This window comes from Oreochromis niloticus, unplaced genomic scaffold (assembly GCF_001858045.2).
Source record: "Oreochromis niloticus isolate F11D_XX unplaced genomic scaffold, O_niloticus_UMD_NMBU tig00007510_pilon, whole genome shotgun sequence".
In the NCBI taxonomy this organism is placed as follows: Eukaryota; Metazoa; Chordata; class Actinopteri; order Cichliformes; family Cichlidae; genus Oreochromis; species Oreochromis niloticus.
Genome location: NW_020328614.1, coordinates 783,672 through 855,760, shown reverse-complemented (window position 1 = coordinate 855,760; position 72,089 = coordinate 783,672). Strand labels below are relative to the sequence as shown.

The window sequence follows — 72,089 nt, the reverse complement described above, 5'->3', positions numbered from 1 at the left end:
GTATCTAGAAAATGTGGGGAAATGCTGGCATCATAAACAGTACTTAGCTACTTCTGAAGAAATTATGATGGGACCCTAAAAAAAATACTATGTACAATAATGGATTTCTATACATTTTACATCGGATGAAAATGTTTGTTGTAAGATTCAGAGCGATAAACAAACAAGAGAGAAAAGCCGATCAGCTGATCACTGATCAGTTTCATGATTGAAGTAACAGGAGAGGGAGGGGGAGAGAATGAGAGAAGAAGAAACAGCTGTGCAGCGTAAACACAGAATAACTCCAGCTTTGTGTCTTTTTCATTGTAGCTGAAGTCCGGGACAAACTGTGTTCCTTTTCACCTCAATACTAAACGCACAATATTTTCTCTGTATATGAGACGATTCCGTTTTTTACGGGACGGTTGGAAACTAATAACTAACCTTATAAATAAGATAAAACAAGTTCAACATCAATAATATCATAGCACCCGCCCAGCAGTATAGAAACGAGTTATTGTAACCGACTGTAGAAAGTCAGCATAACGAAAATAAACTCCACCTAAACTTGGTTTATATCTGACCCAGATAGACTGCAGTCATAACTTCTTACATGAAGTTCAGTTCACCGCCTTGGGTCTCTGCTCCTCCTGCCTTTCCGTCATCCACCTGCCAGCGTGTTGCATCTGCTGGCCTCCACCACTTGCTAATGTTACTGAATCTGTAGAAGCTCCGCAATAGCCACCACCAAACAATTGAGTTATTTTTAAACATCTCCCTTCATCTGGCCAATCCACCACCTTTCAGTGTTTATACCGTTACGGAAAAAAGAAGAAAAAAAAACCATCGGCCCATAAAAACGAAAAATCACCGGCAAATGCCCGGTATGCCCGATGGCCAGTCCAGCTATGTAGCCTGCAGTCATTTTTTAAGCTCACCTTCAGACGCTTTCTGTGCTGCTGAAGTAAAATCACGTTTTGCTGCTTAGCAGGAGCTGCCGCAGTGTTATCCATGGATGATGAACAAGAATCACTGAGAAGTGTTCGTCTATGCTCTGTGTCAGGCGCTTCAGTAGATTACTCGCGCTATTAACAGCAGCCAATAGTTTTTTCTCCCCAGCACATAGCTTACATATTACTATAATGTTCCTGTCTGCTTGTTTCAGAAAAGTGAAGAGACGGGAATATGTCCATGTCATAAAACAGCCACTCGCTTCAGCCGAGTCCGACATCTTCCGCTGTAGAATACGACTATGCAGCAAACTGGCGCGAAATGACGTGCAGCTGCACTACAGCGATGTTAAAGCGGCAGAGTTTACTTCTACGTTTAGAAGATAAATTAATGAAATTAAATAATGATATTCAGCGAGTTTAATTATTTTACAATGTAACGCAAGTACATTGTAAGTAACTGTAATTAAAATACCTAAAAATGAACAGTAATTAGTTACTCTACTTTTTCAGTGGAAAAGTATTTTAATTACAGTAACGCGTTACTTAGTAACGCGTTACCAACACTGGTATTTGAGCTCCTTTCCCCAGGCACTGATTCATGACCTGCTGTTCCTACAGACTCTCCACAAGAATCCAGCACAAAATGTCACTTTGAACTTATATGTAAATATGTATTTACCCACCTGCCCCTCCATCAGTGAATCCAGACACATTCAGCTTGTAGCCGCCAGACTCTCCATCGATGGAGAACGAGGAGTAATGAGCAAACACCTTGTTTCCATCGAAATCCTCCATGTTGACCATCAGCTTGTACCTTTTTCTCTGCGTCAGGTAGAAGACATTTTCCAAACCTGGAGAGAATCACAAACATTTTAAACTCATTGATCAAATCTTTATGGTTATACCACTACCCCTGAAGTCAGAGAACTTAATGACTGTTAATCAGGACCCATTGCTCACCGAGCCAGTACTCTCCAGCAGCATTACCAAAGCCCGTCTTGTACTGATCCCAGGGTCTGTAGAAGTTCACCGAGCCATCCAACCTCCTCTGGAACACCTGGGGGATGAGGCAGGAAGGTGGTTACTAAACTCTAAAGAATGATCAATGGGGTTAGTAAGGAAAATATTAAGAGTTTTTTTTTTTTAACATAAAAACATTTAGTTACAACTGTGGGTTTCTAGAGATATTGCTGTGATTTTAAATTGATGCATGTTGATGTTTAAGCCAAAGGGCTAGTTCACTTTGAGGATAAAACTGGTTAACTAGCTAAAGGACGTTCTGTAGAGGTGGGCGGAGCGATCCACATATTGACAGTATCGATTTGGTATCGATACTTTGTGTCTATTCTCTTAGTTCAGTACGTAGCCCAATCAATTATGTTAAATCAAAAGGTCAAATTACTTAACATTAGTATATAAAAGCTTAGCTACTATCGCCACTGTTTGTGTACCATTTCTGTCTATTGATTCTTGGGTTTAGAAAGTTGGGCCATCTTAAAGCAATTTAGATGCTTAAATATTTTTGTTTCCTTGTTTTTTTTTTTAAACACTGACCCAGTATTTTAAGTATTATTATTTATTTTTTAGGTTTTTATGTTAGGTTTCAGATTATAAGTTTGTGTGTTATTCTTATTTAGGATTTAGCTGAATTTTAGGTTAGCCATTATTTATCATCTGTCTTCTTAGTTTCTGTGTTCAGTTTCTTGTCTAGTCTGTCATGTGTGTCAGGTCTGTTAAGCTTGTGTTGTCATGTCTGCGTCTCCATGTTTCCTGTTTTGTTTTGATAGAATCTTATGTTCTTTGCTTTTTTTGTTTAGTCTCACCTCCCCCATGGCATCATTATGTTTATTTCAGTCAGCTGTTTCCCAATATGTTCCCACTTCCTGTGATCACCTCCTGTGTGTATTTAGTGTGTATTTAAGTCCTCTGTCTTTCTTTGTCAATTCACTCAAAAGAATCTGTTGTTGGATGAACACAATTTAATCTTGGCACCTATTTCCACTTGATTTAACCAAGTACAATAACCCATTTTTGACCATGTCAAACCAACACATTTGGCATTTGGTGGTTTGATGTAATCAGATTACGTTGGATCAATGTAGTATACTTACATTGACTTGAAGTGATTTATTTAAGTATGTAGAGTGAAATTTGTTCTAATTCATTCTACACAAGTTAAAAACTTTAGAAAAACACAATGAAATCTTGTTGTTTGAACAACTACTTCGTTAATCAAGGCAATTACTGCTAGTCTTGCTAAATGAACCAATATGGGGGTTTATGATTTTATAGAGACAAACAGCCATTTGTACTTACATTCATGGGTAATTTAGAATCATCAATTACACACTGTAAACCAGCCAGATTGTGGATTTAAACCCAGGCCTTTCTTGCTGTGAGGAAACAGCACTAACCATCACGCCACCAAGCTGTCACTCTAGGCTTAACAAAACTAGGAAAGCTATGATTACAAGGCTTGATGCAGAATTTTCTGTACGTTTTTGTCCTTGACAGGTTAAACCACAATAAATAGCGATAGCATACACGTGGTGTGGGTGTAGTTGTCTGCCTCTTAAAACTCCAGCAATTTTCCTGCAGTTTGACATCTAATGTGATCTTGTGAATTTCGTGAGTCCAGGCAACTAACCACTCTTACTAGATTGTATCATGTCATCTCAACAAGAACAAATTAAGTTGTTGAATTTCATGCAGATGTTACATGATTTAATTACGTTCACCATAGAAACATGAAATTATTTAGTTCAAATTATAAGTTTGAATCTTGTACATGTAACAACAGAGTGGTCGTCATCAAGAAAAACAGGAAACTGTGTTGTGTTTTTAAAAACTGTCTTTTAAAAACTAATATTTATGGGACATGTGCCTCTCATAATTTATCAGTTTATTATTTGAAGTCCAAAAAATGTAGACGTACCCAGAGCTTGTGTCTTAATAATGTATGTCTTGCAAATACACGTACTCAACCTCAGCTACGCAAAAGAACTGAAGAACATATTTGAGGTGTTTCAAAAGATATTTCTGGAGCTGGATGGTCTAAAGCCAGCCCAAAGGTAATGTCACTAAAAACTAAACAATGTGAAGCATTCTGCTAGAATCAAGTTCAAGAGGAATTTTGCCCTGTTATTTATTTATATAGTTGTGCTGTGTATTGTTGATAGTTTAATGGCTCCAAGTATTCTAGTTAGTTTTAATGTGCTTTTGTTTAACACAGCAACATTTCCGATAGCACACAGCATATTTTTTCTATTCTTTTCTTCAACATCTAGAGTTTGAAATTATTTCTGTCCTCTGCATTAAAGTTTTTGTTTCTGGCTCAAGGACAACGTATTGGTAAAAGTCTGCAAGTATGTGAGTTCACGTATTCATTTCGATCTTCCAGACATTTTTGTATGGCTGCACTTTTTTCCTTCTTTTGCTCGACATATTTTTTTTAAGTGGGTGTGTCTTTTTTGAACATTGTTTGTTGGAAAACCAGTGTTAATATAAAAGTGGAATTGCTATATGGAATTTATTGTAACTAAATTTAAATATGTTGCTAACAATAATATTCATGTAACAATGTGCAAGGACAGTTTTTAGTAGGGAAAAAAACAAGAATCTAGAATAACTTAAGCTTTTTGTTTGACATTAATTAAGCTTTTAGAGTAAAAAGTAAATCATGTTGTTTGCAGCAGAGTAATTGAGTTAGGCTAATTAAAAAAAGTCTTATGGAATTTACACAGTAGTGATTGAGTTGGAATTACTTAAAAACATCAATGCAAATCGATACCTTCATTTTTAAAAAAAAGAACAAGCCAGTGTATTATATGAACTGAATAAGTAAATATTTAGCGTGAAAGAAGAGACTGAAGGTGACATGATGGTGTGGTCATATGACTGTCGCCTCACAGGAAGATGTTCTTGGTTTTAATCCATGTTCTCCACTGTCTCTCCAGATACTCCGGCTTCCTCCCACAGTCCAAACAGTGTGCATGGGCAAGTAGGGATGGAAATTGCTAAGAATTGATCATTTCGATTCTCACTGGGCTCCCATACCATCGTTAAGCACTTCAAACAACCAGACATGAAACTGGGAGTTCAGATACTCACTGTCCACTGTCCTTGTGAGCCGATGTCACAGTACACCTACACACACACACACACACGATTATTAGAAAAATGTGAAAGATGAATACATCAATAATACACATGTGATAATACATATTAACATGTGATACAGTAAATCAAAGTGGCCCTGGAGGAGGTTTTGTCTTGAGAATGAAATATAATCATTTTGGTGCATTTTTGGCCTGAAGACCAAATGAATCAATGAAAACACAAAGGAAATGCATCTTCTGCATCTTTGGATGAGTTGTGGCCCAAACTCATTCGTCTGAAGTTTGAAAATGGCAACACTAAAGAATCAGCTTGTCATTAGAGTAAATAACTCCAGTCTACCAGGACAGCAGATGTGGCTCCAATGGGATAGATGGTGTACACTCCGCTGGTTCGACTGGTGTCTTGGTTATAGACATCACTGCAGTCCAGCGGAAGGATGAAAGGAGCACAGCAGGTCAGCAGAGAAACCAGGAGGAGGACTGACAGCAGCTGGAAAAGAGGAGGTGTTCTCATTTCATTTCAGTCAAAGCTTCATGTAGAAATGTAACAGTTCTGACTGTCAGACTGAGGGCGTGTTAACAGCCATTTTCAACCCTCCACATAGCGAGCAAGATGCTAATCAGGAAAGTGTTTCTCTTTCTCACAGAGTGTATATACACTTGTTTGTTTACTCATACTTTATCTCATCTACATCATGTTTAGCAGGTTTTTCATTATGTTTTAGGATTACTACTATGGAACGCTAGGACTGCCATTATTGCCACATTTAATTAATTATTTAATGGTGTATTTAATTAATTCATTTTGGCACAGCTGACTCCTTCAGGTCTCACCATGAATTTATTTTATCTGTCAACCTCACCCATCAAACTCAGGGGGCGGGGTGAACGCTGATTGAGTCAAAACCATTGCTTTGGCCTTGTGGCCATTGGTTTTAGAAGGCGTTTCTGCACACCAACAAAGGGCATGTGGAAACTAACAGAACTGAACGTAAAAAAACCCTGTTTGTTGTCACCAAATACCATTTTAATATTTTTTAGCCGAGAATGTAGTGATTTAATCTTCAGATATCTGGTCGGTTTGTCAAGATACATCCTCTTTGCAAAAGTGCGTTGATGATTTCGGAGATGTCTGCCCAGTCCAGTCTCACGGCAAAGCGTGGGATAGACCCGGTTGCCTCCCAAGCAATTGAGCTGTTATTTCCACCGACAAAACGCAGGCCCCGGTACTCAGCTGCCATAACCCATGCAGTACACTGACTTCATTTACTGTATTACTTATATTTATCGGGTATTTATTTCCTGATTTTCGTAGGTGTCATACGTGTTTCAGTCGCCAATTCTGAATTATAACTAACATTAAAAACATGTTTAAGGAGGAGAGAGAGCAAATACCATAGAACCAAGTCCGCCAGAGCTTACTTTATATTTTTACATGCTGTGGAGCCATTTTTGGGAGCATTTCAAGTTGCTATACATCAATACAACCGTTATAGCCCAAATTTTAATTATATTTATGCATTAAATCCATAGTAACCACATAAATTGCAAAAAACTTTTTTGCAATTAGACACTATCTCTACTTTCAAGATTAGGCTTCAAACTTTCCTTTTTGCTAAAGCATATAGTTAGGGCTGGACCAGGTGACCCTGAATCCTCCCTTAGTTATGCTGCAATAGACGTAGGCTGCCGGGGATTCCCATGATGCATTGAGTTTTTCCTTTCCAGTCACCTTTCTCACGTGTTAATAGACCTCTCTGCATCGAATCATATCTGTTATTAATCTCTGTCTCTCTTCCACAGCATGTCTTTCATCCTGTTTTCCTTCTCTCACCCAACCGGTCGCAGCAGATGGCCCCGCCCCTCCCTGAGCCTGGTTCTGCTGCAGGTTTCTTCCTGTTAAAAGGGAGTTTTTCCTTCCCACTGTCGCCAAAGTGCTTGCTCACAGGGAGTCATATGATTGTTGGGTTTTTCTCTGTACCTATGAAGCGCCTTGAGGCGACTTTTGTTGTGATTTGGCGCTATATAAATAAAATTGAATTGAATTGAATTGAATTAAACTACAGAAAAATTGAAAATCGTCTTGTTTTTTTTGTTTTTACCTATATTTCTAATTAGAGAAATTTAAGAGGTTTATCCCTCAAAATTCTAAATACAAAAAGTTGCAAAAAATAGTTTACAACAACAGGAAATTTCTTTTGAGTGTCTTCATAGTTTTATTTTTGAGATACACCAATTTTTATATACTGCAGAAAAAACGAAAAGCAATCCTATAATGCAAATTTGCAAAGAAAACAGCATGTGCATCAAAATAAACTATTTAAAGCAGTGCAATTTGAGATCTAAGCATCCCAGATACTATTCAGAAAAGCATAAAGTCAAACATGACTTTTAAATACACCAGTATAGGCTTTTAAGGCCTACAAGTAAAAAACTACATTTTCCGCTCACGTCGATTTCAATGTAGGAAGTGTTATGAACAGCTGATCGGATTGGCAAAGCGTGTTTCTGGAATATTATGTTTTTGTTGCTGCAAGCGCTTTTAATGCAATTTTTGCAAAGCTATATGTGGAAGGAAACCGTGACCTAGCACAAGCTGATGGCATAAGATGTAAGTACAACTCCTCTGGTTTCATATGCAAAAAAATTATTCCGCTAGCTTACGTGGTTCCTGTTCTACAGAGATTTAAAAATAGTTACGCAAAACGGAGCATGCTCGTGCTCGCTGCTGTTTAAATGTTTGAGTGGAAGATTAGATATAAAACAAACGTCAGACAGTCTACGTACACATTTGATATGAGCCCAGCACGTATAGTGGCTGTGTCCTGTTTTAAGATCATATATGTAAAATTGTTGTCTGACCTGCGATCCAGCCGCTCAGATTCCGTGGTTAACATGGTTACTGCATAAGCAGCTGTAATTTAAACAGCTGGCACTGCGAAAACCTACCTGCGACATGAGTGTTTATGTTTCCCATTGCAAAAGAACTGTCTGAATGGCAAACTGAAGTTAACTTGGGTAAATTATAGTTAAGGAGTATCACAGATAATGCCCATGAGCTGTGTGACTGTACACCACTACACTGAAATAAATAGGCTACTATTGAAATGCACGTGTTATATCATAAACTATGATATAAATAGGGAGGTCCTATTAACACGTTTAGTTTTAAAGGACACCCTCCTGCCTTTAGTCTCATTCATGAGCAGTATTAGTTTTCTTCTAACATCCAGAAGTTTGCACGATGTGTTTCATAGTTTCTAAGCCTTTGACAGTTAAACATAACATGAGCGAAACACCAAAAAAAAAACAAAAAAAAAACCATCACACCAATCATATGTTAACCTTATTTATTTTTAGTGAACTCTAAGCAAGTGAACTAAGTGAACTCTAAACAAACCGGCTAACGTAACCCCCTTTCCCCCCAAAGAAAAAGCAAACAAACAAAACAAAAACCCAGTTAAACTGGAACACTGAGGCTGTGACCTCAGTACACTCTGTCAGCTGACTGTTACCAGAGCTAGTGACATCTCTGAAAACATCTGAGCACTTTTGCAAACATGTTCTATGTTGACAACCTGACCAGACATGTGAAGACTAGACAACTACATTTGCGGCTAAAAGACTATTAAAAGTGTAGTTGGTGACAGAAAAACGGGGTATTTTAAAACTTTACACCACCACCATTGCGGCCTGTGATTTGAAATGCATTCTGGGATACCTGGCTGCCCCAAGTCCACACAAGCAATCGATTATCTAGGATCGACCTGACTTACTTTGCACGGCAACCAATCAAATGTTAGAGAAGCTGCAGTGGCAGCGTTAACCCCGCCCCCTTAGTTTGATGGGTGAGGCTGACAGATAAAATAATTTCAAGGTGAGACATGAAGGGGACAATAGTGCCAAAATGAATTAAATAAATACATCATTAAATAATTAATTAAAACTGTCAATAATTATTTAAATGATTTTATTAATTAATTAAAGATGTCAGTAATTAATTAAATGTGTAAATAATTAATTAAATATGTCAATAATTAATTCAGTGTGCCGATAATTAATTAATTAAATGTGTCATAAATATTTATTTAATTCATTATTTCCATTTTTAATTAATTATTGCCACATTTAATTAATTATTTAATGGTGTATTTAATTAATTCATTATGTCAGTCCTGGCATTCCATATACTACATGTCCAAAATGGCTGACAAGTTGTCAGCGGTCACGTGCAAAACCTCTATAGGACTGATAAATATTCAGTCAGAAATTTAAAAATCTAAACTTACCTTCATCGTTGCAATTCTATCGAGTTGATGTGATGAAAATCTGATGAGTCTGAGCTGTATTTATAAGCAGAAATCAATAATTACTGATAGATTGCAAAAATGTGGTTTAAGGTTGTTGCATTAGAGTATGGGGATAGATCTCCATAACTGTTAATAGAAAATTGTACTTAGTAGTCAGTATAATCTTTTGAATAATATAAGTCTGCGAATTGATCACTCGAACTGTTGTTTTCTACAAGATTTGTTCTGTGTTCTGTTATCATGCAGGGAAGGAACAGTTCCTTCCAGCGATAAATAAGAGCTGAGCAAGGAGTTTCACTCCCTACTGACACACCCACACACACACATACATACACATCCACATTCCACTGTCATGAACAAACGCACTTACTGTTGTATGACCCTTGTATATAAATAAAGACCAGAGCAGAAACAGAGCGCGAGTCCTTGAGCCTCACTCTCGGGTGCGAGCGCTCTGTGACTGCCCTTGCAAGTAAAAACTGCACCGTGTGTGTTTCTACTCTCTGATTCTCAGCTGAAGAAGTGTCTTTAGAATACATCTCTTGACGATAACAAAGCCTACAAATGAAGGCTACAAAACAGAACACATATCTTGCTCAGAAGCTCTACTCAGTTGTATGTTTTTGAATTCATAGTCAATCATGACTCATTCTCGTCTCTTTGTTTTATGTCATTTCTGAAATATTTTCTGTGCAGTTACAAGGGGATTGTTTTGATTGTAATCACTGAAGCAGATGGTGGTCACCAAAAGCGAGTGGAGGTTGTTAAGTTGAAGGAATGCTATTAAGGTTGGTTAGCTCCAAAAGTTGATTCTGTTCATCTGGACGTAGGGTTTTGTGGGAGAAACGTTTCGTCACTCATCCAAGTGACTTCTTCAGTCTCAGCTCACTGCAGGTGTCCCCAATCTTATAAGCAGTGTATTTGCATAATGACTGAAACCAGCCCAGTGAAGGAACAATGGGCTGGGAGGTCAGATCCTTACCCTAATTATGCAAATTCTCATGACCATTGATCAACAACCACTGACCAAAACCCGCTGATCAAAGCCCACTGATCAAAGAACACTGATCAATGGCCATGAGTACCATTCACAGAGAGTTGGGGAATGGTTGCAATCACAGCATTGTAAGATGGCGAATGATGTACCCTTAGGCCCCCTCCTCGATTCAGAGATGGTCTTTCCCTTTTCAGGTAAATGGCCTCCTTGACTCCGCGCTCAAACCAGCGTTCCTCCCTGTCCAGGATGTGTACATCCTCATCATTGAAGGAGTGTCCACTGGCCTGTAGGTGTAAATAGACTGCAGAGTCCTGGCCTGACAAGGTAGCTCTTCTGTGTTGTGCCATCCGCTTCACCAGAGGTTGTTTGGTTTCCCCGATGTATAAATCCTGGCAATCCTCCTGGCACTTAACAGCGTACACTATGTTACTCTTTTTGTGTCGGGGGGCCCGATCCTTGGGGTGGACCAATTTTTGGCGCAGCGTGTTTTGGGGTTTAAAAGCCACAGAGACCCGGTGTTTAGAAAAAATGCGTCTCAACTGCTCCGATACTCCTTTCTGGTGGGTGTTGGACTCCGATTCAGTTCATAGTTTTTAATGGACAGAATATTTCTAGAGGTCGCCATGTGGCCGAAGGGTTTGTGGAATGCTGGACCACCTCTACATGATAGCCTCAGAATCCCATCTTTGCTATTATGACCAGTTACTCTAAATATGTCACAAATTATCTCCACTACATAAAAACTTACTTGAGAATAACTACAATTTTTTTGTTATATATTAAATCGGCCATGTTTTTTTTCGCACATATTGCATTCTGGGACGATGACGTGTATTGGTTGTCGGCAATATAGGTGCTTTCGTTAGCTAACCTGTTTTGTTTTTTATAGTGTACCAACGGTATTAATTAACTTGCCTATTAGTGACCTGGTTATGACTTGGTAGACCAGCACTATCCGGTCTTTGAGTCTGATGTTATTAGCCATGTCTGGGCCCAAACTCCGCTGCAAAAGTCAAATGATCACTGCAGCATTACTGAGAGTTGAAAGACTGTCTAAATTTGTTCATCTGTAATAAAATGATCAGTGTGGCTGCTCTGCCAGGTGTAACAATTAAGTTTAACATCCAGGCATCCATGAAAACGGAATTTATGACATTTAACTGAGTTAGAAGTTAGCTCGGAAGCAGGGAGTTAGCTCGCTAGCTTCCATCTAAATATAAAATACCATGTTCTGACTGAGAGATTTATTAAACAAATTAAAACGTACAGCTCTGCTATCACTTCCAACATAAATGACGACAGGAAAGTAAACAACAGCGACGTTTGTAGGGTTACTGAAGTTTGGCTAGCTGGTATATAATGATGTTCGTGATCGCTAGCGCAACAAGCTATGTTAGCATGACATAAACAGTAAAGCTGGAGGACGAACGCTAACGAACAGACTTTTTTCCACTCAATAAAAGTTAATGTGAGGGCTCCCAATGGTTAGGGGCAAATGCAATCGCATGGCAGGATGCTGTAAATGGACCAAGCGTCAGTCAGGAGAACCACCGAGATAATCCATCCACAATACGAGGTTAGTCATTAATATACTGCTGCTGCATGGGCTGGGCTGTAGTTACATCGTAAGGTTTTAAAAACTGAGCTTTAAAATGATTAGCGGTAATAAAAACCGTGAGAAGCCGACAGTGATCACTGACTGTTTTTAGGGGCTTGTTGAGATTAAATCGAACAAGATACAAAGCATTAAAACATGTTAAAAACACAACAGTCTTATTAAGTGCAGAATACTTTGGACCCGGAAGCAGGATTCATCACGTCATCACTTAAAGACCGGATACCGGTCATGGAGGCTAACAAGGGCTGCCCAAAGAACATCTGGATTAAGACATACGGCTTCAAAACGTTTTGGTGCTTTAAAACAAACGCTTTCATTCGCCGTTGCCATCAGCAAACAGTAGCTGCATATTCAATTCAATTCAATTCAATTCAATTCAATTTTATTTATATAGCGCCAAATCACAACAAAAGTCGCCTCAAGGCGCTTTATATTGTACAGTAGATAGCACAATAATAAATACAGAGAAAACCCCAACAATCATATCATATGACCCCCTATGAGCAAGCACTTTGGCGACAGTGGGAAGGAAAAACTCCCTTTTAACAGGAAGAAACCTCCGGCAGAACCAGGCTCAGGGAGGGGCGGCCATCTGCTGCGGCCATCTGCTGTGACCGGTTGGGGTGAAAGAAGGAAAACAGGATAAAGACATGCTGAGGAAAAGAGACAGAAATTAATAACAGATGATTCGATGCAGAGAGGTCTATTAACACATAGTGAGCGAGAAAGGTGACTGGAAAGGAAAAACTCAATGCATCATGGGAATCCCTGGCAGCCTACGTCTATTGCAGCATAACTAAGGGAGGATTCAGGGTCACCTGGTCCAGCCCTAACTATATGCTTTAGCAAAAAGGAAAGTTTGAAGGCTAATCTTGAAAGTAGAGATAGTGTCTGTCTCCCGAATCCAAACTGGAAGCTGGTTCCACAGAAGAGGGGCCTGAAAACTGAAGGCTCTCCCTCCCATTCTACTTTTAAATACTCTAGGAGCATAGACACCAGTAGTTTTCCCTGACTCTCTCGTCCTCATGTGATGGATTTTTTTCATCTTCATCTAAAGTAAGTGCTGATTGACTATTTTCATTCTGTCTCTCGGTTTTCTCTGGTTCAAACTGGAAAGGCTGAACAGAAGCCATTTCCAGCGCGCTGTTAACTGTGAACTGGATGTGGTGCAACCGTATGACGTCACTACCCAGAGTGCATTGAGAAGTAAATAACAATGGCGGCCTACTGGTAAATCGGTTTTATATAAAATGTGCTTAAAAGGAAAGCTTTTGGCATATTTTAATACCACATATGTGTTATTGAAAGCACAGTACATATTTTAATAGCCGGTGTTCCCTTTAAAAACTTAAAAACTTCCCTTTAAAAACTTAAAAACTTCCATTTAAAAACTTATAGATAACTTCTTATTTCATAGTGTAATCTTCAAGTGCTTCATCCAAAGCATACTCTCTGTGTGTTCACTCACTAATATAATGTATTTCATAATATTAGTCATGTATTTCATGTATTTCATGATATTAGTCATGTTATTCATTTACTGTTTCTTTAGGGCTTTGCTACCTTAGCTTAGCTCGTATCTGACTCGCTAGTAGCATGGCCTCTTCACCTGTCCCTCCTGCACTTTTCTGCTCATTGTGTCAGATGCTTAGTTGCTCCTCGGCCTCCTTCAGCAGTAATGATACTTGTAATAAATGTAGCCTATTTGCAGCTCTGAAGATCCAGATTTTCACCTTTTAAAAACCCATAGCCAGCCGGGACCTTGTAGCCAGTGCAGCCGAAGGTAGCATAGGCCCTGCTAGCTGTAAGTTATGGTTCTGGGTCCTTTTGACCCAGCATTTTGAGTTTATTGTGTTCTAGTGATATTTTGTATTGTGGTTTGGGTACATTAGTAGCCTCAGTCTTTTTTGAGTTTCTTATACTCCCTGTTTAGTTCCTTGATTATTATTCCCCCTTGTATCTTTGCACTCTGAGTCTTTCTCTGTGTGTCTGTTTTTATATGTTTGTTTGAGTCCTCGACTCTTGTTTCTGTCCTTGTGTTTCTCCCTCCTATCATGTTTATCCATGTTTCCGCAGCCTGTCATGTCGCTCTCGTTTCCTCTCTCTCTTGCTTTCGTGCTCCCTCTCATCTGCCCAGCTCATGTGTCAGATCTTGCGTTCCTTTGTTTTCTGTTTTACTGTGAAAGTCTTGTGCTCCTTATTCAGTGTGTTTAGTTTTGCTTCACTGTTCTCGTTGCATCTATTTTTCTCAGCAGTCTTCCCCATGTGTTTTCTGTTCCCTTGTCATTATATTGTGTATTTAAGCCCTCTGTTTCCCTCTGTCCAGTATCGCATTCTCCCCCATCCCTCATGGCTGTGTGCTTCTCCATGTGTTTTGTTTAGGTTTCCTGTATTCCAGTTTAGGTTTGTTTTTGTCTAGGATTTCTGTCATTCCAGCAATAAAGCTGCGTTTTTAGTTCAAGTCCTGCCTGCCGCACACAGCGAATTCATGACACTGTCCCCAGCAGACTGCTCCGAGCAGCCGGGGAAACAGGATGGCTGGGTGACGGTGAGGAGGAATCATAGTCTCTCCTCCTCCCATTCCTGCTCCCAGGGTTACTCTGGCCCAGCCTTCCCTTGCACCCATACCAGCTCCTCGGCCAAGGGTGGCTGGGGCTCAGATGGTCCCCACTCCAGTTCCCAGGTTGGCTTAGGGTCTGCAGGTCCCTGCACTTGTGCCTGCTCCTCGTGTGGGGACAGCAGACATTGCCAGTGCCTGTCCCAGTTCCCCAGGGTCAGGGCAGCTTTGACCCTGCCGACTCCTGCACCCGTTTCAGTTCCTCGGTTGGGAGCAGCAGAGGTCCAGCTAGCTCAGGGCACCTACGCCGGTTCCCAGGGCAAGGGCAGCCAGAACCCAGCTTATCCCTGCACCCGTATCTGTTCCTCGTGTGGGGTTGGCTGGTGTTTGGCCAGGCCCAGCACCTGTTTCTGTTCTCCGGAGGAAATATGTTTAGAGTCAGTCACCTGCTCAGCTGTCACCTGTTCCCGCTTGTGGCTCAGGAGAGCCAATCCAGCACTCTTTGGTTTACATGCCATCACCCATTCCTGCTCTGACTCACCTGCTCTGGTGAGTCTGTTGAACCACCACCTTAAAAATCTCATTTCCAAGAGAGACCTGACATCATGGCAACAAATGTCAAAATACACACACCACAAAAGTATATAACGTTTAAAAGAAATACAATATCCTGTACAAATATGTGAAAAAATATACAATAACAGATAAATTTAAGAGTGCTATTAAAAACAATCACACTGAGTGAAAGAGTTATTCTCTCGTTCCCTTAAGACAGACTTAAACTCTCCAGTAATGAATTCGGATAATTTCAATAATAGACCTGAATCATACTTGTTATTAATCTCTGGCTCTCTTCTACAGCATGTCTTTATCCTGTCTTCCTTCTCTCACCCCAACCGGTCGCAGCAGATGGCCACCCCTCCCTGGTTCTGCCGGAGGTTTCTTCATTTAAAAGGGAGTTTTTCCTTCCCACTGTCGCCAAAGTGCTCATAGGGGGTCATATGATTGTTGTTGTTTTTTTCTCTGTATGTATTATTGTAGGGTCTACCTTACAATATAAAGCGCCTTGAGGCGACTGTTGTTGTGATTTGGCGTGACCCCAAGCTAAAGCACACTTGGATTCTGCAGCAGAACAATGATCCAAATCAAACCAGCAAGTCCACCTCTAAATGGCTTTAGAAAAACATAATTAAGACTTTGGCCTAGCCAAAGTCCAGACCTCAATCTGACTGAGCTGCTGTGGCAAAGGAGTTCATGCTGAAAAACCCTCCAATGTGGCTGAAATACAACAGTTCTGCAAAGACAAGTGGACCAAAGTTCCTGCACAGCTTTAAAAGACTCATTGACAGTTATCACAAACTCTTGATTGCAGTTGTTGCTACTAAGGGTGGTCCAACCAGTTATTAAGTTTAGGGGGATTCCCTCTATCAACAACTGTATCCAAAGAAATAAAGTAACACACAAACAACTCAATGAGAGAAAAGCTCCTATTTCTTCACCTTCTACAGCCTTACAGAAATATATGGGTTATTTCTTACAATGTGTTCACAGTACAATAAATAAATAAAATAGGACATTTTCTTCAAATTAACAAATCTTTCTGCTTAATATTTACAGGACAATGAGCTACGAGAACCTTTTCTCTAATTTTATACATTTATTTATTAAAATGTAAGCCCAAAGAGTTATGCTGATATATACTGACTATCAATAAGTACTGCATTTACTTACAATGTAGAAAAACTGAAATGTATAGTTGAAATTGCACGTCTATTTCTTAAATTGAGATATCACTGGGAATAAATGTATAGTTAAATGTCTTTACACATTAGTATTTTCACCAGGGGCTCTTGGTTGGCTGTGGCTCAGGTGGTAGGGCAGATCAGCTACTGATCAGAAGGTTGGTGGTTTGATCCTTGGCTTCCCCAGTCTACATTCCAAGTATCCTTGAGCAAGATACTAACCCCAAATTGCCCTCAGATGCGTTCATTGGAGTATGAATGTGTGTGAATGAAAACTAGTTTGCACTGGTGTTTAGAAGTGCTTGTATGAGTGGGTGTGAATGAGGCATGTTGTATAGAGTGCTTTGACTACTCCGGGAGAGTAGAAAAGCACTATATAAGAACCAGTCTAGCCTACTTAAGATCAATGTGATCGCTTTGTGGCCCATCATGTAAAATTACTTTAACATCCCTGGTTTACATTTTTAGTTCAAATTCCAGATTTTACAGTCACAATGGAATATTTCTACTGTAAAATCTCTTTTAGCACTTCAGTGGAATATTGAGATTGTCATGGTCCTGGGTCAGTGACCCAGTGTTTTGAGTTTTTGTATCATTATTGAACTTTGATTTTGTCATTGTTTATCTTTTCTAGTCTTTTGGTTTCTGTTTCTGTGTTCCATGGTTGCTGTCCCCCCCAGTGAAGTCCGCATCTGTTATGTTTCCTGTTTTACTTTGAAAGTCTGTGTCCTATGCATTTAGTTTTGCTTCTCCTGTCTTGTCTTGTCAATAACTCCCAGCTGTCTTCTCCTTCTCTGTCGCATTACCCTCATTATCCCTCTGTGTATTTAAGCCCCCGTGTTTCTCTTAGTCAGTGTTGTGTTGTCTGTGCTTCATCCCTCAGGTCATGTCAAGTGTTTTTCAAGAGTTGTTTTTCATTTCATTTTATTTATTTATTTCACACTTGGTACAACAGTTTCCACAGTTAGTTCTTTCAGACAAACCAACCACACTTTCTATCAGTAAAACACTACAACCATGTGTGAAAAGGAGCAGGAAGAAGAAAATATTCTTATTAAACCCTGCCCCCTATCTACAATCCAACTTATATTGCAAGTGGGCACCAAAAATCAAGGAATAAACTCACATTTATCTCCGGTCCTAACACAAACCAAACAACAAATTTACAATCAAAATATACCACTCCACATAGTAACAAGGAGAAATTATAAGTAAATAAATAAAATGAGGCAAAAAAATAATGGCTCCTTTTTCAATTAACTCCAATTTCATTCACGTTCTTCATATTGATTTATCTTTTTAGACATGTAACACTTTTTAAAACAGTGTAAATTTATACAATTCTTTAAATTATAATGAAGAGAGTTCCACAGTCGTATACCCCTAACCGTTGGACTCATTAATCTTTGTGTAGTCCTAGCTAGCTGATGCTTAAAATAAAATTTCCTTCTGCTGTCTTCTCCCCCCGAACACATTAAAAATAATCTTTGTAACTTAAAAGGCAAAATATTATTTTTAGACTTAAACATAATTAATAGTGTCCGTAGTTTCACTAAATCTCCTAATTTTAATAATTTCGATTTTATAAATAATTTATTTGTATGTTCTCTATATTTAACGTTATGAATCATTCGTACCACTTTCTTCTGTAATAAGTTTAGAGGTTTTATAGTATTCTCATATGTATTCCCCCAAACTTCCACACAGTAACTAAAGTATAAGAAAAACAATGAAAAATATAAAATGCGCATTGTTTTGTAGTCTAATAAATCTCTTACATTTCCCAAAATATAAATGTTTTTAACCATCTTCTTTCTAATATACTCAATATGTGATTTCCATGTCAAATTTTCATCTACTATTACACCCAAAAAGCGAAATTCAGTAACTCTTTCAATCAATTCTCCATTAATGGACATAGTGACTTCTTCCTCCTTTACACGATTGCCAAATATCATGAATTTCGTTTTTGTCAGATTCAAAGATAATTTATTTACATCAAACCATTTTTTTAATCTTAACATCTGAGAAATCATAATTTCAACCAAATCTTTCAAATTCTCTCCAGAGCAATAAAAATTTGTGTCATCTGCAAATAAAATAAAATTTAACCTTTTTGATACGTCACATATATCATTAATATATAAATTAAAAAGTTTAGGTCCCAAAATAGAACCTTGAGGAACGCCACATACAATCTTTGATCTTTCAGAGGTATTGCCGAGATAATGTACATATTGTGACCTATTTTCTAAATAACTGCTTAACCAATTCAATGCCACTCCTCTCACACCATGATTATACAATTTAGAAATCAAAATAGAATGTTGTAACATGTCAAAAGCTTTTTTTTTAAATCAACGAATACCCCAACTGTGTATTTATTATTATGGGTTGCAGATGAAATATCGTCAATGAAAGTCAACAATGCTAATGCCGTTGATCTATTTTTATGAAATCCAAATTGATTTTCATTTATTAGTTGATTTTTTCAATAAAACTATCAAGTCTTTGCGCAAAAGGTTTTTCAAGCACTTTTGAAAACTGTGACAAAAGAGACACTGGCCTATAGTTATTAAAACTATGCTTATCTACTGATTTATATAAGGGTATCACTTTTGTCACTTTCATTCGGTCAGGAAATACTCCTGATTGTAACGAGAGATTAAAAATATAACAAAGAGGAATACTTATACAGTCTAAAGTCTTTTTAATTATAACCATGTCTATACCATCACAGTCAGTAGATTTTATATTTTTAAAGTTTTCTACAATTGCTACTATTTCTTTTATGGTAATATCAGCTAAGAATATAGAATTAACCACTCTACTTTCTCCTTTCCAGACTTCCTCATATTCTGGGTCATCATTTTTTCTAATTAAATTTGCTAAAGTAGGTCCAGCATTTACAAAAAAGGAATTGAATTCGTTTTCTACTTCATTCTTGTCAACAACAACTTGATTATTCTTAATGAAATAAATAGGCCGATCTGAGGGTGTGTTCTTGTTACCCAATACTTCTTTAAAAATATTCCAAATGCCCTTAATATTATTCTTGTTTTCCTGAAAAAGTTTATTATAGTAGCCTTTCTTGGCTTTCCTCAATATTAATACCAACTTATTTTTATAAACTTTATATTTCATTTCCGCATTCTTAGTTCTCTGTGTTATATAGTCCCTATATAAATTATTTTTCTTTTTACACGCATTTGCAAGACCCTTAGTTATCCAAGGTTTCAAATTCTTATTCTTTTTTTTATACTTAAATGATACCAATGGACAATGTTTATCATACAAGGCAAAGTAAGTATTTAAAAATGCTCCATATGCAACGTTGACCTCATTAACATAAACCTCCTTCCAGTCCACTTCTATGAGATCTTTTCTGAACTTGTTAATTGCCTCATTATTTCTTAACCTTCTATGACTCACGAAACCAACTTCTTCCTTTCTTTTCATATTTAAATCAAAAGTAAAAAAGACTGGTAAATGATCACTTATATCGTTTATGATGAGGCCACTCATAATATTACTCTCCAAGCTATTAATAAAAATATGATCAATTAGTGTTTCTGATTTATCTGTTATTCTACTCGGCTTTATAATTAAAGGATAAAATCCTTTTCCAAATAATAATTAAAAAAAATCTGACGCGGCCTTATCATTTGCCTCTTTACAAAGATCAATATTGTAATCACCACACAAACATAAAGTCTTATTTCCCTTAGCCTTACTCAATAAGTCTTCTACTGCCTCTGTAAATAACTCAATCTGTGACCCCTGTTTCCTATATATACACGTTACAATTATACACGTGACCGAGCTGTTTCAGGAAACCGATCTGCTGATTCCAGCGATAAGCGACAGCGGTGTGGGGGAAAACATCTGCATGGAGGCGAAGACGCGATGTTCTTTTAATTGTGTCACAAGTTGTCAAACAGAACATGTGTGGTTTTGAGTTGATGTATCCATGTAATTTACGCAAGAGGGGGCGTTCTAATACCCCGATGTATAAAACTGTGTTCTGAAGTTTTGGAGATAGACATCAATGCTGTCTGCATACAGGATTTTATCTCTCCACATGTGTTATTAAATCATTCGTTGACTCCACCTGACAGGGTCAGTGTGTTATTCCGATCTCCCACATCTCTCTCCTCAAAATGAACCTTAACAAAAGTATAAATTGTACCCTTCGATACAACCCCTCTTCTCATCTAACGATTTTTCAGACAGAGCAATTATTTGGAACTTGCCTCTCAAACTATACAAAAAATCTTTAATCGAAGCAAAACTTCTATAAAGACTTCTGCAATTAATATGAATTAATGAAAATGTATTAGCTATTTCAACCTTATCCCTGAATTGCTCCTCTGTATAACATTCACATGTGACATTAATTGTATTAAGCACATTCCTTTCAGGGTCAATACCTGCTTTTAAATCATATGGTTTATGATCTGAGTCGTCGAGCATTATACATAATTATTCTAAGAATATCTATTGACCTCAAAAAAGAAAAGGATCCTTAACAATCTCACATTTATTTATCGACATATTTTAAAGTCCGTTGATCTTGTTTTCTTCCATGTCCATTTTACAACTTCCTCTTGTCCTTTTCCACCCGAAGTAGCATCTGTTCTTGTAAAGGATGAACTAATTGTTTTTAAGCTCATAGCCATGATTGGTCGTAACCATCTTGGTAATGTTATCTCATATAAATGTCCAATTCCTCAAGATCCTTAATCGTTATAACCTTGGCTTCTTCTGGCGTTCCATTAAATTTAATCATCACTTTACAGTTCCTGGTCCAGGTTGCTTGAATCTTTTTCTCCTTCTGTAATATGCGAGCTTGTCTAGCAATATCTGCATTTCTTTTTGTAAGATGTTCATTCAAATATACTCCGCTTCCTCTCAGAAGGCTGGACCGCCTCAGCAAGTCAACTTTGTGTTTACGGTTTACAAATCTCACTACAATTGCTGGAGGAGCATTAGTGTGCCTTCTAGGAAGGGTATAGCATGCAGATATATTATTAGTATGCAGGGGAAGTTTTTTATTCGAAAAGAATTCCACAACCTGCCGTTCCAACGACTGTAGCTCCTCCGTCAGGGGCTTGTCTTCTCCTCTTTTTGCACCGGTCCCAGACTCGGTGACTCTCGCATAACTCCTGTGTTTAGTTTCCAGACCCGTAATAATCACTTCCTCAAATCGAGCCTGCTGTTCTAGATCGTCCACCTTCCTTTCCAAAAACTGGATTGTCTTGTCTTTCTCCTTAATCAGGTTTTTTAGTTCTTTGATTTGGTCCATCATCGACATTAGTATTCCTTGTTGCTTATTTACTTTTTCAATTTCAGATGTCAGCGAGTTAAGTGAATGCTTAATCTCCTCCAACTCTTCTTCCACTTTCTTCATATTTGCCATTTTGTCTCTTGTAAAAGTCAGTCTTTGTTTATTTATTTGCCCAAACAAGGTCTATAACTGGAATTATTTGGAGTTTAACACCAAACAACACGGCACCACCGCGAAGACGCCAATGCAGCTGTGATCACGCCCGCCATGTTGCAGGTCATGTTCTTAGTGTTTATTTCAAGTCAAGGTTTGCTCATAGTTCTTTCATGCTTCTGCACCGAATCTTGCTCATAGTGCTCATAGCCATAGTCTCACTAGTTTTCATAGTAAAGTCATACTGTTCTCCAGTTTAGGTTCTAGTTAAGTTTAGCCTCCGTCCCAGCGGTTTTTGTCATGTCATTGTATCTGCCACAATAAAGACTTGCTTTTCGTTTGAGATTCTGTTCCGTCTCCTCATCTGTGTCACTCTCTCCACCCGGTCTGCCCGGCAGACCGTGACAGAGGTAATACAGTTATACTCGAAACATGAACTATATAGTAATGTCACATCCAAGTAGAACCTGAAACATATCTGAATCTGTCCCACAGTGAGTTTTCAGTGCAGCAGACTCTAGAGAAAAGCTGAATGAGTGAACACAGGCTCTGGGTGAGGCAGGTATGTGCTGCAGGAGCCCTGCCTAGTTTAATGCCTCAGGTTTTTTAATAAGCACTATGTGATCAACTTACAAATATCTCAGATTCAATCTAAGAACAGTCATTTCAATCTCCAATGTTTCTATTCTCAAGTGTTTCTGTTCTTACCTTCAGGAAAAGAGGAAGTTCAGCAGCTGGAAGTTTGGAGTGAATGTAAAACTTAAAAAAGAACACTAACATTTATACTGTGTGTCTCCTGAGTTCGGGCAGAGGATAACCTCGTGCAGCGAGTGAGGGGAGGAGCTTAAGATTAGAAGGGAAAAAAAACTTTTTACTGATGACAGTAAAGTTCACATAACAGCAACATCATAGTCTATAAACATTTTAAAAGTAGATGTAAAAGGAAATATGATAGGTAAAAATGTTTTTGAAAGAAGTTTTCAGTTCAGCTTCTTTCTTTTTCTTTCTTATTCTTTGTTCAAGACAAACAAAAATCCATGTGTCGAGTCTTTGCACTTAAAGTGAGACGTTATGACTAAATATTTGCATGTCGATGCTTCCAAATATCGACTTTCACCAATTACATGAAGTTTGGGACAGACTGCACAAACCACACTTATAGATTTATAACAATTTCATGAACTGTGGAGAAAGACAAGACCTGAAAATGGGGAAAATGCTTCCAGTGTTGTAGTGTAAATTCAAAATAGCTGATTTTCTGTTTGATGTAGAATATGGCTCTAGGTGGCTTTGCCGTATGTCTTGCACCAGTATAGCAAGCTACCAAGTCTCATACATGTAACCTGCTTTATTGAAATACTGCATGTGACACTATAATTATATTCAATTCATTTTTTTCATATAGCACTAAATCACAGCAACAGTCGCCTAAAGGTGCTTAACTGTAGTTTAAGTCTGAACTCGTTCTGCTAATAAAGAAACTGGACCCTGAGAAGGTTTATTTGTTCTTTGCTATTCCAATCCTCACAGAGGAAGCCAACAATTTCCTACAGTAAATAATGAATGCGGGTCTGTTTTACTTGCTCCATCACAGTCAGTGATCCTGCAGTTTCACCACAATGTTTTCTTTGCATCTTGTGGTTTTGTCCGTCTCGCTGACCAACTCTTAACTTGCACTGTGGTACATAAGCGTCATGTTAAAGGTAAATGGTTTTTTTAAACTTTGGCGCCTCTCCCATGAACTTTATTTTCTTCTTAAATGTAATCCAATGGTTCCTGAGTGTTACATTCTTACTTAAGAAAAGCCATCTCTTAAAATAAGCAAGAAATCAGAGTAGACTTGAGATGAGCAGCTTTCTTCCTGCTTGAAGGAGATTGATGTTATAACTGCCAAGCTACAACAGCAGGAACAGATTAGATGGAACATGGCCGAGCTGTCAGCAACACCCATTTTGGAACTGAAACTATTATACTCACGTGTTCTTCAAGTGATGACGCTGCACACTAACAAAGCATCTTTGCTGTGAAGGAATTAAAGGGATTCAAATAAAATGACGAAACTAGATCTTGTCCCAGCTTGTCCCAGGTTTGTTCATTCCTGACAACAAAGGGAAACGTCTGCTGTCATTTTTCAAAATGCGTCAAGGACGGAAAACAAAGAAGCAAAGAACCCAGCTTCAACCACTCCTTATCATCTGTTACCAGAGGTGCGTCGAGTATCCAAAAAATTACTCAAGTAAGAGTAAAAAAGTCCTTGGTGAAAAGATTACTCAAGTACTGAGTAACTGGTTGTAATGACCCATTTATTTTTTAAATAAATGCTATCAGACAAACAAAAATAAATAAATATACAAATTTTAGTATTTCCAAATAGAATATATGTAAAAACATTAACAAATTAAGGCACAACAATTTCCAGATTTCAGTTTTTCACAACATAAAACTTTTTTTTAACCAATACCTACACTAAATAATATAAATATATATAAATATATAAACAGTGCAAACCATTTCCAGTGACAAGATATGCTGTATACTTTATATTCACTTTTACTCCAAATGGCACAGCAGCCTCAGAGAAAACATTAGAACGAGGCAACTTCAGCATATGTACATACTAGTGATGGGATTTCCGGCTCTTTTTAGAGAACCGGCTCCTTCGGCTCGGTTCACTAAAAAGAGCCGACTCTTTCGGCTCCCAACCGGCTCTTCAGGTTGTTTTGTTGCTTTAATTAATTTATTATTAACAATAATATAAAATTACGCACAAAAAGAATTACTAATGTAAAAAAAGTGGTTTTATTTATATATGTTTATATATAAATATATGCGGTGGCCCCTAGAGACAAAGCACGTAAAAATTCCAAAACACATTTCTAACGTTAACTGAACTTCCAAATCAGAGCTACCTAGATCACTTAAATAACACAATTGAAAGCATATGTGTATTGTTTGTGTATTTATACACAAGCACACAAGCACAAGCACTAATTAAAAAAATGTTCATTTACCTGTTACTAACACAGCAAATCCGGTCGTTGGTACTTCCTGGCTTGTGTAGCCACTAGGTAACAAAAGCTTAACACTGCACCTAGCATTCTGGAGTACTTCTGTTGTCTTTTGTATGTGTTTTGGAGTTTGTACGTCTTTGTCTCTAGGGGCCACCGTAAATATACTTTTATTTATTCACTCCACATAAAATTTAATAAATAAATCACATAATATAAAAACCAACTATTCACATTTCAACTTTTAACTATTTAAATTTTCAGCTTTTTCCTTTTAAACAATTTAAAGTGAAACAACACAAAACACTGCAAACCACAACACAAATATAAATTAAAATATGAACACAAAAAGAAGATGCACATTCTCTGTCATATGGGCCTCCATGAATAAACTTTCTGAATCCTTTATCATCCGCAACTGAAAATAGTTGTTGGTGATTACTATACCTTTCTAATGTGACGTTGTTGTCCCTGGCTCTTTTTCTCTGTCTCTCCCTCCCGCTCTGTTCCTGTGCTACTGCGACTGTAACTACCGCCCCTCCCCCCTCTTCCCAGCGCAAAGCACAAGTCTCGCATGCAGAGTGAAGCGGGAAAAAAGTGCGAGAGAAGGTGAGAAAAAGAAAAAAAACACGGCTCGCGTCGTTCACTTCAAAGATCCGGCTCTAAGAGCCGTTTCGTTCGCGACCGACACATCACTAGTACATACAAGGTAGCTCACTTTACCGTAAACTATACGGGCGTGAATCGATCTCTGCATATTTAGCAAAAATGCGCCACTTCTTCACTCAGTAAGGTGATGGTTGAGCTTCAGCAGCAGTTTGCTCTCTAGGTTCTTGCTGCGAAGCTGTAACTGTATGGGCTCAAATTGTGGTCATAAATATTTTGTACCTGTAAATCAGTTTTGTATGTGTAAAAAGAATTTGTGTGTGTGTAAAAAAGATTTGTTTGTGGACTTCACCAAAAAATACATGTGAAACTCTGCACTCAAGTTTCAAGTTACAAGTACGAATTTTGACCCTATTTTTCTTCCTTTCAGCTGATTGGCCAATGTCATGTCAATCACAAATTTAACTATCCAATCAGAAAATAGATGGGTTTTTTCAACAATTTCCTACAGTAAATAATGAATGCGGGTCTGTTTTACTTGCTCCATCACAGTCAGTGATCCCGCAGTTTCACCACAATGTTTTCTTTGCGTCTTGTGGTTTTGTCCGTCTCGCTGACCAACTCTTAACTTGCACTGTGGTACATAAGCGTCATGTTAAAGGTAAATGGTTTTTTTAAACTTTGGCGCCTCTCCCATGAACTTTATTTTCTTCTTAAATGTAATCCAATGGTTCCTGAGTGTTACATTCTTACTTAAGAAAAGCCATCTCTTAAAATAAGCAAGAAATCAGAGTAGACTTGAGATGAGCAGCTTTCTTCCTGCTTGAAGGAGATTGATGTTATAACTGCCAAGCTACAACAGCAGGAACAGATTAGATGGAACATGGCCGAGCTGTCAGCAACACCCATTTTGGAACTGAAACTATTATACTCACGTGTTCTTCAAGTGATGACGCTGCACACTAACAAAGCATCTTTGCTGTGAAGGAATTAAAGGGATTCAAATAAAATGACGAAACTAGATCTTGTCCCAGCTTGTCCCAGGTTTGTTCATTCCTGACAACAAAGGGAAACGTCTGCTGTCATTTTTCAAAATGCGTCAAGGACGGAAAACAAAGAAGCAAAGAACCCAGCTTCAACCACTCCTTATCATCTGTTACCAGAGGTGCGTCGAGTATGCAAGTAAGAGTAGCATTACTTTAAAATATTATTACTCAAGTAAAAGTGAGAAGTAGTCATCCAAAAAATTACTCAAGTAAGAGTAAAAAAGTCCTTGGTTAAAAGACTACTCAAGTACTGAGTAACTGGTTGTAATGACCCATTTATTTTTTAAATAAATGCTATCAGACAAACAAAAATAAATAAATATACAAATTTTAGTATTTTCAAATAGAATATATGTAAAAACATTAACAAATTAAGGCACAACAATTTCCAGATTTCAGTTTTTACAACATAAAACTTTTTTTTAACCAATACCTACACTAACTAATATAAATATATAAACAGTGCAAACCATTTCCAGTGACAAGATATGCTGTATACTTTATGTTCACTTTTACTCCAAATGGCACAGCAGCCTCAGAGAAAACATTAGAACGAGGCAACTTCAACATGTGTACATACAAGGCAGCTCACTTTACCATACACTATATGGGTGTGAATCGATCTCTGCATATTTAGCAAAAATGTGCCATTTCTTCACTCAGTAAGGTGATGGTTCAGCTTCAGCAGCAGTTTGCTCTCTAGGTTCTTGCTGTGAAGCTGTAACTGTTTTGCAGTGAACAGGAGTCCTGCTTGACTAAGAAGTCCTTCACAAGCTCCAGATGCAGGAGGAGCTGTATTGATTTTGATTGACAGCTTTTTGATGTGAGGAAAGCTATAAATTTTATCTAGTGAATGGACATGAAAGGTACCTGTCCAGCTCCCCTTCTTCTGGCTTTCCTGACCCCATGGATCCAAAGAAGTCATCTTCATCAGATAGGCTGCTGTTTGTGCTGGCCTCATCCAGCTCCGTGTCTAGGTGATGTTTGATGAAGCTGAGACCTGTTTAAACATGTATGGTTTTCAAAAGAATTAAGTCTGGGCATTATAGTGCTGTATAGTCTACCAAGCTGCAGATGTTTGGCATGAAAATTTTATCACACTGGAGATGTTTTTTACTAACTTTTGTTGAAAAACAAAATCCTGTCCTTCATATCCCGCACAAACAGTTTGCAATGAATTCCAGATTAAGTTTTAAATAAGAATGTGTGCAAGGTTAAGCAGTGCTAGCCAATAGATCCTCCTAGCACTGTTTGGCTGTTACTCCGGGGAAAGAAGAGAAAGACAGTGATGAAAGCCATGACTGGAGCTGCCATGCAGCCTCTAATCTCTCCATGGCTGTCCTGAGAATGCAAACACCTCAGTCTGCATGGCTGCAAAAAGATGAAACCCTGCACCTTCCAACCACACGGGAGGGACACGGATGAAGCTAGCCTCCCAACGCAGGCTGTTTATACCAATGACTGTAGAAAACGTGGACGACGCGACAGCGCCTCCTCCCGTTGTGCAAAAATGAAGCCAAAATATCCCGCTTGTGGAGGCTGCCATATTGCATTTTTGGAGCCAGAGTCTGCGCAGTTGTGACTTGAGGTGGAGTGACTGCGTCACGCTCCCGCCCACACACCCGCTGGACATGACCGCAAACACTCCCCCCTACACTTTTTACGTAGCCCGGCTGCTCCATTTTTTTGCTGATGGGTTTACCGCGACTGACGACCCGTTAAATTAAGGTAAATACAACCACGTCACTGTTATGAAAAAGACACACAGCTTATCATCTTATAGTTCTACAACATCTAAAATCACTCTGTTGTTAATTTGTTTGCTAGATTAGCCGCTGGCATACGCAATGGGTTGGGGGCTTGTTGCTAGCTAGTTAGCGATGCTACACACCTGTTACTCTAATTGAATGATTGAGTCTGTATTATTGAATGATTCAGCACTCCTTAGGTTTTGTTATACATTTTTAGACAGCGATGAGATCAGCTGCTCACTCCACAGAGGCCCAGAGTTACTGTTAATATCAAAAATATAATGCTGTCCTTTGAGAATTTAACATTTAAGACTGTGAGTGTAATGGATCTAAAACTGTTTAAATCTTCAGAGCCGTCTACAGTCAGGTAACATGGAAACTTTAAAAACAGCAGCAGAACGTTTCAGTAGTGTAGTCTAATTTGTTCTTTTCATTTAATAATAGAGTCCATATTATATCAACAGTCAAAGGAATTTGCAAAGAAAAGCGTCTGGACTTTTATATCAACAGCTACATTCACCCTGGAGAGAAACTAGTGAGGGAGACCATGAGGACTAAGCTGGGTTTCCTGGGTCCAGAGGTTTGAAGAAACTTCTTCCTTTTCTTTCATCACAGCTGTCCTGTGCCAGAAGTTCTGTTGACCCACTGAGAGAGGCTTCATTTAAGAAACACCAAGAAGACCGAAGCTCATGGCATTGATCAAGCAGGACTCATCATCTTCACCAGCAGCTCCCTCACAGGGAAATCTTCAGCACTCCTCTGTAGGCCCGATCCAGAAGATGGATAAACCCAGCTTTTCACGAACACTGTGATGGAGACCTTTGGTTTGTGTAATGTTATAAATACTCGGATACTCCCCAGAGGCTCCGGACTTTTACATAAAGATATTATATTCAGTCCTGTAGAAAGTTATATATTTAAATATATATGATCCTCTCTGGTTACTCTGGTATGAATAACTCTGAATTACTTTATGGCAAATAACACAGTATCTCCAAAAAACTGTGAAAGAATTCCAGATCACAAGTTTATAGTTAAACATACAAGTGATGACCTTTGACCTTCATCAGGTTTTATTTAATTGTGTCATGGGAAATCGAATGTGCTCTTCATGCAGCTGAGTACATCAAGTGTTTAAAATGGAAGCTGTGCAGGTCTGAGATCTGCAGCTCTCTGAAACACCAAACTGAGGTCCTGTTAATGCTGATATATAGTGACACAGTTACATGGATGATTAATCCTCTTGACTTTTTGTCTTTAACTTTATCAATAAAACAGCTGCAGCTTTCACTACAGCACATGTGGTACTTTAACCTTTGTACTGTTTTCATCAGTTCATTTTGCAGTTAACATGTGAACATGTTGGATGATCTGTCTGCTGTCACTGGTTGGTGCTGAGGTCCGAATCTGAGGGCAGCTCCTGTAATCACAAAGAGAACAGAATCATCACAAACTGGAATATAAAGTTTATCTCTTCAATCTGAAATAAAGCTGAAACTTCTCTGTCCTCACACACTCAGGATCTGAAGTTCTTCTCTTACATTTTTTCAGTTCTACAGTTTAATCCATAGTTACAGATTAATGAGGAGTTACTGAAGTACAAGCTTAAAAAAAAATAGTGTTACTGTCTTTACACATGTGGAGACTTAAAACATGCTCCTGTTTGCACATATTGTCATGGTCCCCGCACCTCACCAGCTGACGTCTGTCAGACGCCTTGTTTTGTTTATTCTCCCTCTCTCGCCTCTGCTCTCTCTTTCTCTCTCGCTCTCTCCCGCTCTCTTTCTCCTGCCGGGGCGGAGCTCAGTGTGGGCTCCCGCCCCTGGCCCACGCACCTGGGGATGATCAGCACACCTGCCGCCAATTATGAAATAGAGGGCTACTTAAGATGGCGGACCTGCTCAACTCGTCGCTCGATCGTTGAGCCATCAGTGTCAGTCGTCCTGCAATCTGCAAAGTTTAACTCGTGAGTACGCCTAAACCTGGAGACTAACTGTTTATCTGTATGTGTATAAATTCCCCCCTGGACCTGTTCCCTGTGCACTGTGACTGAGCATGAGCCAGAGTGGTGGTGGAGAGAAGAGGAGCTGTTTGTGAAAGCTGTGTGGAAATCTTTCCTTCCTGGACTCCTCACCCTTTCACTCCCGGACCCTGGAACCCCAGCCCCTTTTTCCCCAAACACCTTTGTGTATATATATATTTCACTGTGGAGACCACAGTGAAATTGATTTCTTCAGTCAGGGTAAATTCATTCACCTGCACGGATTAGCTAAACGAACTTTACAAAACAAGTTTCCCGACAGCCGAGTGCTAGGTCCTGAGACCTAACTAAGGACGGTAGTTACGGATTAGCATACAGACATGTTTAACTTACCGAAAAAGTGCGGCGGGTCTTGGGTCCCTCTGTCGGGTAGTCCAGTTTACTGAAGAACACCTCAGGCCGTCAGGTTAAAACAGTCGGTCGTGTTCTCGTAACGTAAACGCTGGCCCTCCTCTCGGAGGCTACACTCTATCTGCTATCTACATGTGGAACTCTAGCTTCATTAACCAGGCTAGCTGTTATCTTATAGCTCGTGCTAGCTAACCAGCGAGAACTTAAAAGGACAACCAAAGCTGCGGGCACAAGACTAGCAAACTTATCTCACCACAACATAGCACCAAAAATATGATGTGATTCTAGTTTAATCAAACTCAGGGCATGAGTAAAACCGCCTCCATATCCCCGCAGTCATATGATGGACCTCTCCACATGGGAGAAGTGGACGAGGCCAAGGTCCAATCCTCGAGGGCCAGTGTCCTAAAACGAATAAACATGCCCTTACTGCAACACGCCAGAATAAAATTATTAGGTCATTAGCAAGTACTTGACAGCATGCTGAGGTGGTAATTCAGCCATTTAATTCACGTTTGTTGGACTAGGGACACGTCAAAAAGTTGCTCGACACAACATTACTGATATCCACCTAACCACAGCTAAAAGGAAATTTGGAGTAAACTTACCGGGAGTCCGAGACACTTTTTCTCATGTTAGATCAGTTGAGGTTTTTCACGCAGAAATGTTGGTTTTTTGTGGCTCACACTGAAGTCACCGCATTATATAGCTGTTCTTTGGTTCTGCTTTTAAGCGACACATGCTTTGTATTTGAGGCCAAGGGTGTTCATCCTCTTCAGTTCTAGCGGAGATCGTTGCCTCTGCCATGTTTTTATGTGTTTCTTTTTTCGTGGGCCGCTCTGCCCGCAATAGTGTATAACTGGTCATGTGACTGCATGGCTACATTTGATTGGTGAAAGAGTTACAGGAAACTCCACTGGCGGCATTTTCAATTACTAATTGTATGATCTAATGCGTGAAATTAATTATTTTTTAAAAAAGTAATGAGTTGAATATTCCCAAATATAGCAGAGTACAAGTAGTGTTTCTTCTTCACAAATGTACTTAACTAAAAGTAAAAAATATGGTGCAATAAAGGTACTTTTAGAAGTACATTTTTTTTCAAAAACTTACTCAAGTAAATGTAACTGAGTAAATGTAAGTCGTTACTACCCACCCCGTCTGTTACAAATGTCATTTGTACTTCTCTCTTTTAAATACTGTGTTCACAAAAACAATACAATTTTATAAAACCATTTTAACATCACTCCAAAGTTGGACAACTATTAACTGAATATTTGTGAATAAAGTGATTCACTTTCCCTAATCATATAAGTTGATAAGGGATTAAACCACTCCTATTTGGATAAGAAATCTGTTCAGATTTGAGTTAGAACCTTAGATATACCTTATTTCTATGAAAATGTCAAAGTATACATATATATTTTGTAGATGTGTGGATATTGTTATTGCATAGCAGCCATTAGTTGCTGTCTGGTTTGGAATGACGTTGCAATTTCCATCTCCAAACGCAGCACAGAACCCTCTCTCTCTTCACCTTGGATGAATAAATCTGAGGTTTCTCGTATGGAAACGAAATAGTAAAAACTTATAAAAGACTTGCATAAGATGTGGCCTACTTCATATAGTGAATCATATAAGGCTTATATGATTTACTCATGAAAGTGGCCATTTTCTCATTACTTTCATATATTGTTTTAGGAAGTATCCAAAACATACAAGTTTCATTTACATAATTTTTCAAGGGGTCTTATATCTGTTTACACTCTTGTATGCTTTTCATACAAGTTTCACACAAGACGGATACAAACTTTATTAGATTTATATATATCTTTTCCATATGGGTTGACAGCTGGGGCGAAAAACAAAGGAGGAACTGTCCCTTACAATCGGTCACTATGGCGGGGTGAGGTTGGTGGAGTGGAGCAGTGGTTTCAGGGCGTGATGGTAGGGAAGGCAGAGATTTGCAGCTGATGAGCATCTTCTAAACATGCCTTCCCTATTTCAGTAGCGGCCAGGCAGGAGAGCAGGCAGGGTGCCGAAAAGTGACAGTGTGAGTAAAATAAAAACCCAACCGCGAGCTTCCGAGTCCTGTCAGGTTCTTTGGGGATTACAATAACTTTCAACACAGTGATGTTGCAATCTCATGGGCTGACAAGTTCAGGTATTGGTGTTACAATGAGTTAACCCTCTGGGGTCGACGGAAGCGCTGGCGCCTCAAAATCACATGACCAATTTAAGACGACACAGCTACAAGATGCACCGATTCAGAATCTCCATTTCAACTTGGGTCGAAAGTGTGGACGTCAAAACAGTTTTTGAATTGTGTGGGTGGGCCACGTAACAGCAGAGTTATGATAAAAAAAATACACGCAATGTTTGTTTTTTTTTTCTGAACAAAACAGTGGTGTTTACAGTGGGAAGAACGTTAAAAATGGCGTTTTCTACTGACAGCGCTAGCAAACACTCTCCGCTTGCGAGTCAAAAAGGGAAAAAAAAAAACCCTTCCCTATTGGTGTTAAAAGTGTACCATGTCAACCAATCAAAAAATGATATGGCAACATGTGGCACTTGGTTGTTTAGGGAGAAGGGGAAGTTTTAGGAACGACACCTGCAACGGAAAGTGGGCGAGTGAAAGAGAGAGAGCGAGCTTTCATATGTGAGACATTAGTGACGTTTAGCATGTTTGGAGGCTATAGTTGGTGTGTTGTGTAGTTATTGTTTTGTTTTGTGTGTCAGTTATACTGCTGAATGTCACAGTTGTAAATCAAAGGCAGATTCGAGTGTAAACGCTGTCTCCACATGGAAAACTGGACTGATACACCTCCTGTTGTCAGACCTGCAGGGTTTAGGCCGGTCCCAGCCAACATGTATATATGGGCCCCACCTGGTTTTTGCTCGGGCTGGATGGGTACCATGTGGGCATGGGCTCAAACTGGGCTTTTTGTATGGGGCCTACTTGGGTTCTTCACATTAAACACATATGGGCAATCCCAAGTGGGCACTTTTAGTAGGTCCTAGCTGGGTCAAACATGGGAAACACTTAACTTGGTCCAAAATGGGAAACACATGTAGGACCCACTTGGGTTTTCCACCTGGGATAGACATGGGCAAACACAGTCATTTAAGGATAGGCTTTTGTTGTGTGCCCCAGGTGGGGCAAAGTGAGGTAATCAATATATGTTTTAGTATCGATGACACAGGTGGGGCCCACCTGGTCAAACTATATGGGTCACACATAGGCAAATGCAAGTCAGACCCTGAAAACATGTCTATGTGGGCCCCAGGTGGGGCAAAGTGAGGTAATCAATATATTTTTTTAGCACTGATGACATAGGTGGGGCCCACCTGGTCAAACTATATGGGTCGCACATGGGCAAATGCAAGTCAGACCCTGAAAACATGTCTATGTGGGCCCCAGGTGGGGCAAAGTGAGATAATCAATATATTTTTTAGTACTGATGACGCAGGTGGGGCCCACTTGGTCAAACTATATGGGTCGCACATGGGCAAATGCAAGTCAGACCCTGAAAACATGTCTATGTGTGCCCCAGATGGGGCAAAGTGAGGTAATCAATATATTTTTTTTAGCACTGATGACGCAGGTGGGGCCCACCTGGTCAAACTATATGGGTCGCACATGGGCAAATGCAAGTCAGACCCTGAAAGCATGTCTATGTGGGCCCCAGGTGGGTTATGTTAAGTTAATATGGGCATATATTTTATGTGGGCTCAAGATTGTTTAGTATATATGGGACCCACTTGGGTTTCTCACATTAAAGCCATATTGGCAAAACCAAGTGGAAACATATAGTAGGTCCTGGCTGGGTCAAACATGGGAAACACTTCACTTGGTCCAAAATGGGAAACACATGTAGGACCCACTTGGGTTTTCCACATGGGTTAGACATGTGCTAACATAGTCTTTTAAAGAAAAGCTGCTGTTGTGTGCCCCATATGGGGAAAAGTGAGGTAATCAATATATTTTTAGCACTGAAAACACAGGTGGGGCCCACCTGGTCAAACTATATGGGTCACACATGGGCAAATGCAAGTCAGACCCTGAAAACATGTCTATGTGGGCCCCAGGTGGGGCAAAGGTGAGGTAGTCAATATATTTTTTAGCACTGATGACACACGTGGGGCCCACCTGGTCAAACTATATGGGTCGCACATGGGCAAATGCAAGTCAGACCCTGAAAACATGTCTATGTGGGCCCCATATGGGTTATGTTAAGTTAATATGGGCATATATTTTACGTGGGCTCAAGATTGTTTAGTATATATGGGACCCACTTGGGTTTCTCACATGAAAGCCATATGGGCAAAACCAAGTGGAAACATATAGTAGGTCCTGGCTGGGTCAAACATGGGAAACACTTCACTTGGTCCAAAATGGGAAACACATATAGGACCCACTTGGGTTTTCCACATGGGTTAGACATGTGCTAACATAGTCTTTTAAAGAAAAGCTGCTGTTGTGTGCCCCATATGGGGAAAAGTGAGGTAATCAATATATTTTTTAGCACTGAAAACACAGGTGGGGCCCACCTGGTCAAACTATATGGGTCACACATGGGCAAATGCAAGTCAGACCCTGAAAACATGTCTATGTGGGCCCCAGGTGGGGCAAAGGTGAGGTAGTCAATATATTTTTTAGCACTGATGACACACGTGGGGCCCACCTGGTCAAACTATATGGGTCACACATAGGCAAATGCAAGTCAGACCCTGAAAACATGTCTATGTGGGCCCCATATGGGTTATGTTAAGTTAATATGGGCATATATTTTACGTGGGCTCAAGATTGTTTAGTACATATGGGACCCACTTGGGTTTCTCACATGAAAGCCATATGGGCAAAACCAAGTGGAAACATATAGTAGGTCCTGGCTGGGTTAGACATGGGCAAACACAGTCATTTAAAGAAAAGCATTTGCTGTGTGCCCCAGGTGGGGCAAAGTTAGGTAATCAGTATATATTTTTTGGTACTGATGACATAGGTGGGGGCCACCTGGTCAAACTATATGTGTCACACATAGGCAAATGCAAGTCAGACCCTGAAAACATGTCTATGTGGGCCCCAAATGGGTTATGTTAAGTTAATATGGGCATATATTTTACATGGGCTCAAGATTGTTTAGTATATATGGGACCCACATGGGTTTCTAACATTAAATCCATATGGGTGGGCATCCAATGTAGGTCCTAGTTGGGTCAGTGATGGTAAATGTGTACATTGGTTCAAAATGGTAGCACATGCTTATGTGAGGATTCTTCTTCTGTGAAGAGCCTGAGAAAGTGTTATTTGAATAAAGGAGGATTTATTCCAAACAAGCCCATCACAGATTGCACACAACCCAGGGAGTTCTGAAAGTCAAATTGTAAAAAGAATCTCAAAAGAAAGTAACTCTCTTTTATAACCTGCAGACGGCACTCATGGGATACCATTCTCTAACGAATCACCCTAACTTTAACATATTTGGCACAACCTCAGTCTATCACTTTTGCTATCCTTACGTACAGTCAGATGTTCTTTACCCTTCATTTTTGACCCTCTCAGTATTTAGCCTTGGCTAGCGAATGTACTTAGTCCACGTTGAGACCTCAAGATGTTATGTGTTATCAGACACTACAACCCAGCTGTCAAGTGAGACTATAGGAACTTTGATGTTTTTGAACATTCAATGTTACTCAAAACACTCTGCACACTATTCCAAATAACTGGTTTGAAACCGGTTACTTTTTCATTTTAGATTTCATTTTAAGTACTTAATTTGAACTTTCAGCGCTCTGCATGGTAGGCTGCATGGTGAGGCTCAGATAAGATAAAATAAAGACTTCATGATTCTTCTTAGGTAAATTCACTTGTCACAGCAGCAATAATAAGTGATTAAAACGGACACAAGAGTAGAAAAAAAGAAAAGCAAAAAATACAAATAAAAAACCTAAGATAAAAGTGAATTACACAGACAAAATCCAGATTTGGCATTTGCAAATTAAGGATTACTGGTTGTTCAAACAATTAAGACTATTTACTTGAGCAAACATGCAATTGAGGATTTTTAGTAGATCAGAGACACTCTACTGTATTAGAGAAAAGACAGTTAGCTACATGGAAGTTGGAAGTTTTGGTTAATCAGATCCAGTAAAGCTCCTGAAGTATATTACCGATCTGTTAAAATGTTACTCTTCAAACTTGTGACCTCAAATTATATAACCAGAAATAATTTATATTTTCTTTGAACTAGTGGAAAGGAGAGGGAATGGGGTCTTTAAAGCAGTCACACTTCAACTGTGAAACTCCCTTGTCCTTATGGTGTATTGACACTATTGAAACTTTTCAAAAGCAGTCTAATGTTAGAAGAGCTTTTAGGTAAACTGTTATTATTCTTCTTATCATTATTATATATTTTATTAATTATATTTTTATTATGATGTTGATTTGGGTGACAATTATTTGATAAATATTATGTATTAATTTTTTAAACATATTAACCATCCCTATGCTTAAATAAATAAAATTGTTCTTTTAAACTTGTGCATTGTTTGACTTTTAAAATTTTTGTATCAGGTATAAAATGACTTTTTAAATAAAGTTGTTTTTAATGTGAGCAGCTCCTATTGGCTCGTTTAAAAAGAGGGAGGAGCAGATTGCACCGCCTAGCGTCTAGTCTTCGCGGTCTTTCGTCAGTTGCGCCTTTTCTCTCCCTGGTGTTTGAGAACGTGGAGGACAAAAGGATACCAAAGAATCGAAAACTATGACAAAGGTAAATACTTAAAGTTTTCTAAGTTTTCATCAATGGTTATTTTAGTAACTTTCTATAGTCGTCCTAAACGGTAATAGGGGGAGAAGCATAACATCTTTAGCTAGCAGGTAGAACTGGGTTAATTTACTGCATTGTCTTTGGCAAACATAATTTAAAGTTAATTACAAAACTCTTACTGCCTATATTCTACTCGAAAAAATTCATCTTATCTTATTCTGTTTTCATTGCGCCATTCTCTCTATACAGTTTTTGAATTTACATATTATAACGTACACGGCAGTTTTTTTTTCTGTGCTTCTGCAACTGTTTCTTAGGTTTTCCTATAAGGTTTTTGTAATTAATTAAAAAAATATATATTATTTTTTTTGTCTTTAGTGGATTCCCACTCAGCTAACTCGGCCATTATGCACTACCCAGTAAACAAAATGGCTGAACAGTATCTTAAATGTTTGAACATGAGCTAGTCATACTATGTCAAGTAATATTCATGTGCAGTGTCGCAAGCTCACCTTATAGGGGTGTAAAACATGAGGTGTATGAGGTGATTGTTTAAATTACAGGAGTAGATGCCTGCAGCTGAAACAGTTTTCTGATCTGAACGTGAACCTACTGGTCACGTTTACGGTAATGTTACCAGATATGCATTGTACTATAGGAAAACGTCCCAGTCAACACACATATGTGGGGCCCAAATAGGGAGCAGCAGGGCTAATATTTGGGGCCCACTTGGGAAACCCAACTGGGGCCCAGCTAATTTTGTCCTCAGTTTCCATGGTGGCCCCAAATGTGTTTGCCCACATAGGTTAATGATGGGCCCTGGATGGGCCCCAAATCAGGCCCAGCCAAAAAACAAGTGTGGGACCCAGATGGGTAGGAGTGGGTCTGATAGTTGGGGCCCATTTGGGTTACCCACCTGGGACCCAGCTACTTTTGTCCGCAGTTTTCATGGTGGCCCAAGTGTGTTTGCCCAGATGGGTTAATGACGGGCCCTGGATGGGCCCCAAATCAGGCCCAGCCAAAAAACAAGTGTGGGACCCAGATGGGTAGGAGTGGGTCTGATAGTTGGGGCCCATTTGGGTTACCCACCTGGGACCCAGCTACTTTTGTCCGCAGTTTCCATGGTGGCCCCAAGTGTGCTTGCCCAGATGGGATTTTGGATAATACAGTAAGCTAAAATTTAAATCACCTGTACAACAAAGTCAGTTATTCTTTTTTATTTTACAATACTGATTAATATACTATACAAATAATTTTTTTGTTTAGAGAACAAGTTGACAAAAAAGGTCCCTAGTATACACAAAACAATAGCAAATCAATGTTATACAGTTTAAAAGAAAACAAAATGCACTGAAACACAGCTTCTCACTCATTTACTGATCCATTGGTCTTGGAAAAAAAGTGCATTTTTTCACAAATAACATCAGATTTGAAATACTACTGGAGTTGTTTTGAAGGTGGGGCTGATCAGGTTGTTTGACCTCCTACGTCTTCAAGTATGCTGCAAACCAGAGAGAACATGTACAAACATGCTGGTATTGGTGGCTTGTACAAGTTGTCTTGGAACTGCTTGTGAAGGAGTTGAGGGTGGTGGTAGCCGAACAAATGGATGAGTGATGTTCTGGTGGGGAGTTTCACTTGAATGTCTATTCTCCATTGCTGATGGTGATGAGTTCTCTGGCTGTTCCGCAGCGTTGTCCCAATCCTCATCTGAGCTTGACTGGATCACTGGCCTTAAAATGAATTTTAAAAAAATATTAAAAAACGCCACAAACAATTTAGTTGGTTAGTCCTACAAACTAAAAAAAAATAATTAATGTATAGTCCGGCATCAAAAGGAGTCTAAAACTGATTTTTAAAAGTCAAAAAGTTACAAAGTGCTATTTTAAGATCATATCTAAATCTGGTGAGCAGCAATGGTCTACTAATGATGCTGTCTGTTTGTTTTTGTTTTTCTTATAATCACCACAATAAATTGTTGCTTTTAAGGCGTTTTTAAGAAACATAATTACCTCCTTTTCCGCTTCCCTTTTCCCAATCTGCTTCCAGAATCCGACTCAGTCTGCAGATCAGAGGTTGCTTCAGACCTCCGCAGTTTCACCCTGGCATTTTCGTATTTTTCTGTAAATTTTTGACATACATCAACAAAATGTTGTTAGTGAAATTACAGGGAAATCTTTTGTTCTGTCTTTAATGACAGAATATTTGGTAGCAATAAACAAAAATGCTTCTTACCAGCTTTCCCCAAGATGCGAACTCTGTACTGTGACCAGTTTGCATCTGGAGTAACTCCATCCTTTACAGCCTTATTGATATTGACTCTCCCTGGTGGCCAGAAACAAGAATCTTCCGCTGGTCCTGTAAACCACTTGCAAGGAATTATGGATACACCTCCACCATCCAGAAAATCAACAACTGCAAATGGTAGCATGCTGGGGAGAAAGCAAAAAGAAGCCACCTAGTACAGCAGTGGCAATGCCACATATCCAGACTTCAGTGGCAAAAGCACAATTTTCTGTTTTAATTCATCAAGTAATACAAGATGCATTTGTTTAGACAGATTTGAAACAAAGTAAATTCCAAGGCATGTTGAGTCCAATGGATAGCTGAAAAAGGCATTACAGTTTTCAAAGACCTGACACAGTGCTTTGACAACTTGGCAATCCTGTAAAATGTTTGCCACAATAAGAATTTTCCCCCCTACATTGAAACAGTTATCTCCCATGGAGCAAGAAACATATGTCTGTCCATCAGTGTATTTTCTGTACTGCTTAAAAGTTCCAAGATCACTTGTTATTGGTCCAGAGTTATGAGGCTGTTTAAGAGGAGAGGGAACAGACATCCTCTCTTTTCTTTTCTTCTGAATACTTTGCATCTCATAGACGCGCTTGACAATTTGTTCCACAGGTTTATGAGGCCTCCGCACGATCTTCTTCAGTTTACCCAGGAAGGTTTCAAATGGGAAGCAGGAAATACTGTCCAAAGGTCCAAACTTTCGCGCATCTTCAGCTAGGTGTATTAAATTATGTACATTATAACCAACAAATTCAAGACCATAAATCGAACCAAAATCTTTCACAAACTGCTTTAAAACATCGTCTGCATAATCACAGTTATCAATACACAAATCAGGACTTAGAAGAATTCTTATAGATACAGATAACAGTATAAAGTGTCTATACATTTGGCTTGGTATATTATTAAATAAAACAACTGGGCCTGTGTAAAGCAAAAATTGCCTCAATTCAGTTGCTTTCCACATGCTAATTTCAAGGAGAGATCTTGGTTTCCTTGCAAAACATTTAGGCAAATATTGCCTGACAGAAACCATGAATGCTGAAATCACGGTTAGAATTTGCATAGACTGTCTGCATTTTCGGGGACCTTTTAACCAAAGATAAATAAGCTTTCGCATTACCCCCAGACACACAAGGTGCATATAGTCCAGCACAAAACCTGAGACTAGTCCCACACCCAACTCATTCAGAGGTGACACCCCAACCTGATGCTCTTTGTAGGCCATAGCACGAAAAGTCTCATCAGTCCTTTGCTCAGCAGAAATTTCAGGAAAACACAATCTCCTATTCACATACATGCCCTTTTGAGTGCACCGCTCACACGCATAATAGCCAGTGTGTCCCTTCACACATTTAAGAAAAGCACGAGCAGGTGCATCACAAATGAATGCATCTGGAGCAGCAACACTGAAATGGACACCATTATACTGAACTCCATCTTGTATAATTGCCCTTACATCTTGTACAAAGTCGTTCAAGTACTCCTGTACATTAGAAGGTTTGGTTGTACCTGAGTATAACCCGATCACAAAAACATCACAATTTGGGATCTCCTTGATTCTACCCAGAATAGGCCACAGACTAACATTGTTGCTGCGGAATAAAGGTAGACCATCAACATTAATTCTAAGTGTTAGATTGTTTGTTAGTTTCTTTAAATCAAAATCTAAAAGCTCCAATGCTGCAACAATTGAATTCTTTAAACCAAAATGGTAGTATGATCCCCCAGCCACATTTATCACATTACATTTGCGGGCAGTTGACATCAACGTTCGAGCATCTAGTGGTACATCAAGACCTTTCTGTCTAAGAATTTTAAGAAGGGCAGACAAAGCATTATGTGACACATTGTATTCTGCAGCCCACTCTGCAAGTCCTTTTGTATCATCTGATGTGTCTGAAAAAGCATCAGAATCGAAACAGTCATCGTCCAGATCAAATTCATTAAACTCAGACACCCCACTTTCAGAGTCTTCAGGAAACACGTCAAAGTCCAAAGCATCATAAAAAATGTCTGCAGATTGTTCATTTTGTGAACTGACTCCAGCATGTTCATCGCAATCATGGTACTCTTCCACAAGGGGTTTATTCTCAAAAGAATCCGAGCAAAAAATTAAGTCCTGATGATGATCTGACTCATTCTGCTGTGAAACGAGACGCAAATGTTCAACAACTTTCGCAGCTATTTTTCTTCTCTTTGTCCTCTCAGATTGCTCCATTGCTTTCTGAAAGATAAAACGTATAAAAAGGATAAAATGTAGTATTTTTCAGTCACCTGGGTAGGAGCTTGGATGGGTTACACTAACTACATCAACAGGTCCTTACTCAGAAATATTATTGGGGCCTGACAACTATCCAAAGCACATTTACATGTTATTAATCGTGGTTAATAAGGCCTTTTTCTTAAATTTCATTCACTTTAGCATTTGGCTGTCACTTGTGTATCAGAAATATAGGAACAATCATCTTCTGGTGGGGATTTGTGCTGTTGGTCCTTCAGTTTAGCTTTAGATATTTAGAAGTCAATGTGGGCAAAGATCTACTTCTATATAATAAGCTCTAGTACATCAAACAAATTAAAATAACAGTGTGCATGCACAAATCAGGCAGCAGACAAACACTTAAAGATCACAGATCTTTAGAACCACATCCAAAGAGCAATTGCTTTTCTTTTTATAAATAAATAAATCTGTAGATTCTAGCTAAATATACATTACAAAAAGGAAAAAAGGAGGGCCACGGCAATCATAGTAAAAGGAGTTGGCACTGTGGCCCTAACAAGACCGATCAGTTCTGCTTAAATCCGGTTGTTCAGTCTGACGTCACTGGCCGTGTCTGGGCCTAAACTCTGCTGGAGGTCCATATATCAAATGATCACTGTGGCATTACTGAGAGTTAAAACACTGTCTAAAGTCTTTCATCTTTAATAAAATGATCAGCGTTCTTCTCTACCAGGTGTAACAATTGAGTTTAACATCCAGGCATCCTTGAAAACGGAATTTATGACATTTAACAGAGTTAGAAGTTAGCAGGAAGTTAGCTCGCTAGCTTCCATCTAAATACAATATAGCATGTCCTGACTGCAGGGGTTTAGAAACAAATTCAAACGTACAGCTCTGCTGTCACTTCCAACATAAATGAAGACAGAAAACTAAACAGCAGTGACGTTTGTAGGGTTACTGAAGTTTGGCTAGCTGGTATATAACGATGTGCTACGTGACCGCTAGCGACACAGCTATGTTAGCATAATATAAACAAGCTAACTTTTTTTCCACTCGATAAAAGTTAACGTGAGTGTTCTCAGTGGTCAGGAAAAAATGTAATCGCATGGCAGGATGCTGTAAACAGACCAAACTTCAACCAGGAGAACAACTGAGATAATCCATCCACAATACGAGGTTAGTTATTCATATACTGCTGCATGGGCTGTGCTGTAGTTACATCGTAAGGTTTTAAAAACTGAGCTTAAATAAATGATTAGCGGTAATAAAAGCCGAGGGAGGTCAACGGTGATCACTGAATGTTTTTAGGAGCTTTTTGAGATTAAATAGAAGAAAATACAAAGCATTAAACATGTTAACAACACAAAAGCCATATTAAACGCAGACTTTAGGCCCGGAAGTAGGATTCGTCGCGTCATCAATGAACAACCGGATAATCAGTTTCCCTCATGTACAGAGCTTGCACAACAGTAAGAGGCAGATTCTAGAGTCAGTACACTGTTTCTGATTAAGTTCTCACTAAAACAACTACACATATAAAGTTGCATACTAAAGTGTGTATTAAAAAAACCCCCAAACAAATCAAGATCACCTATGTTTTATTTGCTTTTTCTGGAAAAATGAGAACAATGGCAAGAAAAATGATGATATCTTCTACAGAAATAGTGTGCTCACTGATCTGCCTCTCTGACTGCTGTGCATGCTACTGACACAGGGGCAAAAGCTAGGGACTAGTTGCTCATGGCCATGGCCTACCCTCCTCACTTAGCCGTGAGGAATGAAGCTAATAAAGACAACACCAAAGCAATTTTGGTTGCTCTGATAGTGAAAATACCCTCCCATATTCCTCTTAAAAAATTAGAACTTCGTTAAATTGGTCTAATACAGTCCTTTATTAATACTAATCATAGAGAGAAACCAAGATAATGTTTAAGTACAACTTGATGTTAAGTATACGCAGTAATTAATTTCGGTGCTAGTTAAGCAGTATACAGGACACCAGACGATGCTTTCAAACTGTGAAAATTGGCTAAATCCAACATTACGTAAAAATTTCAACTAGCTTAGCCTTGCTTGAGTGCTAGCAAAAAGTTCGCCAGCAGTTGTGCCATACTTTACTTTGCAGCATCATAACTTTGTAAACATTTCATTTATACTTAGGGATTCAAATTATGTCCAAAAGTTCTTACCTTTATTGCAGAAAATAAGTCCGTAGCTCAAAGATGCACTTAATCCAAAAATTGCCAGCTTAACGGTCAGCTTTGTCCAAAGGCGCGAAATGAAGAATGTTCCAGAATGGAGGGGGGGGGACGGGTTTGAGAAAACCTCGTGATATTTCATGAAATAACGCGAGATTTCGAAAATCACTCCTACATGGAGTGAAATTTTTTTCCCACTCAAATGTAAAACCATTTATTTTATTTTATTAAGCGTCTTACAATTTGAAGTCACATCTGTTCTTTGTGTTTCACTTATATTAATATATTTTACATGTATATTTTGTTATTAATTAAATATACATATGCTGCCTCTGGCATAATTTATTATCAGTTATTTCATCTTAATTCATGTTTATACTTACACATGACTAATAATTATACTTAACTAAGGTCGTTAAACTCAGTTGCTTGTTCATGCAACTTCCCATATATTACCCATATGGTGCCCATAGAACATACCCCATCTGGGCTGGCTCAGGTGGGTCCTACATGGCTAACCTAGGTGGGTCCCAGATTGGATGCCCATTGTAAGCCCATCCCCACTTGGAACCCCCATAGCCCATGTGGGGCCCACATACTGGTGTTTACTGGGGTGGTGGATCAGTGTGCAAAAAGCCCCCAAAAGAAACACACAGCTTCTTTAGCTCAAACACTGTCTGATCTGTTAGATACTGTGCTGTTCCATCTAGTTATTGGTTACTGAGAAATGTTAGGTTATTAATTAATTAAGAGAGTGCAGCTGTTCAGATCAGATGGTGAAGCAGGAAAATGCAGAACATGTTACTATAGCTGAATGCTGTGTAAAAATACTAGTAATAAATCTAACTCCCATTTATGGCTTTTACTACTGTGGGGCTAAATGAAAAATTACAGACATAATGAAATCTGCTACACTTACAAAGCTTAAGTTTAAAACAATTATTATATATTAAGCATTTTTTTGCTCTTTTTTTAATTCTTTTTGCTAATAATGGACTCAATTTTATTATCAAGTTCAAAGACCTATTAAACTTTTAAACCATTAAATCCAGGAAATTAGATGCCCGTAAATGTACGAGACCCTCTTTATGGCTAGTATCCCCAAATATTTAATAATTCTTTCTAAAAGTACACAAATTTTGTTCTTTTCAATTAAATAGTGCATGTTTAATGTATTCTTGAGCAGGTAAAAATTCCACTAAATTAGTTTTTGCATATTTTTAAGTATAATCAAATTTTTATAGTTTGCAAGTACTTTTAATTTGGAGATTTTGCCACTTGTTTTGAAGTTTGGATAGTGCTTTATAGTAATTTGTAAATGTTTTGAAGTCATCTGGCTTCTTAATAATTTAATAAAAAATTAACAAGCCATGTAATAATTTGAAAACCACTAGGGACCACTTATTACTATGTCACCAATTTTTTACTTAAAGGAATTTAGGAATTATGTCTGTCAAGACATTTGTTCTGGCATAAGTCACCATTTTGATATATCTTCCTGTGACTTTAAAGTCTGTCAGCTAGTTAGATACATTTTTGCACTGCTAGTGTTTGCTGCTTGAATTAGTCAGTTTACCATATAAACACATGCAGTGCCTTTCAAACTTTTAATTACACTGTTCATTTTGTGCATTAGTAAGAGAATCTTTTATATTGAATTATCCTGGGAAAAAACGAAAATGTTTGTATTTTTTTTTCCTCATGCACTTTCTTTCATTTCCTTATCACGTTTAGATTCTTCAAGATCACAAGCACCATCTTTAACATGTAAGTAACTTTCATATTATTTGTATTACTTATTATTATTATTATTATTATTATTATTATTATTATTATTATTGAAAAGTGATGGTCTTTGGGGCATCCTTGAAAGGAGTGCATTACTTCATTTTTTTTTTACTGGTATTCAGTATGTATATATATATCTATATATATATATATAGATATATATATAGATATATATATATATTTAGGCACAGGAGGCAATGATCAATTTTAAAATTTAACATTTATTTAAATTTCCATCTTTTATGCTAACAATAATGCCAACAGTGTTCTCTTCACTTGTCCCACAACTCTGACAGTTTTGGTCCTCTGCTCTCCTCACAATTGGCTGATTTCCATCTGAGCTGCTACTGCAAACTGCATTAAACTGATTTTACATTGCCTTGTTATTCTAATCTTTATCTGCGTTTTGGACTACAAATATTCACACCTGCTGCTAGTAACCAGAGCTCACAAGAGTGCAAGGCGCGTAGTTCAATAAAGTGATCGATGTGTTCACTAGCTGATTTCAATAAACCGGTAACTTATCAAATCTATATTTTATAGGAAGTACATTACTGATAAAAGTGGTAATAAACACGGTAACCAATAAAAATTTAAATTTCCTGTTATTAAAAAAAAATACTGCTGTGAGCTCGGTTTTCTAACACCAGGTGTGAACATCTACAGTCTTTAAGCTCTGGTAAAGATTTAAAAATAAAAGCATTAAATAACATAACATTAAACACTAAGTTAGTTTGATGGTGTTGACTGCAGCAGCTCAATGTTAATCAGCTGATCATGATGGAAGCAGATGAGCGTTTTTCATCATAGTTGTTGGTGATGTGTTGGTCGAAAGGAACGGCTCTTAGAGCCGACTCTTTGAAGTGAACGACGCGAGCCTGTTTTTTTTTTTCTTTCTCTCACCCTCTCTCTCGCACTTTTTTCTGCGAGCCTTGTGCTTTGCGCTGGGAAGAGGGGGGAGGGGCGGTAGTTACACTCGCAGTAGCACAGTAACAGAGCAGGAGAGAGAAAGAGAGAAAGAGAGCCAGGGACAACAACGTCACATTAGAAAGGTATAGTAATCATCCACAACTACTTTCAATTGCGGATGATAAAGGATTCAGAAAGTTTATTCATGCTGGCCCATATGACAGAGAATGTGCATCTTCTTTTTGTTTTCATATTTTAATTTATATTTGTGTTGTGGTTTGCAGTGTTTTGTGTTGTTTCACTTTAAATTTGTTTAAAAGGAAAAAGCTGAAAATTTGAATAGTTAAAAGTTGAAATGTAAGTAGTTGTTTTTTGTATTATATGATTTATTTATTGCATTTTATGTGGAGAGAATAAATAAAAGTATATTTACGGTGCCCGCTAGAGACAAAGCACGTACAAACCCCAAAACATGTAAAAAATTCCAAAACACGTAAAAACTCCATAGCACGTACAAACTCCGAAGCACTTACAAAACACAACAGAAGTGCTCCAGGATGCTAGGCACAGTGTTGAGCTTTTGTTACCTAGTGGCTACACAAGCCAGGAAGTACCAACGACCGGATTTGGTGTGTGGTAGTAACAGGTAAATGAACAGTTTTTGGAATTATTTGAATATATATGAGTGCTTGTGTATAAATACACAAACAATACACATATGCTTTCAATTGTGTAATTTAAGTGATCTAGGTAGCTCTGTTTTGGAAGTTCAGTTAACGCTAGAAATGTGTTTTAGGGTTTGTACGTGTTTTGTCTCTAGGGGCCACCGTATATATTTATATATAAACATATATAAATACAACCATGTTTCTTTTTTTACATTAGTAATTCCTTTTGTGCATAATTTTATATTGTTGTTAATAATAAATTAATTAAAGCAACAAAACAACCTGAAGAACCGGTTGGGAGCCCAAAGAGCCGGCTCTTTTTAGTGAGCTGAGCCGAAAGAGCCGGTTCTCTAAAAAGAGCCGGAAATCCCATCACTAGTTGTGTAATATGCTGGTATTGATATGATCAAAAATGAACTGAGTTGTTTCATATTCTATAGAAATTGTACATCTAATTAATAACAAGGCTTTCTGCTGATGTTATTAATTAAAAATTTATTGTTTTATTTTTAAGCAACAACTTTTTAGTCCATGCTGTACAGGACAGATTTGTAAACTGTGCATACAAAAATAGACTATTTTACAAAATTGCTCATTCAACAAATGTAAATCACAGCAGATTTTTTTGTTGTAGTGCATTGTCACAACTAGAAATGTGGGGGAAGTCCTCAAATTGAAGGCAGAACAGGAAAATACATGGAAATAACAATTTTCCTTTAAGCACATCAGTAAAGGTCGATCCGGATACTTGATAACTGTTGGTATAGGTATGACATGAATTTGAATCTCCATTATCACAGGTTTTAATTGGGAGGCAACATGCAGATATACAGGAGGACTATAAACAGCAATCCCTATTGCATACAACTGTTTTAGAAAATACCAACAACACTGTTAATTTATCACTTGCTGGTCTATAGACTTTACAGTGTGGATGGATGGAAAATCCATCTGGCTCCACTCTGGCTGAATTGGTGCTACAAACAACTCTGCGCTCGGCTTTCCTGGCTGTGTGTGGATTTATACTTACACATCCAAATTTTGACCCTATTTTTCTTCCTTTCAGCTGATTGGTCAATTTCATGTCAATCACCAATTAAACAATCCAATCAGAGAACATCTCCAGAAGTTGATTCTGTTCATCTGGACGTAGCGTTTTCAGTGGGAGAAAATGCTGAAAGCGCTACGTCCAGATCAACAGAATCAACTTTTGGAGATTTACTTACCTGGATGATTGAGCATGCATCAAGACAATCAGACAACAGATAGGTTTGGCTGTTGGAGGGCTGCATTATGGAGCTTCAGGTCCTGGAAGAATAAATTCCCTTTTACATACCAGACCAGCATTTTTCTTCATTACCAAGAAGGAAAACAGTCTGTGCGTGTCAGAGTTCAGTGGTTTTTGTGTCACAGGGCTTATAATATGTGTATAAATCTGGCCAGGGACCATCACATCACACTGCTATCATATTTTTCTGTTGCTATCATGTTTCTTTTCTGAGATGTTGTTACTTTATGACAGATGTAACGAGAAATCTTCCAGAAAGTTAAATTTTTATTCTAATCAAATATTTGATTCTGATAACAGATAAAGTTTTTTTTTACTTTTGTTCTGCTATGATAGTTTATACAAATTTTGGCCAATTCCTATTTATTTTAACCCTCAGCCCCCAAAAAGTCGCCAGCGACAGGTTTTCCAAACCTGTCTCGTCAAACCTGAGCTCTACCAGGGCCCAACACGCCTGGACTTTTAGAAGAAAAGAGATGTCCAAAAATAAACCACAGGGTCAAATACTTGATTTTGTTCAGTGTTTTAGAGTTATTAATTTGAATTGACTAATTTAAATATTTTATTCATGTACATTTTGATTGCCTTCAGTAAAAATGGCAAAATTTCAATTTCTTTTTTTCCTGTTATTAATCCTTGATTACAAAAAAGTTCATATAGTATACAGTAGAGAAAAAAACCTACCAGATGTGTAAAGTAGTAGTAATACTGAAAAAAGGGACAAAAGCACACACAGTCACAGCTGATTTTATGACACTTTTACAGCTAAAACAATATATAATTCTGGTTATTCTGCGTAACATTATTGGGGATAAAGGGTTAAGGAACCGCAATTAATTTTTTTAGTTTAGCTTGTGTTTACTACCATATTTTTTTATCACCACACAGTAAACATTAAGTAATATGTAAAGTGTCCATTTATCCTCCATTCCGGTCCATTATCTTAAGCTTAGGCTGCTGCCCCTCAACCCAATCCGGTACTAAGTAGAGAGGCCCAGACTTCGCTCTCTCCACGCACTTGGCCCAAGGCAGTCCAAGGCCAGCCGAAAAACATTGTCCCTCCAGCATGTCCTGGGTGTTCTGGGTCTCTTCCTGGTGGGACATGCCCAAAACACCTCACCAGGGAGGCATCCTAACCAGATGCCATTATCTAATCTGTCCTTTTTGTATGTTCCCCTCAGGTTGCCATGGTAGCAGATACAGGGGGAACAAGTGTAGACGATGCCACAAGAAGGATGATGAAATTCCTCATATGACCTGAGCTGGCTGTGGAGTACAACATGCTTGGCCGACATGGGAAAAAAAAGTTCAGAGATTTACGTCTTTTTAATGTTGTGTATGGTAAGTTAGTTTCACTTGAGACATTTGAACTTTAGAAAACTAAACTTTTTTAATAAAGTGTTTGAAAGTGTAACTGAGATTGGTTATCATGCAATTTATATATATTTTTTGAGGCAATAAAGTGAAATAAACATTGTTCTTTGCAAATCATCACCAAATTAAGTAAGCTAAGATTAACTTTACTTTGGCTTGCCCATTTTTCTTCTTCATTTGCAGAGGCACTGAAGAAGAATTATTTAACATCAAAAGTCAACTTGCAAGAAGCAGAGAAGGCTCTCTCCAAGTGGTTCACTGGAGCTAAAGACAGAGGAGGACCGAGGGCTGCAAGGGTACAAAATAGACTTACGGCTCTGTAAAAAAACAAAAAACGAAACCCTGCTGATTCAAGATAAGCTTTTGAGTTTTCCATCTGACTTTTTCTCACTGTTGCAACAGTTCCGAATATCTAAGGAATTTTGATGTAGTTTGACATTTCTAGTTTTTTAAAAGTTTACGCACTTTGGAATACAGTTACTAAAATCACAGTTGTTGGACAAAATAAATGTGAAAAATGTTGTTTTGTGTACCCTCGTGATTTTTGAAATGGTTTTATTTACAAACTAGTTTTTGTTTGTGGTCAGCTTTAATATATTTGGTGTCTTTGTGTCACAGAACCCGTATTAGCCGTCTGAAAAATTGATTTTGTGACTGTTTTACTACATGGGGCCCACTCAGTGCCAGAAATTAACCAATTCAAACTAGAAGTAAGATCCAACTACAGAACCCACTGATAATGCCATTCCAACTTTTTAGCTCATGTTTTCCTCATGTTGTACCCACTAAGAACTTGAAAGATGGGGCCCGGGTGGGTTTCTGTGTACTTTGCCTAGTTGGGGCCCATTTAGTTCCCAGATTTTACCAATATAACCCCGAGATGGGCATTTAAAATGGGGCCATTATGGAACCCGCGGACAATCCCACTTAAAACCCACTTTTTAGCCTATGTGGTAATCACATGGTACCCACAAAAAAACTTGAAAGGTGGGGCCCGGGTGGGTTTCTGTGTACTTTGCCTAGTTGGGCCCATTTAGTTCCCAGATTTTACCAATATAACCCCGAGATGGGCATTTAAAATGGGGCCATTATGGAACCCGCGGACAATCCCACTTAAAACCCACTTTTTAGCCTATGTGGTAACCACATGGTACCCACAAAAAACTTGAAAGGTGGGGCCCGGGTGGGTTTCTGTGTACTTTGCCTAGTTGGGGCCCATTTAGTTCCCAGATTTTACCAATATAACCCCGAGATGGGCATTTAAAATGGGGCCATTATGGAACCCACGGACAATCCCACTTAAAACCCACTTTTTAGCCTATGTGGTAACCACATGGTACCCACAAAAAAACTTGAAAGGTGGGGCCCGGGTGGGTTTCTGTGTACTTTGCCTAGTTGGGGCCCATTTAGTTCCCAGATTTTACCAATATAACACCGAGATGGGCTTTTAAAATGGGGCCATTATGGAACCCGCGGACAATCCCACTTAAAACCCACTTTTTAGCCTTTGTGGTACCCACATGGTACCCACAAAAACTTGAAAGATGGGGCCCAGGTGGGTTTCTGTGTACTTTGCCCAGTTGGGGCCCATTTAGTTCCCAGATTTTACCAATATAACACCGAGATGGGCTTTTAAAATGGGCCATTATGGAACCCGCGGACAATCCCACTTAAAACCCACTTTTTAGCCTTTGTGGTACCCACATGGTACCCACAAAACTTGAAAGATGGGGCCCAGGTGGGTTTCTGTGTACTTTGCCCAGTTGGGGCCCATTTAGTTCCCAGATTTTACCAATATAACACCGAGATGGGCTTTTAATATGGGGCCATTACGGAACCCGCGGACAATCCTATATGGGGCCCATTTTTCAGCCCATTTCCAAACCATATGGGCCCCACATATAAATGTTGGCTGGGGTGGTGTGCTCCTCTGTCTTATAGTGGACAGAAACTATTTTGTTGGAGTGGCACAAATAATTTGTGTCCTTCTTATTTGACGCAGCACAACTGATTGTTCTGTAAATAGTTTTAAATGGTTATATAAAAAACGCCTGAGGCCTTGGCTGCATTTTTATGTAAACAGTACCATATAACTTTGATGTTTGCAAAACTTGTACATAATTTGTGCTAGAAATGTAGAAATGTACAATTTCTATTTGCATTTCAAGTAATGAAAATGATTCATTAAACATGTTTGTGGGTTTTACAGTAAAAAAGTACACTAACTTTTTTTTCTACTCAGATTTTGAATTTTTTGTCTGAATTTAGATCAATTGTGCTAATATAGTATGTCAAAATGGAAAAAAATAACTCAAATTTCAGATATTTGAGGTTGTGCTGAAAACAATGATACCAAACAAGGCAAGATAAACAGTTTTTAACCCTTTAAGACCTACCATAGAACAAGTCCGCCAGACCTTATGTTTACATTTTTACATAGGCCCATTTCTTTGAGTATTTTAACTTACTATACATCAATACAACCCTTATATCCCAAATTTCAATAATATGTGTGTAACGAATCCATAGTAACGATAGAAATTGCTAAAAAAAAAAAAGTGCAATTAACCACAAAAAAATTGAAAAACGTTTTTTGTTTTTAACATATTTTTGTTGATACAAAAATATCAAAGCTATATAGCTCAAAACTGTAAATGAAAAAAAGTTGCACAAAGGCCTTTCAAACTAAACAAAATTTATTTGGAGTTTTTTCATCAATTCATTTTTGAGATACAATCATTTTTATAAACAGTAGTAAAAAACAAAAATCAATAAAATGCATATTGGGCACAATTGACCAACATGACAATAAAAATACAACATCAAAATGAACTATTTATAATAGTACAATACAATAATAGTACTTATAAGTGTCATAGGAATTTATATACAGAAAGGCACAGTCAAATATTGCTGTTCAGTAGCCCCGGTGGAGCATAACTAAAAAATAAATTCATATTTTGCACAATTTGGCAACATGACAATAATTTTTTTTTAAAAGTTTACAATAGTGCAGTAAAAGTTCTAAGTGTCACATTAACTTTTAGACAGAGAAAAACAGTCAAATTTCATCCTTCAGCAGCAGTAGTGGAGGTGTAATAGGCCCTGTGACAGTTCCTGTCCACAATGACGCACAGAGCCAATTTGCACGCCTCACACTTGAAAGGTGTGCACTTCCCACACAGCCTGCCCTTCCGGCACCCCTTTGTGGCTTTGTTTTGACCAGATGCCCCTTCAACAATGGCAACTGGGATGTGTTGGTAGCTCTTCGTTCCTGATTGTGAGGACACCCCACAGAGTTCAGCGATCAACTGCTCCTGGAAATCCTGGTGCGTCATTGGCTGCTGCTCCAGTCTGCCACAGAGCTCCTTGCTGACCAAATAGCTGTTTGTGATAGCAATGTCTATAAAGTGGTGCAGGACTGTCACATACCACTTCCTGCTCCTTCTCCATGAAGAATAGGAGCCAATCAGCTGGTCTGACAGATCAACTCCTCCCATAAAGCGGTTGTAGTCCTTTACAGCTGATGGCACTGGCACATCAATTGCTCTGTGTTGTCCTTCAGCCTTGCACATCCTTTTCACAGTGTCCCCTGAGAAGGCACTGTGCAGAGTTGAGCACACACTCACCTCCCTTGTGTCCGTCCACTTGATAAAAATGAGAGGGCCCTCTCTGATCCACCTGATTGTCCCTCGTGGAGATTTTTTTGTCAGGGCGTTAAGTTTGGTTTTTGGGACTCCAACTCTAGTGTCCTGAAATATTCCACATGCTCCAAACCCCAGATCATGAAGGTGGTGAAAAAGTGCTGGGCTTGTATAAAAGTTATCACAATAAATGTGATATCCTGTTCCCAGGTAGTTTTTGTTTATAAGTGCCATCACAGCATCAAATGACAGCCCCTTCCCAGTTACCAGAGTTGACCTCCCTGTATAAATGTTAAAATCCACTGTGTAGCCTGGGTTGTCAGATAGCACAAAAAGTTTTATCCCCCACTTTGTTGGCTTGCTTTTTATGTATTGGTTTAGGGCAACTCTGGCTTTAGTGGAAACCATGCGCTCATCCACAGAGAGGTTTTGCTGTGGCTGGTATGCAGCTTTGCAGGCTACACGTAAACTGTCATACAGGGGACGTAGTCTGTGCAGGCAGTCATAATCTGTAGTTCCTTTCTTTCTGTCATTGAGAGTGTCTTCCGCAGGGTCACTCATATGAATATTCCAAGTGATGGTGAGGAACCGGTCTCTGGTCATGACCTCAGAGGGATATTGCACATGAAAAATCGAATTCACGCGCCAAAAATCTCTCATTTTAGGCAGCTTTAGAACCCCCATGTAGAGTGTTATGCCAATGTAATGGTACAGTTCAGCCTCTGTGAGATCAGTCCATGTGAATTTTTTGCCTGCAGCAATATTTTTAGCTGCATTTTTGTTTGTGTTGACACAGTGTTTTTATAGCAGCATGGTCAAAGTATATCTTGAATAGTTCAGATGGCGATGGACGGTCCACACATTCTGAAAATGGCAGCTGCACACCTGGCTTTCTTTTTGGACAGAAATTCGGTAGAGGATGAGGCAAGCTGTCAGGGTCCTTTTCACTCATCCAGGCAGCTGCATCACCGGAGAGTGACCTGGAGCGCTTGCCTCTTTTTGCCGGAGGACAAGTCAACCGACTCCTTCCCCTCCCTCTGCTTCCCTCCGGAGTAGGGGCTGCTTCAGTTGAGCAGGAGACTTCAGTTCCCTCCTCTTCAACATTATCAACACTATACACAAAAGAAATTACACCGTGTGTTCAATTTGTATAGCACGAGAGCAATATAATGGTGCGTAATTTGGGCAAAATTGTGTTGCGGTGCGAAATTCTTTTTGCGCCGCAAACTTAATTTTTCCTACGTTTCTCTACCATGAAAAACATTATTTTATTTCAAACAATATACATACTTGTCTTGGCAAGGGTCAGTCCCTTCAACAAAGTCGGCCTCATCCTCACTGTCGGCAGAATCAGGATCCGACAAATGGCCAGAAGCACCGTATTCAGAAGGGGCGGTAATCAGATCCAAAGCTTCGCGCAATGTGAAGTATTTGGTGTGTCTGGATTGTCGCTGCATAATAATGTAATGGGTGGATGTGTTTGAGTGTGTAAAAAGTGTGTGTGTTGTGTGTTTTGTACAAGTGTATGTTTCTAGAAAAAGCGACATTATGCGCGAGCGAGAGAAAAAACTAATTTCCCCAGGGAAATGACGTCACTTCCTGTTGTTGTTGGACAGGCCCACGTGATAGGTCACGGTGACAACGTGATGAGGCATAATCAAACGTAGGAAGTGATGTGAACAGCTGATCAGATCGATAAAGAGTCTGGCTCGGGATTATGTGTGGTGTTGTTGTGTGTGTGTGTGTGTGTGTGTGTGTGTGTGTGTGTGTGTGGTTTTTTTTTTTTTGTTGTTGTTCGCTTTTTACATGATTTCTGCAAACATATTAGAGGAAGGAAACATCTCTCTGGGAAAAGCTGCATGTGTGATATGTAAGTACAACTTCTCCAGTTTCATATGCAAAAAAAAATTATTGCGCTAGCTTACGTGGTTGCAGTTCTCCCGGGATTTAAAAATAGTTACGCAAATCAGAGCGGGGCCGCTCCGCTCGGCTCTAAAGGGTTAAAGGTGAAATATAGAGGTAAAATCAAAAGTAGACAAAAACGGCCAATTATACCCTGGACCCCAGAGGGTTAAAGAATACAACAATATAAGCTCTTATCTGTACCATATGTGACCTCTCTGTTATTTCTTCTCAGGTTCTTTAAGTGAACGAATGGGGTCGGATTAGTTTTGTAGCAACAGCGCCTTTAATTGAGCATCGGCATTCATGACAAAGGGCAACAAAGTAGAAAGGGTTTCATTCTCATGGACAACCAGCGTGAGCACTCTATGGGAATGCTCCATTACTCTGAGGATTACCCACAATATACAGCCTTTGCTGTATATATTTACATCATGTTGAATACATTGGCAGTGTGATCACATAGTGGTTAAAGCTTATACCAACAAAATAAAAAAACCTTAACAGAAATAATCTGCATCTTACATTTTCAGAATGAAAAAATTTATGGTGTTTTCTGTTTCATAACTTTGAACATGGAAATTAACATATTGTAAAAATGCAAAGAGGAGAGATGTACATAAAACAATGCATATCATACTCTAAACAGTAGTGCACATACCTGCCTTCATAACAAAGGCAACAAAGTACCGTACTTTCCGCACTATAAGGCACACTTAAAATCCTTTAATTTTCTCAAAAATCAACAGTGCACCTTAAATTCTGTCAAAAAAGCTTTTAGTGCGACTTTGGTAAGCTGCAAAGCTGCACTGCTTGATGGATTGTTGGAGCATTACGGCTACCATAGTCAGGAGCCTCGCTGAGTAATCTGGGTCCAAAACTCCGTCCCCTTCAGGTCCCAAAGTCAAACAAACACAGCAGTATCACTGAGAGTTAACAACTGTCTAAATTCTTTCATCTTTAATAAAATGATCAGCGTTGCTGCTTTACCAGGTGTAACAATTAAGTTTAACATCCAGGCATCCATGAAAACAGAATTTATTAAATTTAACAGAGTTAGAAGTTAGCAGGGAGTTAGCTTGCTATTTTCCACCTAAACATGATATACCATGTTCTGACTGAGAGATTTCTGAAAAATTCAAACCTTCAGCTCTGCTATCACTTCCAACATAAATAAAAACAGAAAACTAAACAGCAGTGATGTTTGTAGGGTTACTAAAGTTAGACTAGCTGGTATATAATGATGTGCTATGTGATCGCTAGTGACACAGCTATGTTAGCATAACATAAACACAGTGAAGCTAGAGGATGAGTGCTAACTTTTTTCCACTCTATAAAAGTTAACGTGAGGGTTCCCGATGGTTAGGGACAAATGCAATTGTATGGCAGGATGCTGTAAATGGACCAAACTTCAGTCAGGAGAACAAATGAGATAATCCATCCACAATACGAGGTTAGTCATTAATATACTGCAGCAACATGGGAATAGAGCAGCTGCAAGAGAATTCAACATTAATGAATCAATGGTACGGAAGTGGAGGAAGCAAGAAGAATGAGTTGAGTAAAGTTTGAGCATGAATCAAGAAGTCAGATAAGTCAATCATCCAGGTAAGTAAATCTCCAAAAGTTGATTCTGTTCATCTGGATGTAGCGTTTTGTGGGAGAAACGTTTCGTCACTCATCCAAGTGACTTCTTCAGTCTCAGCTGACTGCAGCTTTCCCCAATCTTATAAACAGTACATTTGCATAATGACTGAAACCAGCCCACTGAAGGAACAATGGGCTGGGAGGTCAGTTCCTTAATCTTAATTATGCAAATTCTCATGACCATTGATCAACAACCATTGATCAGTGGGTTTTGGTCAGGTTTTTGTAGCAGCAGCATCTTTCATCACCACTTACGCCCGCCTAAAACTCTACAAGTATTTAAAAAAATTGCAGCACAACGTTCTGTACATCGACACGGACTCTCTGATCTATGTAGTGAAAGAGGGGGAGAAACCTCTAGAGCTGGGCAATTATCTCGGGGATTTGACGGATGAATTAGACGTTTGATGTTTAAACAAGCCTTTTGTTGATCTCTTCATATTTTATATTTTTGTGTACATTGTCTATTGATTTTATTGTTTATTTTAATATTTATGTACAGCGCTTTGTGATTGTCTCTGTGAAAAGCGCTTAATAAATAAAGTTTACTTACTTAGACGGGGACACCATCCAGGAGTTTTTCTCCGCAGGTCCCAGAGTTACGCCTACCGGACCGCTGCGAGCGGGTCAATTTCAACAGTATGAGCAAGCTGGTGGAAAGTAAACTCTCAGGTATGAAGGAGGCAGAGCTCGAGATGCCTCAGCACAGCATTCAGAGAGATAAGAGGGGGTTTCTGCTCAAAACAGAACACTTCAGAAAAAGTTTCGTGTGGTCTATGACAAGAGCTGCCTTTCGGGTATTAGGGTTTTTTATATTTATTATTATTATTGTTGTTGTTGTTTTTTTTCTTCAAGATAGAAAAATGGAGGAAATTAATTTTGATCACAGATTGAAAGTGCCTTTTTCATGTCTCGTTGTGGGGCCAAACGGCTGTGGGAAAACTCATTTTGTAAAGTCTGTTTTAGAAAATTGTGACCGCGCCATGAATACCGTGCCTGTGAATATTGTGTGGATTTATACTTCTTTTCAACCTATGAACGAGGAACTGTCAAAGACGAATAAAAAAAATTAAATTTGTCGAGGGACTGCCTGATTCTTTTGAAGATTTCGAAGACACTCTGGTGGTGCTGGACGGTGTTATCTTTCAAGCCTCTGATCACCCGGAAGTGGTTAAGATTTTCACTCAATACCGTCATCATAAAAATATGTTGGTCATGATGCTGACCCAGAACATTTTTCACCAGGGTAAATACAGCCGTATCATCAGCTTAAACTCCAATTATATGGTGCTGTTTAAAAACTCCAGAGACAAGCTGCAGATTGAGATTTTGGCCCGTCAAATTTTCCCTTCGCAAAAAACATTTTCCTTGGACAGTTTGAAAGATGCCATGAATGAACCATACGGGTATTTAATCCTCGATCTCACACGCTCCTGTCCAGAACGCTACAGAGTGCGCACCGGTCCTCTTCCAGGACAGTACCCCCTCATCTACCTGCCTAAATCCAAGTAGCTCACCATGTCCCAGCGTATAAAAAGGAACGCCGTCTTACTACAAGCTCTGTACCACACATCCCCGTGGAAACGTAAAGGCATCCTCGCTCACAGCTACCCAGATTTTCTCCAGGCACTGTGTGAGATAGCTTTAAATCTTTTAAAGGGCAACATACCCCCTACCGCTCAATACCAAAAACTGAAACATCAGAAAAAGATCATCGGACTGCTGGCCGACAGGAAAACAAGCTTAAACCGAAAATGTCAAGTTTTGAAGAAACAGACGGGCGGATTTCTTTTTCCTCTGCTGTCAGCGGCCGTGCCCATCCTGGAAACCTGCTGGGAGGAATATTTCAGAAACGCTGAGAAACGGAAAAAGATGTTTATATAAAATGTTTCTCGTTCTGTCTCACGAGTTGAAAGAACTGACCCGACCCGCCGAGCCCTCAGTCAGAGAAATGAACAAAGATGATTTGGACGAACGGATGAAAGCTATACTCGAGGATCCGCGGCTGTAACAGACAGGGTGGGTAGTATCCGTGGCTGAAAAGTCAAGCGATACGAGTCTTTGCTGCGGAGACATCTCACCCTCTCGAAACAGGGTCGGGACGAGGATTGTCAGGTGACTTTCCACCTAACGACTGAGCCCTCCTCTCCGCCTGACGACACAGCCGAACAACAGCGAACGGATACCTCCAAGCCCCGGGAAGAGGATGAAATGGTGGAAAGTATTAAAATCCCCTCGAGACTGCAAAAACGCCCGCTACATTATGCAGAAATTAGCAGATGGCTGTCACGGCTGCCGAGGCGAGCCGTGTGGTGTTGGAGGAAAAAAGGACCCAAAATGCAGGCACAAACTGATGATATGAGTGAGAGTTTATTTACAAGTGGCAGAGTGACAAAAACAGGAAACAAACAAAACAGGGTGAGGGGCAGAGAGACGCAGACTAAGGAACAGAACACCATGAAACGCAGATGAGCCGACAATGAGCACAGACCGACACCCACTATATATACACAAGCAAGGAGACCAGGTAATGACATACAGGTGGGAAGCACAGCTGATTCTAATACACAATATATCTGAGGATATAAGCTGAACACAGTGACAACAGACACAGACCTTCAAAATAAAACAGGAAATCTACAACACAAACTCAGGGACAGGGCACAAGGGGAGGACACAGAATACCAAAATCAGAATACACTAGAACAGAAGACAAATAATCATATTAAACACAAAACGCTGGGTCAACGACCCAGAACCATGAAAACGGCGGAGGCGGCTGAATTTGTTTATAAGGGGGTTGCGGTGCGGGGGTCTCACATGATCAACCTATTCAAAAACCTCTCCCTCTCTTGGGAGGGAGGGAGTCGTAACAGGCGTAGACAGTGAGCGTGGTGGTCAAACTGGGGCTGGAAAGCTTTGGTGGGGACCTGCCGGCTGTCCTGGCACAGCGCCAGATAATCCACGTCGTTGTGTCTGAAGTTAAAAGGCGACATGTCCCTCCTCCCGGTGAAGGCGTCGTGATGAACCATGCCCAGGACCACGTATTTAGGCATCGCTCCCAGAAAGAGATTCTCTTGGTTGCAGATCCTGGAATTTTCTGGGATGGAGTAAGTTTTCACAGAAACATGTGAAAGGGGTTAGAGAGCGTTTCCTTTCATCAGGGTCGCCGTGCAGCCCAGTCTGATGGCCGGGAAAACTGTGACCTTTTTGACAAACAGGGTGGCCGAAGTTATCTTCAGAGCAAACTGGGAATTGAGCGTCCCCATCAGGCAGAAGGCGTCGTTGATGTGTATCAGTTTAATTCTCAAATCCACAGAGTTAAGCAAAAGTCTCTCGCAGAAAAATATGTCGGCGTGAAGGCGGTACAACAGGTCCACATCATGAATTGACTCTTTAGCGTATCTTCCGAAAAGTTGAGCAGCGTTTCGATCATGCTGCGTGTTAAGTAGGGATGGGTATCGAAAACCGGTTCTTGTTGAGAACCGGTTCCCACTGTTTCAATTCCTTGGAATCGTTTGCCATTTTTGCAAACGATTCCCTTATCGATTCCAGTCGCCCCGAATGACGTCACCACGTTGCGGAGCGTCGGAGCGTACCTGGCAGGAAACACGGCGCCTAAGCGGCTCAAACGCTTAAAAGTTTGTTTATACTTTACGAGAACGGATGACAACAGGGCAACTTGCAATACTTGCAAAGTAGATATTTCATTAAGGGAGGAAACACTACGAATATGCAAAAACATTTGCTCACAAAACACGCGATGAACTTAAATGAATGTCTTTAATTCCGCTCCGGACTCGTGAATCTCAACCCAGCAGCAGCAGCGGTAACGTTTGCACGTCATCTTAATGCGGCAGGTAAATAATAAGCTAACAGTGCATGTTATGTTAGCGCGATCTGCTTTATTACAAAACCTGCCATTGTGCATTTAGGTGACCATGATGAGACAGACAGACAGAGTCTGGCTGGCGCTCGCTGGCAGTTGTCGCTGCAGTCCACCGGTAGCGTCTCTTTTCAGGCCCGAATGTCACCAAGCAGTGACTAGTTTGTGGTCAAAACCTTGCAGCCATTTGCCACAGCAGATGGTAAGTGAATGTGTTTAATTGTAGGCAGGGACATTACTGGATATTCTTGTGTAATTGCTACAGAATAATTTATGTTATACTTTGTTATTGCTACAGAAGAATATTTATTTTATTATTTTACGTTTACAATTTTCCCCGGGGACCCTGTGACACCCCATTGAAGAGCCGTAGGCTGTGGATCTCTTAAGATCTCACTGTTGGGTTTGTAAGGCCATTTTACTCCTAAATTTCTATCTTGTTGAAAGAGAAGATATAAAACAGTTCTAAGCTAATCGACCTTAGTGTTCTCCTTTTTAAAAACAAGAATCGATAAGAGAATCGATAAAGAATCGAATCGTTAAACAGAATCGAAAATGGAATCGGAATCGTTAAAATCTTATCAATACCCATCCCTAGTGTTAAGAAATAAAATATATAATCTAAATGCTGATTAGTGTGTTTTATGAGAGGCCCAGACTTCAGTGTAAAACTAGGTCGCAGGCTGACAGGAAACTGCATACTTTTGCAGGAGAACAGGACCGGAAAGTGAAACTAAGCAGAGTGTTTGATCGAAACTTAAAGTGGGTGTGACATTTTTTACATAAATAACTAGGCTTCCTTTTTTGTGCTTCAGACTGGCTGGTGTGAGCAGGCGTTTCTGTGTATGCTTAGTCTCCATAACCCGGGATATGTAAAACTAAAGCTCATTTTTAAAGTAAAAGGACCACTTTTGAGCTGTGTCTTTCTTGGCCGTAAAGAATACAGAAGAACGGGATTTAATATGCGGAATGAGTGGCGCTGGACTGAGAAATCAGCCGGTCCCCCAGAATAACGTTGCACTGGCTGAAAATTGTATTGAGAGGATAATTTATTGAGAGGATAATTTATGAGGGCTACGTCGGCATGGGGCGGGATGCTGGTCCCGTCCCTCTCCGTAATTTTCACCCTCAGATGGAGCATGGTGTCGTTCAGATCGAGATACTTTAAGCCGTCTCCGGGAATGAAAAATTCAATGGGAGAGTTGTCGTTCAGCGCAGAGAAGGTTGACATTCTTGATATTTTTTGTCCTCTATGTAAATTTTGGGTCATAGGAGCGGAAAATAGATCCAGTTCGGCCAGGGTGCATTCGGCAGATTTCTGATGTAAGAGAGACATTTTTTTCCTTTCTAAAATATAAAAAATGCGATATTAAAATATGTCAGAGCTCCGCTGGGGGTTCCTTATCTTTCCGCCGCCGGTCTTGACTGATTTGGTTTTTCCTTCAGGCTTTTTATTTTTAGCCAGAGAGACCCGCTCGCCTGGAGGGCGTTTCCTCTTCCTGTGGGATAAGACCATCATACCTCCTGCGCCCGGGAGAAAGAAAGAAAGAAAGAAAGAAAGAAAGAAAGAAAGAAAGAAAAGTATGTCTTTGTGCCCCCTTTTCCCTGTTAATGCCCTATCGGCCCCCCTGGCTAAACTTTGCTAGATCCGCCCCTGCACAGTTACAGCCGTCAGCTATGTAGAAAAGGATCCTGGTGTAGAAAGTAATATTAAATAAATTCTAACCACAGCTTATCAAGGTTAAACGTGCTGCTGTTGTTTAGCAGCTGGTTTCCTCTTTCTGGTGCAAAGTGGACCAAAAACAAAGAAGAGAGAAGGACTCGCGACAGAAAAGCCGATCAGCTGATCATTAAGCAGTTTCACGATTGAAGTAGCCACAGGAAGGTGAGGGAGGGAGAGAGAGGCAGTCGCTCCATATATCGGTTGTTAAGCTTAACATGGGAACGCTTTACAAACATTCAGAGATGAACTTACACACTTGCTTTACTTCTCTCTGGGATAACTTCCTCGGAGATGAAATGCTGGTTTGGTAGCGAGGCTACAAATACACACAGCTGCTCTATCACGTGACGCACACATGCTACGGTTATGAGCCGAGTTACGCTGTGTCGCAAGTTTTGTGAGGTGGTTTTTTTTTTTTATATTTAATGGATCGGATTACATTTTTAATTTCTCACCGATATCCGATCCAGTAATTTAGGTCAGTATCGGAGCGATACTGATACGTAATATCAGATCGGTCCATCTCTAGTGAAGAGTCCATGCTGCTAGTGAGTTGGCTATGAGCTAAGCTAAGCTAAGCTTGCGAAACAGTAAAGACATAGTGAGTGAATGCTGTGAATATAAAAAATTATCAATAAGTTTTTAAATTAAATTGGCTACACAGATAAGCTACACAAAAACGCCACTGTGTGTTGGAAAAGGAAGTGAACACCAAAAGTGACAGCGCCACCCAAAGGAAAAAAAGTGTTTAGTCATATAGTCGTTCTGGCGATTTAATTTCTACACCAGCTGTCACTCAGAAAAACAAAGATGGTACCCAAACAGTTTTCACCCAAAGTTTTATTTCTGCCCAAAGAAAAATAACAACAAAAAAAAAAACCCTCCAGCTTGATCAAGGAGTTGAGAATGTCTGTATGGGGCCAGGTCTCAGTAAACACCACCATCTGCATTCCTAGTATTTAAACCAGTGTTGCCAACTTAGCGACTTTGTCGCTATATTTAGCGAGTTTTCAGACCCCCTAGCGACTTTTTTTCTTAAAAAAGTCGCTAAAAAAAGACGTGAAAGTGCGTATCGCTTTTACTCTCAACAAGCAGCAGGTGCTGTAACACAGTCAGTTCTTCTTTTACTCTTATGCTGTTTTGTGGATCACAAGGTTTAAAACTACTTATAAACACACACACACAAAGTAACTCCACCAGAGTGCCTATTTCGGATCACTTTTGCCGGTCCAATCCCAGGTAAAGGAGCAGGGTTGGAATTGTGACATTAAAAAAAACAATAATTGCTAAAAGAAATTTAATTTGTAGTTCTAAATAAACTCTAAATGCATTTAGGACGTTTTTTACTCACTTTATGTCTCTTCCACGATGTTATTTCTCTCTCCAACAACATAGGTTACAATTATATTAGCACGACCAATTATGCAAATTAGGTGATGACGTCATTTAGCGACTTCTAGCGACTTTTAGGACAACCAATAGCGATTTTCCTTACTGAGGAGTTGGCAACACTGATTTAAACCCGTTTTTTTTTTTTAGTACCTTCAAGTTGGTGTGAAGCTCCTCTAATTTTCTTCTGAGTCACTGGGCATTACAGACAATTATGCTAGGCAGTGGTGCTCTGCTGCCTGACCAGCGGAGATCCTGTCGTATCCCTCCCTAGTCTGCATCTCTTTTGCTGTTTTTTGTGAGCTGGCTGTATCTTATCTTAGTCTCAGGCAGATGAGGCAGATTTGCAGGTATTGATTTAGCACAGGGGTAGGCAACCTTTTTGATGAGGAGTGCCGTCTAAAATTTCCTCAGAAGTCAATGTGCCATATAATTGCATTGGCAATAAATTTAATAACGCTCTATATTACTGAAGCATTTGAAGTGTCAGAAGGTGGAAATTTTAACATCGCTTGAAAAAACTGCCAGCTAGCAACGTCCCTCTCACCAGTAGGCTAAGTGATTTTTAGCCAATTACAAGTTGAATCTGGTAGTTGGGGTTGTTAGCTAAGATACCGTCATTAAGAAGCGGTGCAACTAATGTGTCTATGTGAGCTAATTTGCGATGTGCACCGCTGGCCCGGCCATTTATTTTTTAATGCACCTTCTCAGATTAATTCACTGCATGTCGTACCCAGGGCTGGACTGGGACAAAAAAATTGGCCTGGGCATTTTGACTAGAGACCGGCCCACCAGGTATTACAGGAATATCCATAAAGCCTTTGAATGAAAACAAACGCTGTTGTGACAGTGATGTACACTGTCTTGTTGGTATATGTATGATTTCTAAACATTTTATGTCAGATAAAAACTTTGGTTGTAAGATTTGGAGAGTATTTGTTAAAAGCTAGACATTTTAAATGAGAATAAGAAAGAAAAAGTATGTCTTTGTGCCCCCGTTTCCCTGTTAATGCCCTACCTGGCCCCCTGGCAAAACTTTGCTAGATCCGCCCCTGCACAGTTACAGCTGTCAGCTACATAGAAAAGGATGCTGGTGTTATTTGTCTCTCAGAAACAGTTCATAACTTCACTTCAACTCATTCATGTCACCTAAAAGGTAAATCTGTTTCTACATCACCTGTTCAGCTCTGATGATTCAGTAAGGACATCTCCTGGTTTCATCTTCATGTTTCCCTCTCACCACATATCCAAACCGACATCATGACCAGCAGCTTTACAGCTGTGGCTCCAGCAAACATCAGCTGATACAAGAAATTAATATTAAATAAATTCTAACAACAGCTGATCAAGCTTAAACGCGCTGCTGTTGTTTAGCGTGACATCCACTGGTTTCCTCTTTCTGGCGCAAAGTGGGCGATAAACAAACAAGAGACGGGACTTGCGTCAGAAATACCGATCAGCTGATCATTGATCAGTTTCATGATTGAATGAGAGAAGAAGAGGCAGCTGACAGCGTAAAGATGCAGAATAACTCCAGCTTTGTGTCTTTTTTCATCCTAGCTGAAGTACGGGACAAACTGTGTTCCTTTTCAGCTCAATACGAAACGCGTGATATTTTCTCTGAATATGGGACGATTCCGTTTTTTATGGGACGGTTGGCAACTCTACCAACTAACCTTATGAATAAAATAAAGTTCACTATCAGTAACTTCATAGCACCCACCCAGCTGTATAGAAACTCCGTCATGCTAGCTAGTAAACAGTATGAGTTTTTGTAACTGACTGTAAAAACTCAGCACAACGAAAATAAACTCCACCTAAACTTGGTTTATATCTGACCCAGATAGACTGCAGTTCATAACTTCTTACCTGAAGTTCAAAAACAAAAACATGGCTGTGCCATGGGCTCCCCTGTGTCACCTATTGTAGCCAACCTTTATATGGAGGAAGTGGAAAGAAAGGCTCTTGGCTCTTTTAAAGGGAGAGTACCCAGCCACTGGTACAGATATGTAGACGACACCTGGGTCAAAATCAAGACACAAGAAGTGGAATCCTTCACTGCGCACATTAATGCCGTGGACAAAAACATCAAGTTCACCAGGGAAGACACAAAGGATAACTGTTTGCCTTTCCTGGACTGCGCTGTGCACATTGAAGAGAATGGCAACCTCAACATTGAAGTTTACCGGAAGCCCACACACACGGACCAGTACCTCCTCTTTGACTCCCATCACCCTCTGGAACACAAACTTGGAGTAATTAGGACCCTACACCACCGGGCAGAACATGTTCCCTCTAAGCCTCAGGGAAAAAAGAAGGAACACACACATGTAAAGGGAGCACTGAAAACATGCGGTTATCCTAACTGGGCATTCATAAAGTCAGCAAAGAGGCACAGAAAAGAAGACCAGACACCAGCGAGGGAGGATAAGAAAGACAGACGCAACAACATTGTCATCCCCTATGTAGCCGGTGTATCAGAGAAACTCAGGAGAGTTTTCTCCAAACACGACATCCCAGTGTACTTCAGACCCAGCAACACACTCAGACACAAACTGGTTCACCCGAAAGACAAAACTCCAAAACACAGACTGAACAACGTGGTGTATGCGGTACAGTGCAGCGAGGAATGCCCGGACCTCTACATTGGAGAGACCAAACAGCCACTTCACAAGCGCATGGCACAACATAGAAGAGCCACCTCCACAGGACAAGACTCAGCAGTCCATCTGCATCTTAAGGATAAAGGTCACTCTTTCGAGGATGCCAATGTTCACATATTGGACAGAGAGGACAGATGGTTTGAAAGAGGAGTGAAAGAGGCCATCTATGTCCACTGTGAGCGACCATCTTTGAACAGAGGCGGTGGTTTACGACACCAACTGTCTGCCATCTATAATCCAGTTTTGAGTTCCCTCCCCAGACGCCTTAACGCCCACTCACATCCTGGGCCATCTGACCTCAGGAATTCACATGACAAGGTGGGGCCAGGTTTCACAATGAGCTCACCCGAAACCCTGGCTGATTAGGTCCCACACCCGCTTTCACACCTTGGCGCATGTGATTAGAGGATCACCAGGGGGTCCTTTGTCCCTCCTTGGGGGGATACTCCCACTGGGTTTAAATCTGGGACTCTCGGCCATTTGACCTTAGAACTGAAGAAGCTTCTCGGATGAGAGGTGAAACGTCTTCAAGCAACTTAAAGAAGTCCAGACGCTTTTCTTTGCAAACTCCTTTGACTACCTGAAGTTCAGTTCACCTGATACTCGGACCGGCGGCCGCCTCGGGTCTCTCCTCCTCCTGCCTCCCCTTTCCCTCATCCACCTGGCCTCTTGTGGCAGCTCCACCAAAGCCACCACCAAGCAACTGAGTTATTTTTACACATCTGCTAGCATCTGGCCAATCCACCATCTTTCATTGTTTATACCGTTACTAAAAAAAAATAAAAAATCATCGGCCCATAAAAACTAAAAATCACCGGGCCTTTGCGTATGCCCGATGGCCAGTCCAGCTATGGTTGTGTCATCAGTTAACCCTTCCCGTGCCAACTGTGGCACGCGTGCCCAGGGTTGCCGACCCCTGATCTAGCATAATGGAAGGACAGCAGTGAGTCTCTGGTGTAAGTGTAAGTTCAGTTCAATTCAATTCAATTTTATACCGCCAAATCACTACAACAGTCGCCTCAAGGCGCTTTATATTGTACAGTAGACCCTACAATAATACATACAGAGAAAAAAACCCAACAATCATATGACCCCCTATGAGCAAGCACTTTGGTGACAGTGGGAATGAAAAACTCCCTTTTAACAGGAAGAAACCTCCAGCAGAACCAGGCTCAGGGAGGGGCGGGGCCATCTGCTGCGACCGGTTGGGGTGAGAGAAGGAAGACAGGATGAAAGACATGCTGTGGAAGAGAGACAGAGATTAATAACAAGTGTGATTCAGCAGAGAGGTCTATGAACACATGCTGAGTGAGAAAGGTGACGGAAAAGGAAAAACTCAATGCATCATGGGAATCCCCGGCAGCCTACGTCTATTGCAGCATAACTAAGGGAGGATTCAGGGTCACCTGGTCCAGCCCTAACTATATGCTTTAGCAAAAAGGAAAGTTGGAAGCCTAATCTTAAAAGTAGAGATAGTGTCTGTCTCCCGAATCCAAACTGGAAGCTGGTTCCATAGAAGAGGGGCCTGAAAACTGAAGGCTCTGCTTCCCATACTACTTTTAAATACTCTAGGAACAACAAGTAGGCCTGCAGAGCGAGAGCGAAGTGCTCTAATGGGGTGATATGGTACTACAAGGTCATTAAGATAAGATGGAGCCTGATTATTTAAGACCTTGTATGCGAGGAGCAGGATTTTGAATTCTGGATTCATCAGGGAGCCAATGAAGGGAAGTCAAAACAGGAGAAATCTGCTCTCTCTTTCTAGTCCCTGTTAGTAATAGAGTTGGATGTCTTGAGACCTGTCTTGGTCTAATGTAATGAATTACAGTAGTCCAGCCTAGATGTAATAAATGCATGAACTAGTTTTTCAGCATCACTCTGAGACAGGATGTTTAAAATTTTAAATATATTGCACAATGGAAGAAAGCAGCCCTACATATTTATTTAATATATGCATTGAAGGACATGTCCTGGTCAAAAATGACTCCAAGGGTCCTCACAGTGTTACTGGAGGCCAAGTTAATGCCATTCAGCGTAAGAATCTGGTTAGATACCATAATTCTAAGATTTTCAGGGCCGAGTACAATAATCTCAGTTTTAACTGAATTAAGAAGCAGAAAGTTAGAGGCCATCCAGGTCCTGACGTCTTTAAGACATTCCTGCAGTTTAAATAAGAATAGTCGATAAGCTGATAAGCACATTTTCAATGCTGGATGTACCCATCTCTTCTCGAACCCTTTCTCCTTCCAACGATAAGAGAAAAATCATCCAAAAAATACTGTAAGTGTGAAATAAACAAGAATAATAATAATAATAATAATAACTAAATAATAACTTTATTTATAAAGCGCTTTTAGACAAAGTGCAGTGCAGCTATTTGAAAATAAAAAATAAAAGTGATGCAATAAAAAATAAAAGTGACAGCAGAGAATCCCAAACCTTTCTCTGCCCAGCCACCTCATCCAGCTCACACAGGGGAGCTCCAGCATTTCCTGGGTCTGCTCTGTGGCTTCCATTCGGAGGGACATGCCCAGAACACCTCATCTGGGAGCCGCCCAGGAGACATCCTAGTCAGATGCTTAAGCCACCTCAACTGAGCTCCTCTTGAATGACCGAACTCACCCTCTCTTCAAGGGAGAGACCAGACACCTGTCGAAGAAAGCTCATTTCCACCGCTTGTATCCGCGATCACGTTCTTTTAGTCACTACCCAAAGCTTGTGACCTTCTAAGGTCTTTACCTTACAATATACAGTGCCTTGAAGAAATTGTTGTGATTTGGCACTATATAAATAAAATGTAATTGAATTTTCTTGGATATGAGTGAGACAGAGACAGCGATAACTAAAGCCATACCGGCTCTGACATTATCTGGTAACAAGGTCTGCATCAGTTGTTGAGGAACCAGGACAAACTGATGAGAAGTGGACAGGATGCTGTTGGAATGCTACTATGGAAGTAACCCCAGCAGAAGGGGTTACATGAAGAGGATGTGGGACCTATGGAATCTTTAATATGGAATCTCTGAAGTCCTAATTACAAGTAAAGGTGCATTGATTGCACCTTTACTTGTTTTTCCTCCTCAAAAAGGATTCCATCCATCATGGCTAAGGGGAAAATTATATATACGGCCATATATGGCAGGGCTGCTCTCTCTCTCTGTCTCTCTCTCTCTCTCTCTCTCTCTCTCGCTCTCTCTCTCTCTCTCTCTCTCTCTCTCTCTCTCTCTCGCACTGCATGCTGGGAGTTTGATGGTGGTGAGTTTGGTGTGTCTGAGTGAGAGCGTGTGGTTTTTTCACTGAATGTTTTTTTCCCCCGTTTTCTTGCTGTGTTTATTGTATGATTGTTTCATAGCTGTTTGTGATTGTGTAGTTTGTATTTCAGTTTCACAGGGATGGCGTCCAGTGGGACGCTGTCCCTGTCTTTGAAGCATGGAGTCAGGGTGGTGCCGCTGCCGAGCACCACTGTCGAGCAGGTGTTGTTGGCTGTAGGTGAGCGGGTGGGGCATGGAAACATTTCGTATGCTTCACGTATGAATAAAGCGGTTGTCATATTCCTTAAAGAGCAGGGGTTTGTCAATCGGCTTATAGAGAGTGGCCTGTATTTGAATGATGAATTTATGCAGGTTTCTCCCCTTGCAGTGCCCTCCACTCGGATCACTGTGTCGGGGGTGCCTCCGTTTATTCCCAATGCGGCTTTGGAGCAGGAACTGAAGCGCTTTGGGAGATTTGCTGGTGGCTTCCGGACAGTGAGTCTGGGCTGTAAGGACGCCAAGTTAAAGCATGTTCAGTCCCTTCGGAGGCAAGTGTTCATGTTTTTAGACTCCCCCACACAGACACTGGATGTCTCCTTCCGTGTCAAACATGAAGAAGGGTTCTACATGGTGTATGCTAGTTCTGGGAATATGAAATGTTTTGAGTGTGGAGATGTGGGTCATAAGAAAATAATGTGTCCTCACAGACAGCTTGCAGCGGGACCTGCTGTGGATGATAGTGGGGAGGGGGTTAGCGGGCAGCAGGCGCTAAACGTGGCTGCGCCTCCTGCGCGGGGTGAGACCGCTGTTGCCCCGGCTGAGGCTGCGCCTCTAGTGCGGGGCGAAGCTGCTCTTGTCCCGGCTGAGGCTGTGTCGATACTGCGGGGCGACGCCGCTGTTGACCCGGCTGGTGCTGTGCCTCCAGCGCGTGGTGAAACCGCCCTATCTGAAGAGGACGCTGCGCCTTCGGTGCGAGGTGAGGTCGGCGTTTCAACCGCGGACGCTACGGCTTTGGTGTGCAGTGAGGTGAGTGATCGCATGACTACAACCAAGCCGACGGAGAGGGTGGAGGCTGGACCTGCGGTCAGTACGTCGCAGAATGGGGATGAATTGGGGAGCTCTGAGTTGGGTGTAGAGTGTGTTGTTGCCTCGGGGGAAGGAGTGGTGGAGGAGCAGCAGAGCGGGACGCCTGCTGGTTGTTATGGTAACGAAACGAATGACATGGTGTGATTCTGACTCTGATAATGTTTCTGTGGCAGACAGTGTCTCTCAAAATGCAGATTTGTATTCTTTGGAGGAAATCGTTGCTTTTCTGGATGACACCTTTGGTAAAAAGGTGAATGTTAGGGAATATTTCCCTGATGTTGAAAAATTCATTCGGTCAGCTATGACTCTTCAGAAAGTTGTGGGATTGGACTTACTGGATGGTAAAAAGCGTTATCGTCTGAAGAAACATGGTACTGGTCTGAGGAAACAGTTGAAGCGTCTGAATCGATAGAGACACTGAAGTTTTTACGCTGAAACATTATGATCATACAACACTGGGTGTTTCATCTCTGCTGGGTTTTTCTGTTTGCTTTCTTGATGGCTTCCTCTTATGTGCAGGGGTTGAGGGTGGCCTCCTTGAATGTGAATGGGTGCAGGGATGCAAATAAACGAGCCTTACTAGCTGAGGTGATCAAACTGAAGAGATTAGATATAGTCTTTCTCCAAGAAACACATACTGACAGTTTGAATGAAGTAGACTGGGATCTGTGGTGGGGAGGGCAGAAGTTTCTCAGCCATGGGACAAATTTTAGCGCAGGAGTTGCTATTTTATTTTCTCCTTCTCTAAATGCGAATATTATTTTCAGCATGGAGATGATAAAGGGCAGGGTCCTTTTGGTGAAGGCTGAAATTGAAGGTTTTATTTTTACTTTTGTTAATGTCTATGCACCAACCTTAGGGTCTGAGCGT

General features: G+C 39.9%; 2 protein-coding genes and 2 long non-coding RNA genes across 5 annotated transcripts in view; 2 read left to right on the top strand and 2 right to left on the bottom strand.

The window, feature by feature from the left end:
* LOC100698094 (microfibril-associated glycoprotein 4) overlaps nucleotides 1-9,345 on the bottom strand; it is a 10,449-nt gene extending 1,104 nt beyond the window's left edge. The window contains exons 1-5 of the mRNA XM_003456693.1: nucleotides 9,340-9,345; nucleotides 5,391-5,540; nucleotides 5,043-5,078; nucleotides 1,893-1,989; nucleotides 1,616-1,783 (exon numbers count right to left, since the gene is read on the bottom strand). Coding sequence (XP_003456741.1) covers nucleotides 1,616-1,783; nucleotides 1,893-1,989; nucleotides 5,043-5,078; nucleotides 5,391-5,540; nucleotides 9,340-9,345 — 457 coding nt within the window. The remainder of the gene's footprint in view (nucleotides 1-1,615; nucleotides 1,784-1,892; nucleotides 1,990-5,042; nucleotides 5,079-5,390; nucleotides 5,541-9,339) is intronic.
* Nucleotides 9,346-34,125: 24,780 nt separating this feature from the next.
* Nucleotides 34,126-35,324, top strand: LOC112845479 (uncharacterized). Its single transcript, XR_003218303.1, has 3 exons — nucleotides 34,126-34,206; nucleotides 34,607-34,617; nucleotides 35,020-35,324. It is a non-coding gene; the product is annotated as an uncharacterized LOC112845479 (long non-coding RNA).
* A 1,758-nt stretch (nucleotides 35,325-37,082) lies between these two features.
* On the top strand, nucleotides 37,083-50,356 carry LOC109201510 (uncharacterized). The gene is made up of 4 exons (XR_002061566.2): nucleotides 37,083-37,287; nucleotides 45,736-45,768; nucleotides 49,836-49,995; nucleotides 50,212-50,356. It is a non-coding gene; the product is annotated as an uncharacterized LOC109201510 (long non-coding RNA).
* On the bottom strand, nucleotides 38,486-44,614 carry LOC109201499 (uncharacterized). 2 transcript variants are annotated; one of them, XR_002061556.2, is made up of 4 exons: nucleotides 43,993-44,614; nucleotides 39,520-39,716; nucleotides 39,297-39,405; nucleotides 38,486-39,017 (listed from the first exon to the last, which is right to left on the bottom strand). XR_002061556.2 is itself a non-coding variant. In XM_019357203.2 (2 exons), exon 2 carries the CDS (start codon nucleotides 41,798-41,800, stop codon nucleotides 39,743-39,745), a length of 2,058 nt encoding a protein of 685 aa, XP_019212748.1. In that variant the 5' UTR covers nucleotides 41,801-41,806; nucleotides 43,993-44,614; the 3' UTR covers nucleotides 39,725-39,742. The 2 variants fall into 2 exon arrangements, 1 of the variants encoding a protein (XP_019212748.1); XM_019357203.2 differs by lacking the exons at nucleotides 38,486-39,017; nucleotides 39,297-39,405; nucleotides 39,520-39,716 and adding an exon at nucleotides 39,725-41,806.
* Nucleotides 50,357-72,089: the final 21,733 nt, after the last annotated feature.

Coding starts and splice junctions, on each gene's coding strand:
- LOC109201499 (XM_019357203.2), bottom strand. CDS start 41,800: ATGGAGCAATCTGAGAGGACAAAGAGAAGAAAAATAGCTGCGAAAGTT.